The sequence below is a fragment of the Leucoraja erinacea genome, chromosome 16 (assembly GCF_028641065.1).
Source record: "Leucoraja erinacea ecotype New England chromosome 16, Leri_hhj_1, whole genome shotgun sequence".
Lineage (NCBI taxonomy): Eukaryota > Metazoa > Chordata > Chondrichthyes > Rajiformes > Rajidae > Leucoraja > Leucoraja erinaceus.
This window is the reverse complement of record NC_073392.1, coordinates 34,237,922-34,306,803: the sequence shown is the minus strand read 5'-3', so window position 1 is coordinate 34,306,803 and position 68,882 is coordinate 34,237,922. Positions and strand designations below refer to the sequence as shown.

The window sequence follows — 68,882 nt, the reverse complement described above, 5'->3', positions numbered from 1 at the left end:
ACACTAACCCCCCCACACACTACCCCACACTAATCCCCCCCACACACTAACCCCCCCACACACATACTGCTCCTACACATACTAACCCCCCACACACATACTGACCTCCCACACACACAGTAACCCCCCCACACACACTAACCCCCCACACTAATCCCCCACACACACTACCCCCACCCACGCTAACCCCCCCACTAACACACTAACCACACACACCCCCCCCACACACTAACCCCCCAAACACACCCCACTGCACACTACCACACACACGCACTGACCCCCCCCCACACACACACACACCACACTAACCCCCCCCCACACACACTAACCCCCCCTAACCCGCACTACACTCCTCCCCCCCTCACACTAACCCCCCCACACACACTAAATCCCCAACACACCCCCACACACACTATCCCACACACACACACACTGACCCCCTCCCACACACACTAACCCCCAACACACCCCATGCACACTAACCCAATCCCACACACACAATAACCCCACACACACTACCCCATGCGCAATCACACTACACCCCCCACATACACACCACCCCCTCCCCCACATACACAAACCCCCCCCACACACTAACCCCCCCACACACACAAAATCACCCCACATACCCTAACACTCCCCCACACCACACACACACTAACACCCCCCACACATGAACCCCCCCCCTCCCCACACACACTAACCCGGCAACACACACTAATCAGATGCTTATCCCATTGTGATATAATTGGCAACATATGTAAATGGGATCCCTTTGTGATTGGAGAACTGTGAGATCCCATTGTGATGTCATAGCTTCCAACTGCCAGAATCTCTGACACAACTTTCAAATATCAGTAACGTGAAATATAACATCAAACTTGACACGAACGACCACGGGGCAAAGGTGATTAAGGCGGGTGGCAGCTAAGATTCAGCTGAGATGTAATTGTCGAGTGGCGGAATGTTCACAGCAGCGTATGTAAAAGAGATTCCATTGTGATTGGAGGACTGTGAGATGCCATTGTGACGTCATAGCTGCAACTGCCAGCAAACTCTTACAGCATGGTCACATTTATTCTTCTTAAAGTGGGCTTTTTTAAATGTTTAAATGTCAATAACTTGAAAAATATAATGCGCGGATCCGGCGGCCATCTTACTGTTGTGATGCAAGATGAACATGTAAGTATTACATCAACGGGCCACAACTGTGTAGGCGCGGATCCCATTTTAATGTTGAATGCAGCTGACGTGCACGGCAAGTGGAAAAGTTTAAAATGTGAATAATTTGTAAAATATAACATCAATCTGAATGAAACTTGCTATCGTGTACTGGAACAAACAAACATACAAGATAAGAGTTTTAGTAATATATTAGACTAAGCGGGGACCCATTGGGTCCCCCTCCCCCAACGCGATATTCTACCACTCACCTATACACGAGGCAATGTTCAGTGAAAATGGTGACCCCAGCCCGGCAAGCCTTCCCCAACTGTGCATGCATGGCTGACAGGGCCGTATTGCGTAGGGGCGTCTGCCGTGTCACCGGCACCATTTTCAATTGTGATGCGGCTGATGGGTCCCAGTTGTGATGCCCCCGATCCCTGTTGTGATGCGAGTCAAAATGGCAATTCAAAATGGCGGCACATCCGCCTCATTATGAGGTGAGTCAAAATGGCCGCGGGGCCAGAAACCCTCCCCAACCACACGTGGGCAGATAACGGCGCTGGCAAGCCTCCCCCAATTGCACAGGCGTGGCTGACGGGATCCTGTTGTGATGGCAAATATCCCCATTGTGATGCGAGTCAAGGCAACCCTCCCCCAACTGCGCAGACATGACCGGCAGGAGGGAGCGCGACTGCCAGGTTTATTAAAGTTTAAACATTCAATACATGTTACAATATAACATCAATCTGAATGAAACTTGCTTGCATATCACAGGACAATGGTGGGTAAGATGGGCCTAAGATTGTCGCGCTATCCTATACAGTTTTGGGAACAAACAAAGAAACAAACATACAAGACGGGAACTTTGGTAATATACTTGACCAAGAGCCTGTTCCCCCAACGCAATATTCCACCACTCACTCATAGCCTCCAACTGCACAGGCGTGGCTGACGGGTTGCCGTTGTGATGCAAGAGATCCCCGGTGTGATATGAGTCACATCAACCCTCCCCAACTGCGCAGGAATCGCCGGCAAGTGGGATCGCGTCAGCACCATTTAAAAAGTTTAAAATGGCAATCTTGAAAAATATAACATGAATGTGAACGTATCTTACTCTCCCTCTTCAGTCCGCTATTCCCCTCCTCAATATCCTTCCTCTCACCATCCTCCACCAACCCTCCACTGCTTCCTATGCTCACCCCTCTCTCCCCTTCACTCTCTTCCTCCTCCCCTCCTCTATTCACTCACATACTTCCTCCCCTCCACCCTCCCTCTTTTTTCTCCTCTCCTCCTCCCCTCCCCCACTCCATCCTTCATCACACCCTCTACTTTCACTTAGCCTCAGGCCTCCCTCAATAACCCCTCTCCCTTCCCTCCCCCCCTCTCCCTTTATCCCCCTCCTCCCCCACTCCTCACTTCCCCCTATCCCACCCCCACACTGTCCGTCACCTCCCCCATTGCCCTCCGGCCTAGTCCTTGCCCCGTGTCCCGCACCTTTTCTGGCCCATGGGCCCAGAGCTGCTGCGCCACTGCCCCAAGACACAGAGCCATCCTCAGCGCCCAGGCCCCGGGTAGCCGATGTGGCCAAGCGGCCTGGAGCCTGGGGAGGGGGAAGGAGAGGCTGCGGCCTAGTCCTTACCCCAGGTCCCGCACCTTTTCCTCCCCGCCACCCCGAAACCCAGTGGCCCTCTCAGCACCCAGGCCCCGGGTAGCCTCTCCCCACCCCAGACCCCACTGGCTCCAACTCCAGCCCAGGGTTCATGGGGAAGGTAAACGTGAGGAACAAAAAGGCAATCTGGAATTGGGGAAACGTCCCAACTGCACAGGAGTGGATACTGGGCCCATTGCACATGCACGGGCGGTAAGCGGGGGGCGCTGTTTTAAGTTATTTTAAGTTTTATATATTTGATAAATGTTAATCTTGTAAAATATGACATCAATCTGAACGAAAATTGCTACTGCACATCCCAGGACAATGGTGAGTAAGGTGGGCCAAAAATTGTAGTGCTATCGTGTACCATTTCCGGAACTCACGCACACATACAAACAAACAAGATGAGAGTTTTAATAATATACTAGACTAATATTCACATGGGAGGGCTGGGCCCCCAATGCAATATTCCACCTCTCCACCAATTCCAATATTGGCGGCCAGTGGGGGGGGGGGGCTTTCTGGAATGCTTCAAGTAGAGTGCAAGGCCACCAAATTCAAGTGCAGTTTCATACCACTTCAAGCAGGGTGCAAGGCCACCAAACTGAAGGGCAGTTTCATACGACTTCAAGCAGGGTCCAAGTCCACCAAGCTCAAGTGCAGTTTCCTACCACTTCAAGCAAGGTGAGTGGCTATCAAACTCAAGTGCAGATTGCTACCACTTCAAGCAGGGTGCAAGGCCACCAAATTCAAGTCCAAATACCAGAGAAGGGGCAGTGCTGGACCTCCTGTTAGGAAATGAGACAGGTCAGGTGGCAGAGGAATTTGTTGGGGAGCACTTCGGGTCCAATGATCACAATACCATTAGTTTCAATATAATTATGGAGAAGGTCAGATAAGTCTCCAGGTCCTGACTGGATATTCCTTAGGACATTGAGAGAATTTAGTGTAGAAAGAGTTATATGGACTTCAGTAAGGCCTTTGACAAGGTTCCACATGGAAGGTTGGCTAAGAAGGTTAAATTGTTGGGTATTAATGGTGGAGTAGCAAGATGGATTCAACAGTGGCTGAATGGGAGATGCCTAAGAGTAATGGTGGATGACTGTTTGTCAGGTTGGAGGCTGGTGACTAGTGGGGTGCCTCAGGGATCTGTGTTGGGTCCACTGTTGCTTGTCATATACATCAATGATCTGGATGATGGTGTGGTAAATTGGATTAGTAAGTATGCAGATGATACTAAGATAGGTGGTGTTGTGGATAATGAAGTAGATTTTCAAAGTCTACACAGCGATTTAGGCCATTTGGAAGAATGGGCTGAAAGATGGCAGATGGAGTTTAATGCTGATAAGTGTGAGGTGCTGCATCTTGGCAGGACAAATCAAAATAGGACGTACATGGTAAATGGTAGCGAATTGAGGAATGCAGTTGAACAGAGGGATCTAAGAATAACTGTGTATAGTTCCCTGAAGGTGGAATCTCATGTAGATAGGGTGGTAAAGAAAGCTTTTGGTGTGCTGGCCTTTATAAATCAGAGCATTGAGTATAGAAGTTGGGATGTAATGTTAAAATTGTACAAGGCATTGGTGAGGTCAATTCCGGAGAATGGTGTACAATTTTGGTCACTAAATTATAGGAAAGATGTCAACAAAATAGAGAGAGTACAGATGAGATTTACTAGAATGTTGCCTGGGATTCCGCAACTAAGTTACAGAAAAAGGTTGAACAAGTTAGATCTATATTCTTTGGAGCGCAGAAGGTTAAGGGGGGACTTGATAGAGGTCTTTAAAATGATGAGAGGGATAGACAGAGTTGACGTGGATAAGCTTTTTCCATTGAGAGTAGGGTAGATTCAAACTAGAGGACATGATTTGAGAATTAAGGGGCAGAAGTTTAGGGGTAACATGATAGGAAACTTCTTTACTCAGAGAGTGGTAGCTGTGTGGAATGAGCTTCCAGTGGAAGTGGTGGAGGCAGGTTCGATTTTATCATTTAAAAATAAAATGGATAGGTGTATGGACGGGAAAGGAATGGAGGGTCATGGTCTGAGTGCAGGTAGATGGGACTAGGGGAGAATAAATGTTCGGCACGGACTAGAAGGGCCGAGATGGCCTGTTTCCGTGCTGTAATTGTTATATGGTTATAAGTGCAGTTTCATGCCATTTCAAGCAGGGTGCAAGGCCACCAAATTCAAGTGCAGTTTCATACCACTTCAAGCGGGGTGCAAGGCCACAAAATTCAAGTGCCGTTTCATACCATTTCAAGCAGGATGCAAGACCACCAAATGCAAGTGAGGTTTCATCCCACTTCAAGCAATGTGCAAGGCCACCAAATTCAAGTGCAGTTTCATGCCATTTCAAGCAGGGTGCAAGGCCACCAAATTCAAGTGCAGTTTCATGCCATTTCTAGCAGGGTACAAGGCCACCAAATTTAAGTGCAGTTTCATGCCATTTCAAGCATGGTGCAGGGCCACCAGATTCAAATGCAGTTTCATACCAGTTCATGCAGAGTGCAAGGCCACCACATTCAAATGCAGTTTCATACCATTTCAAGCGGGGTGAAACCACTATAAAACCACACAAAACCCCACACTCACAGTTCAGAAGACATTCAATGTGTTTAGTTGATTCACAGCTCAGACAGAGTCATGACATCTCCCTCCCTCATCTTGCAGACCCACACTTCCGGGTTTTATAATCCCTCCCCCAGAAGGGGCTTGGCCTTCATGACGTGATTGACAGGAGAGATTCTCAACATTTTTTAAAACACTAATAACACTTTTATTTTTCATTGATGGGAAGAATCCTCTGCACCTGATGAGCGAAGGGGGACTGAGTAAGATAGCCAAAAATCATAGCTGTACGTGGTAGCGTTTTATCAAAAATCAATATACAGTGCAATCAGAGAGTTGTCAAGTTTCCACCAACAGCCATTTGCAGTGCTTCACTTTTTTTTAATGTAAATGAAATTCGGGAACCCTTTGTGACATCATTGTGAGGTGGAACACCGCTGATGGGCATTTAAAACAGTGTTTTTTTAAATGTAAATGTGTCCCATTGTGATGTGATTGTGGGGTGGAACATTGGTGTCGTGCAGAGCAAGTGGAAAACAGATTTTTTAAAGTGTTTTTCTTAAGATTTTAAACATCAATAACTTGTAAAATATAGCATCAATCTGAAGGGAACTTATTTTTTGCACATTACAGGACAATGGTGAATAAGGTGGTGCAGAAATTGTAGCACGATCATGTACATTTTTAACGCAAATATCGGTAGAAACATACTAGACCAAGTGGGACCCGTTGGGCCCCATCGACCCAATTCAATATTCCACCACTCACCCATAGGCCCCAACTGCGCAGGCTCGGCTGATGGGTTTCCATTGTGACGCCAGAAATCCCCGTTGAGATACAAGTCACGGCAACCCTCCGCCAACTGCGTCTCGCTATCCCTCTTCCTCGCCCTATACTCCTCCATTCCCCCTCATCCCCCAGCACTCCCTTTTTCCTCTTTACCCTCCCTCTTCTTTCCCCTTGAGGCTGCCTCAGCAGAGGAGGACTCTGAGTAAGATTGCCTAAAATCAGAGCGATATAGGGTAGCGTTTTATTTTATAAAATCAATATACAGTGCAGACAGGAAGTGGTCAAGAAGAGACTTTTAGTTATATAAATATTTCCATTGCTGGCATCTTCATTAGCAAGTTTCTTTTGTCTTTTCTACTTGACTGGTTCATCTGGAATGTGCGACTGCTAGGCAAGTTATAAAAGTCACAAAAAGCTGGAGTAACTCTGAGGGTCAGACAACATCTCCGGATAAAGGAAAAGATTATGTTTCGGTTCGAGACCATTTTCTCCAGAGATGCTGCCTGATCCGCTGCATTACTCCAGCTTTTTGTGCCTATCTTCATTGTAAACCGGCATCTGCAGATCCTTGGTAGACAAAAGTTGCTGGATAAACTCAGCAGGACAGGCAGTATCTCTGGAGAGGGCAGCATCTCTGGATCTCTGGTGACGTTTCGGTTCGAGACCCATGTGAAGACTTACACAAGCAAATTATAAACATAGGAGAGTTCTATTGCTTATTCAAAGTTATCGAAGCATGTGAGATACAAATTTAGCCACATCTTTAGTCAAAGGGTGGTGAATCTGTGGAATTTTGTTGCCACAGGCTGTGGAGGCCGTTAGTGGATATTCTTTAAGCAAAGTTAGATAGATTCTTGATAATTACGGGTGTCAGGGGCTATGGGGAGAAGGCAGGAGAATGCGGTTAGGAGGTAGCGATTAATCAGCCATGATTGAATGGTGGAGTAGACTTGATGGGCCGAATGGCTTAATTCTACTCCTATTACTTATGACCTTATGACAATGATGTCATGTGAAGAATAGTAACTTACTAGGTTTTGTTTGCGATGCACGTTTATTGGTCAGATGTATTGTCGCTTGGCATTAACCAGGAGAACGCAAATGAATCAACACAGAGACATTAATTGATTGATTGATTGATACTTTATTATCACATGTGACATCCACAGTGAAATTCCTTGTTTTGCATATTATACATACATATGAGAAGATAATTTATCCAACTATTGGAGGAATATTTCCATGACATGATGAGGTGAAAGTGCGTGGGCACCCACAACCTTAAACTTTATATTCCATTTGGATGATTCCACCTGAGCCCACCCTCACACCTTCCCATCCTGCCTTCAAGCACACACCTACTCATGTGAATGGCATGCAGTATGCAGGATGTGAAACAGAAAGTTGTAGAGTTATAGCGTCATACAGCATGGAAGCAGGCCCTTCGGCCCAACTTGTCCATGCTGACCAAAATGCCCCATCTACTCTAGTCTCACCTGCCAGCATTTGTCCCATATCCCTCTAAACCTTTCCTATCCTTGTACCTTATCCAAGTGTCTATGACATGTTATTATAGTACTTGCCTCAACTACTTCCTCTGGCAGTTTGTTCCATATACCCACCACCCTCTGTGTAAAATAAAATTACTCTCAGTTTCCTGTTAAGCTTGATAACTATTACTTGATTTGTTAGGTTGTCAGGGGTTATGGGGCGAAGACAGGAGAATAGGGTTGAGAGAGAAAGATCGATCAGCCATAATTGAATGGCGGAGTGGTGTTGATGGGCCGAATGGCCCAACTCTGCTCTGAGAATTTATAATTTATGAACATGAATTATAAATCTTCCCCCCTGAATCTTACCACCCATGATGTGTTAAAGCACTGGGCTTATCTTCGTCAATTGTGGACAGCCCCCCCCCCCCCCCCCCCCCCCCCCCCCTCCCCCCCACCTCCACATATCACTTCTTTATGATGCAGGGGCTTACGGTGTAAGGAATATGAATCTTACTGTTTATGATGTGGCTAAAGCCATACCACAGTTTGAACCTCCCCCACGCCAATATTCTCCATTCAATTTGTGATAATGAATCTGAAGTGAGCAAATTTTGAAAGCAAAATACCTGTACCACAAAATAAATGTTAGAACATTTCGACAGATTATGTTGTGTAATATTTTTAAACCTGTGCAAAATATGCGCAAAAAAACATTAAAAAATCATTCAGCAAATCAAACAAAATTCTCACAACTGAAAAATAAAACTCTTCTCACAAGTTACTGAGTTTAATGAGTGGTTCTACAGAAATTATATATTTATTGGTTAATCATGGCATGAAGCAACATTCACAAACCATCCCACAGTCTATTCCAGCTAAACAAAATATATTGTGATTAAAAACATTGCAAACTCTTAATGGAAAGTGGTCCTGGATGGCTGAACACTAACTTTATAAAATGGACTGCTGGTGATGGTGATTCAAATTAACTATTTATATATGGAAAAAAAACAATCTTTAAATAAAGAAATAAGGAACTGCAAATGCTGGTTTGCTGAAAAGCCGGAGTGCTGGAGTAGCTGAGTGGGTCAGGCAACATGTCAGGTGACATGGACAGGTGATGTTTCAGTTCTGGAACGTCACCTATCCATGTTCTCCTGAGATGCTGCCTGGCCCCCTGAGTTAGTCCAGCAATCCGTGAAATCTTTCAATGCAGTTAAACCAAATTACAGCATAATTAGCAATGGACTCAGTATTAATGAAAGGCCTGAGGGGTTTTTACCTGCTTAATGAGCGTTCCAGACTGTTTTATTGTTAACATTGTTTCCCTGTGGAATCTTGCCAAAGTTTTGTCAACTTGCCAATCACTGTAGGGAAGTTTCCACCAGTTCTCTGCATTGGGTCCCATGCCCGTTTCAACTTGCTTCTATCTAAACACAATTACTCTTGCAGTAAACAGAAAATAAACTTAAATTGGCTGAGAAATATAACGCAAATGTGAAAGCCAAGCTACACAACTATATTTTTCTAGTTGACACAACTACAATGTTACTGAGAATAGATTGCTGTTAAAGAGTAGGCAGTTTCCGTGTGTTTCCATGTGAAATGCATGGAAGCATTTCATCTCTAACTTACAGACCGTTACAACCAGTGAGTCTGGAACGTTACAGATTGTGGCTCACTGGTTTCTTGACTGGTTTAAGGATCAGTTTGCGTTCAACTTTCCTCTTCCCATGTTCAGCTGCTGTTTCAACAGCTTGTTCTGTTTCTTCATCTGCCTGAATAAGTGTTGAGTTCCCATCAACTTCCCATGCAGATAGTTGTTGGACTTCTTCAGAGACACCACATTCTGCTTGAGCATCCGCACCAGCTCTTCCTTCTTGTAAAGGGCCCTCCGCAATTTTCTGCAGTGGGACTAAAGGAGACATTGAAGGCATTAGAGTATAAAGATAGAGTGGCATATTTCTATTTCACAAAGGCTGTAAAGTCAATGGCTATACAATAGAATGTGTGATAATCAGTGTACAGTCTTAATAGATTTCTTTATAATGGATTTTGATTATGATTTTAGTTTAGTTTAGTTTAGTTTAGTTTCAACATACGGCATGGAAACAGGCCCTTCGGCTCACCGAGTCCACACCGACCAGTGATCCCCGCACATTAACACTGTCCTACACACACTAGGGACAATTTACACATACACCTAGCCAAGTAAACTGCAAACTTGTACGTCTTTGGAGTGTGGGAGGAAACTGAAGATCTCGGAGAAAACCCACGTGGTCACGGGGTGAACGTACAAATTCCGCACAGACAGCACCTGCAGTCGGGAGCGAACCCCGGTCCCCCTTGGTGCATGCGCTGGAAGGCAGTAACTCACCGCCGTGCCACCGTGGCTGCTGTGGTTTTGCGGACTGTCCTACCGATGCCTGCACACGCCACCCCCCGGCCCTTGCCGCTTAGAGCCCTGGCTGCCTTTTGTGTATTGACCAGCAACTGCAGTCGTTTGTTTCAACTACTTATACAACAATAGCTTACTCGGTTGTAGCGAACAATCGGCAATAATAGATGCAATTCCCCATCTATGGTCCGTTATAACGAGGGGTTACGATATTGGATTTTAACACTGGAAGTAAAGTTACTACTGATTCTAACGTATCACCACTTGTAACTTTTTGTGTAATGCTGCATTTAACTATTTTTAGTGAAGGTCGACACAAAATGCTGGAGTAACTTAGCGGGGCAGGCAGCATCGCTGGAGAGTTGGAATTCCTCTCCAGAGATGCCACATGTCCCGCTGAGTTACTCCAGCATTTTGTGTCTATCTTTGGTGTAAACCAGCATCTGCAGTTCTGTCCTAACCATTTCTATTGTTTGGGACAAACAGATGTTTGATTTATAGCAAAGATTATCACCAACTAAGAGTCCCAGAAGCATACTATTAAGAAATGTACACATGCAGAAGCTCAGCTTGGCTGAAATAGAATGCCTATTATTTTCCTATATGAACAGACTGAGCTTATCTAACTTCAAAGGCTGGCAACCTCCAGTGCACTGCCATTTTCCTGTGTTTACACACTAAGGATACACTGCTTACTGGTGCAGAACACTCATAAGCCTCATCCTGCTTGTTGTAAACAGTTGTAATTCTCTGCCTCCGAGGCCTGTGGGTGTTTATTTCTTGAGGATAATTCAAGACTGAGAACAACTGATCATTGGGCATCAGAAGAACAGTGATTATTGTGATCAAATGGAAAGGTGCAAAATATTATTAAATGTTTAGATGATTAAGTGGCCTACCTATCACTCCTACTTCTTATGCCACTTCGATTCTTATCAATTATACCAGTGCCCAAGTAGAGTAAGGTGACGTGCCCCAATGACTATCGACCAGTGGCACTAATGCCTGTGGTGATGAAGTGCTTTGAGAGGTTGATCATGGAGCAAATCAACGCCTACCTCGACAAAAACCTGGACCCACTGCAGTTCGCTTACCGCCACAACAGATCAACGGTGGATGCGATCTCGCTGGCCCTCCACTATGCTCTGGACCACTTGGACAACAAAAACTCATGTGTCAGGCTGTTATTCATCGATTACAGCTCGGCATTTAACACAATCATCCCCTCCAAACTGGTTACCAAACTTGCAGAACTTGGTCTCTGTGCATGCCTCTGCAATTGGATCCTCGACTTCCTCATTCACAGACCACAGTCTGTTCGCATTTGTGGGAATGTTTCAGCCTCAATAACCATCAGCACGGGAGCACCTCAAGGCTGCGTGCTCAGCCCCCTGCTGTACTCAGCCCCCTGCTGTACTTACTCTATACTCATGACTGCGTAACCGGTCACAGTGCGAACTCCATCATCAAGTTCGCTGACGACACCACTGTTGTGGGGCGTATCACTGATGGGGATGTCAGAGTATAGAAGAGAGATCGAGCAACTGTCCATATGATGCCAGCACAATAACCTGGCACTCAACATCAGCAAAACTAAGGAACTGATTGTGGACTTTGGAAGGAGTAGGATGGGGGTCCACAGTCCCGTTTATATCGATGGTTGAAAGGCAAGGCAAGGCAAGGCAAGTTTATTTGTATAGAACCTTTCAACAACAATGTAATTCAAAGTGCTTTACATAAAACATTAAAAGCATTGGAAAGAAACACATATAAAATGACATTTAGATGTAAAACGATTATTAGATTATTCAGATAAAATAATTACAAAATTAAAAGCAATCAAATAAAATATTTAAAATAGAATAAAACCAGGAATAGAAGTTACAGTGCAGTATAGGTAATTAATAAATTGTGTAAGAAGCTGCGCTACGCAGAGCTTGCAGCAGAGGCAACGCAGCGTGGCTGGAACACCAAAGTCTATCCAGTTGAAGTGGGATGCAGAGGATTTGTTGCGTCATCTACAATCAGACTGCTGAAGGAGCTTGGAATCCACGGTCAGGCTCTGCGGAAGACCATAAGATCACTCTCAGAGGCGGCTGAAATAAGCAGCCGGTGGATTTGGCTCAAGCGGAACGACCCATGCTGGGCCCCAAGTACCTCAGGGTGAATCTTTGGGACGGTTTGACACGGGACACGCGCTGAGGGCTGATCATCCTGCAGCGGGCCGCCCTTGTGGAAGGTGTATAGTGGTAAAAGGCCAAAACACCCAGTGATGCAAGGGTACACTACTGATGATGTGTCCTGTGCCCAACTATCCTGAAGGTTACACAGGCCAAGATATACGTATCACCGCCCCCCCACCAATGTTGAGCGTCTACCACTCTCAACAATCAACGAATGTCGTGAAATGCTCCCCACCTATTGGCACAAGGGACTTTTAACATCTTGTCCTGTGTATTTGATTCTATTGTTTACTGAAAGGCAGCGGCAAACAGAAAGGGTCAAGAGCTTCAAATTCCTGGGCGTGCACATCTCTGAAGATCTTTCCTGGTCCGAGAACACTAATGCAATTTATCAAGAAAGCACATCAGCGCCTCTACTTCCTGAGAAGATTACGGAGAGTCGGTTTGTCAAGGAAGACTCTCTCTAACTTTTACAGGTGCACAGTAGAGAGCATGCTGACCGGTTGCATCGTGGCTTGGTTCGTCAACTTGAGCGCCCTGGAGAGGAAAAGACTACAAAAAGTATTAAACACTGCCCAGTCCATCATCGGCTCTGACCTTCCTTCCATCGAGGGGATTTATTGCAGTCGCTGCTTAAAAAAGGCTGGCAGTATCATCCCACACCATCCTGACCACACACTCATCTACCTGCTATCTTCAGGTAGAAGGTACAGGAGCCTGAAGACTGCAACAACCAGGTTCAGGAATAGCTACTTCCCCACAGCCATCAGGCTATTAAACCTGGCTCAGACAAAATTCTGATCATTAATAACCCAATATCTGTTATTTGCACTTTATCAGTCTATTTATTCATGCGTGTATATATTTATACAATGGTATATGGACACGCTGATCTGTTTTGTAGTAAATGCCTACTATGTTGTGTGTGCTGAAGCAAAGCAAGAATTTCATTGTCCTATCAGGGACACATGACAATAAACTCACTTCAACTTGAACTTGAATTCTTGTTCAGCTAAGAAATATCCTATTGTTTTAATATTGAGCAACAGTGTGATAGAGTCCAATAGGAAACATGAAGACAGGCACAAAAAGCTGCAGTAACTCAATGGGTCAGACAGTATCTCTGGAGAAAAGGATGTTTCGGGTCGAGACCCTTCTTCAGACTTCAATCCTGACATGAAACATCACCTATTGTTTTCCAGAGATGCTGTGTGGTCCGCTGAGTTACTACGGCTTTTTGCGTCTATCTTCGCTTTGAACCAGCATCTGTAGTTCTTTGCAACACATGCTTTACTAATATATCTATTTATATGAGTATTGTTATTTGAAGTAAACCAAGGATGTAGAAATCCCTTTGTGTTGGGAAGGGTGCAGTGATCTTTTGTGTGATAAAATAGACCATCAAAGTTTCATGAAACAGAAAGGTCTTTTCCATTAAGCTTTCCAACAGAGGGGATCATCAGGGGGTCCTGAGCCAGGGGTTAAATGGTTAAGGGGTAATCACTGTGGGGGTATGCTGTGGTGGGTGAGGGCACAAGGGCAGGATCAGGTCTTAAACCTTAGGCCAATTCTGGTCATTTGCTTGATGATATATGTTGGGACTTGGGATCAAAGTCAACATGTAGCAATGTAAGAGGGTAGGATATAAGTAACTTCAAGTAACCCTTTCATCCCCTTTCTCTCCATCCCTCCCCCACTCTAGTCATTGTGCCAATTTCAGTCGTCCTTGTGAGTTTCATTTTCACCTAGAACACAGCCAACAATGTTTTTTTTTTGCATATCATTCATTCATTTGTTCTATATCTCTCTATCACCGTCTATATCTCTCATTTCCCTTTCCCCTGACTCTCAGTCTGAAGAAGGGTCTCGACCCAAAATTTATATCATTAAGTCTCATCTTGACCACTTCCTGTTTGCGTTGTTGTTTGATTTTAGAAAAAACTCTACCATATATGGCTGTGATTATTTAGCTACCTTACTCAGAGTCCTCCTCCGACGATCAAGCCCCGAAGATTTTCCCATCAATGAAAAATAAGAGTTATTAGTGTTGAAAAAATCTTGAGAACTCTCTCCTGTCAATCACAGTGATGAAGGCCACGCCCCTTCTGGGGGGGGAGGGACTATAAAACCTGGAAGTCTGGACGTGACTCAGTTGCTGCAAGATAGAAACATAGAAACATAGAAAATAGGTGCAGGAGTAGGCCATTCGGCCCTTCGAGCCTGCACCGCCATTCAATATGATCATGGCTCCCAACTCAGTATCCTGTTCCTGCCTTCTCTCCATTACCCCCTGATCCCTTTAGCCACAAGGGCCACATCTAACTCCCTCTTAAATATAGCCAATGAACTGGCCTCAACTACCTTCTGCGGCAGAGAATTCCGGAGATTCACCACTCTCTGTGTGAAAAAGGTTTTCCTCATCTCGGTCCTAAAAGATTTCCCCTTTATCCTTAAACTGTGACCCCTTGTTCTGGACTTCCCCAACATCGGGAACAATCTTCCTGCATGTAGCCTGTCCAACCCCTTAATAATTTTGTAAGTTTCTATAAGATCTCCCCTCAATTTTCTAAATTCTAGCGAGTACAAACCGAGTCTATCCAGTCTTTCTTCATATGAAATATGGCGAGGGAGAGGCCACGACTCTCAGTCTGAGCTGAGAATCCACACAACACTGAGTGTCTACTGAACTGTGAGTGCCCTTTTTCTGGTCAGGAAAAAATCTTCAAGAAAATTAAAATGTCTATATTTGTATTTGAATCCAATCAATACCAGTAACTGACTTCTGGAAGCTGAACAAAAAGGACTTTTTTGTTGTTGTTGTGGGCAGGAGGGCAGGAGAGTGTTGGGAAAGGATCTGACTGCAACTCCAATGCTATCTTTTGTCATTCTAAAAATGTAGCAAATGTGGGTTTTATAATTTCTTAGTTTCCAGTTCTTTCGGCCCACCCAACAGGTCCCACTTAGTCTAGTGTCACCGATTCCTTTTCTCCAGAGATATTGCCTGACCATTTGAGTTACTCCAGCTTTTTGTGTCCGTCTTCTGTAGGATATAGGAGCGCACTCTATGCCGCTGGTTGCTACTGCACAATCCTGGGTGCCTCACGCATTTGTGCATGAAGCAAATAGAGTCAAATAGCACATTTCAACTTTTTGCCAATGTTTTATTGCAGAACAACTAACAGCATTGTGCTGCATGATAGAATTTCAAGACCTAAGTGTCTTATTCAATGTATATATCATATTGTGCAGTAGGTAGTTTTATTATCCTACACCATGATTCTAATCTGCCCACTGCTGCATAATCCCCAGGTTTAATTCTTGCTTTGAAAATTCAATATGCATCCAATAGAATTATTGGAACCTTCCAGTTCTTCTAATGACAGATTTAATTCTGCTGTATTTTTGGAGAGCGATTTGAATCACTCCATATGGTATTCATGCCCCCACAGCATTGAAATGAATGGAATCAAAAACGCACAATATTTATAAGAGAGAACAAGTACTAAAAGTGGAGACAAAGTGCATTCAAGTAGTGCCTTCCATAGGAACAAACATATGCTCACACATGTCTGATGTCTGAATATAATGATATTAAAATATTATGGCCACTTATTTGTGTGCTGAACTGCTCCATAAATCATGCATTTGCAACATGTATTCAATTCCTCAAATAGGATTGCTTCCTCTTTACTCAATGTTTGAACCACATTTGACAGTCCTGGAGTCTGAGAAATTGTGACATATGTCAACATCTACATGAAACAATGCCACATTGCAATTCACCCAACAAAGCCATTCAGTCTACTCTCTAACAATGTGATAGATACTCACCACTATCTACTCACCAACAATCAATCCAGGTTCCAATAAGGTCACTCAGCCCCAGCCTTGGACTAAACATTTACAAAAGAGCCAAATTCCGGTGGTATAGAAGCAATATTTGACCAAGAGCAGCTTTCTGGACCTATGGTGAAACTGAAATCAATGTAGATGAAAGAGGGAATCTCTCATTTATTGGGATGTATACTGCAGAACTTGGCTGAGATGGGAGGGATATGGATTATGTGCAGGCAGATACGAGTTGGTCTTGGCATCATGTTTGGCACAGACATTGCGGGCTGAAAGACGTGTTCTTGTACTTGTTCTATGTTCTATGTTTAATGATTGGTTTCATATCCAGTTCAAAGTTAAGTGATAGTCAATCATCTAAAGGGATCAGGGGGTATGGAGAGAAGGCAGGGATGGGATAGAGTTGGATGATCAGCCATGATCATATCGAATGGCGGTGCAGGCTCGAAGGGCCGAATGGCCTACTCCTGCACCTATTTTCTATGTTTCTATGTTTCTATCTCAGCTCCAGGTTGTCACGGCAAGAGTTCCGCAGGGCAAGGTTCTTGGCCCAACAGTCCTCAGCTATTATCAAAGGGTGGCACAGTGACACAGCTGGCAGATCTGCTGCTTCCCAGTGCAAGAAACCCAGGCTCAATCCTGACCTCGGGTGTAGGCTGTGTGGACGTTGTAGGTACTCCTTGTAACAGCATGGGTTTCCTTCGGGTGCTCCAGTTTCCTCCTACATCCCAAAGACGTGCAGGTTTGTAGGTTAATTGGTCTCTGTAAATTGTCCCTAGTGTGTAAGTAGTGGATGTATAAATGGGATAACAGTAAATTTGTGTGAACTGGTGATCAATAGTCTGTGTGGACTTGGTGAGTCGAAGGGCCTGCCGTAACTCTAATGAAATTAAACCCTTCTTCCGTCACAAGATCAGAATGCGGATGCTCATTGAAGATTTCTCAGTTCGGTGCCATTATCATAATTTATCATCAGAAAATAAAGCTCTTCGTGGTTTCAGGCAACCAAATCAGTACAAGTACTGCATGAACTGGGATGTAATGAGACGTATTCAAGATAGAGTTAGATATAGTTCTTAGGACTAACGGAATCAAGGGAAATGGGGAGAAAGCAGGAACGGGGTTCTCCACCAAGTGGCGCCGAACGATGGCTGCCTCGATTTGTTTCCGTATCATATCTTCGTCCGCACTGTGGCCTAACATCGAGGAGCTGGCGGCCTCTTGCTGGGGATTGACCTCGGAAGCTCCAACCACGGGAGCCTGTGGACTTTAACATCGTGGAGCTCGCATTCCCTGATTAGGGACCGGCTTCGGGAGCTTCGACCACCCCGATCGCGGGAGATTTGATCGCTTTGGCTGCGGGAGCTTTGATCGCCCCGACTGCAGTTGGTTCGACTCACCCAACCGCGGGAGAAAAGGAGGAAAGGAGATAAGATTTTATTGCGTTCCATCACAGTGGGGAATGTGGAGGAGCCGGTGTGGTGGATGTTTATGTCAAATTTTTTTGTATTTGTGTGTCTTGTTGCTTTTTTGGTATGACTGTGTGGCAAATCAAATTCCTCGTATGTTGCAAATTGTTACTTGGTTTATAAATTATGATTATGATTATTATGATTATTATTATGCTTTTGGATGATTAGCTATGATCATATTGAATGGCAGTGCTGGCTTGAAGGGTCGACCGGCTAACTCCTGCAATTATTATCTATGTCTCTATGTTTCATATCATGGCAAAAGGTGACTGGTGTTCAGCATGTCCGGTTCCTTTTTAACATCTGAAATGTTAAAAAGGAACAGCAGATCCTAGTTTACACCGAAGATAGACACAAAATGCGAGAGTAACTTAGCGGGACAGGCAGCATCTCTGGAGAGAAGAAATGGACAATATTTTGAGTCGAAACCCTTCTTCAGTGTTAAACCTATCTTGAAATTCAATAGTATTGTGACTATTGACTCCTGAGGGAATTTAATGACCATTCAGCAAATATGTTGTCATGGATGTAGCGGTAGAAAGGGTCTATCTTGGTGCAGTTCAGCTCTATGGCTCCATGACTCTATTTCGAGAACTTTAACTGGTCCAGCCACAAAAGCACTGATTCTAAACACAGGTCAGAATCAGATAACGTATCATAATCATAATCATAATTTCTTTATTAGCCAAGTATGTTTTGCAACATGCAGTCATTCATCATCGTTGAAAACATTAGCGACGCGGTGGGGCTGGTTTCTGACGAGAACAGTGACGGATGCACCACACATCTCTGTCCTCCAGATCCTGCGGACTTCCGCCACCGGAAGTATAGAATTTTGGTGTGTGTACTTTATCATCATTTCTTACATCTATGTACAGCAATGATCGCAACTTCTACTGAAGTGTGGATGGCTGTTGGCTCGGTAGAAGCTCATCCATCCTTTGACAGGTCTTGTTTTTAGTCCTGCTGGGAGTCCATAGCCCCCTCTTCACCTGACAAACCAGGTGGGGGAGATGGTTTAGTCGCCAACTATCCAACCCTGGAGCAGGTAGCATGGGATTACATGTTACCCGTGGCGGGGGGGGGGGGGGGACTCCCCCCGACCTAACCCAACATGCAGTCATACCAATAAAAAGCAACAAAACACACAAAGTACATTTTAACACAAACATCTACCACAGTGACTCCTACACATTCCTCACTGTGATGGAAGGCGAAAAAAAGTTCAATCTCTTCTCTTCTTTGTCCGCCCGTGGTCGGCGGCCTCAAGCCCTCCGTTGACGGAACGATGTTGGCTGCCGTAGTCAGCGGCGGGCCCTCCATGTCAGGGCGATCAAACTTCTGCATCGGAGGGGAATCTCAGCTAATCCACGGCAGGCAATCTACCCCAGGCCGGGGCTACCATGGGTTATTTTATTATTTTCTGAATAAATCTAGTTTCATCAACACTCAAGAAGCCAGACAGCATACTGGACTAAGCAGTTCACTTGAATGACATCCAACCCAAAATATTCACACACTTCACCAGTGTACCATCAGTATGTACTGTGCATAAAGACCCTTGCACCAATTTACCAAATCTTCGTCAACAATGCCTCTAACACCCATGACATCCACTGGTAGATGCACCGGGGTACCATTGTCTACAGGTTTGCTTCCCAAGTCATGCATTGTCCTGGCCTGGCGATGTATTGCCATTATTCATTATTGCTGAGTCTAAACACTGGAAAATCCTTCCCAACATTATTGTGGAGTACCTTCACGATGTAGACCACAATCTATCTATACACAACTAAAACTCTGATCTTGTTATCTTCCGGTTTGGCGATCACTCTATTTCCACAACAATGGTTCGCGATAACGCTACGATTTTTCATCAGTTCACTCACTGTCCCCCTAAGCTACAATTGCATCAAGTTTCGATCCGATCGGTTGAATGTCATAAAAGTTAGCGAGGTTTAAAAATCTTAAAAACCACGCGTGTGCAGATCGATCTCTTCTGCCTTCCAGCGCCGCGCAGATTAGTCTCTTCCCCTATCATTCCCCGGGACAGTCCGCCCCTTTCTGCGCCATTGCATCTTTAGTGGAGCTGAGAATAGCCAGCGGAGGTTTACGGCAGACCTTCGGAGGGACCAGAAGCAGACCCACCCCAAGCAGCAGCCCAGCCCCAAGCAGCAGCCCAGCCCCAAGCAGCAGCCCAACCCCAAGCAGCAGCCCAGCATCGGAGTCCTGACCAGCCCATCCCAGCATGGGAGACCCAGCCCAGCCCATAGTTGAAGACCCAGCCCAGTCGGAGAACCAGCCCAAACGGAAGTCGCCAAATGGAAATTCTGACCCCGGCAGAGGAGAACGACCAGCGGCCGCTGTGAGTCCCTATCGCACCGCAAACTCTGGCCACTACCCCTCCGGTCCCCCTCTAGCTCCTCCCCTCCTCCACCCCTCCCCCATGACTCCCCCCTCTCTTCTCCTGTCTTTAATCTGAGCTCACTCCCCCCCCCCCGCCCACACACAACCCTCCCCGCCCACACATCCCTCCCCGCCACAAGCCCCCCCTGCCCACACAACCCCCTCACCCTCTCTGCCCACAGCCCCCCGCCCACACACCTCTCCCCCACACCCCTCTCACATATCTCCTCCCCCCCCCCACACTACCCCCCCCCCCCAACCCCCCCCCCCCCCCCCCCCCCCCCCCCAGCCCACACACCCACTTTCCCTCCCCCTCTCCTCCCACACATGAAGAGGAGGGAATTGGAGTGCTCGGGGATGAGGGGAAATGAGCTGCTCCTGCGCAGTTAGCGGCTATGGTTGAGTGGTGGAATATTCCATTGGGGGAGCGGGTGAGTGGTGGAATATTGAGTTGGGGAATGGGTTGTGTTGGGGGACCAGGCCTACCGTGTGACTGGGACCCAACTAGACCCTTAGTGTAGTGATTCATGAAAAATGTTCACCATTATTTTCTGAGGGACAATTAGAGCATGCCAGTAATACCAACATCTCAGGAATGAGTAACAAATGGACTTCCTTCTTCATTGTACTCCCCGCAATATGTGAAAGGAGATTGGAAGGGAGATTAGTTTGTGTAATGGTCTGGTCTGTGTCCACAATTCACCATAAGAAATTGATTAGTACGGGTGTCAGGGTTTATGGGGAGAAGGCAGGAGAAAGAGGAAAAGATAGATCAGCCACAATTGAATGGTGAAGTAGAATTGATTGGCCAAATGGCCTAATTCTGCTCCTAACACTTACGAACTTATGATGCAGCCCAGACCATCACACCAACCAACCTCGTTTCCACTCACTCCAATTACACCTCACACTGCCTCGGCAAGGCCACCAGCATAATCAATGATGAGTTGCACCCTGGCCACTCGCTCTTCTCCCCAGGCAATCGGGCAAAAGTTATACAAGTGTGAAAACACACACCTCCAGATAAAGGAACAGTTACTTCCCAGCTGTTATCAGTCAACTGAACCATGCTACCAATAGCTAGAGATCAGTCCTGAGCCACTATCTAACTCATTGGAGACCCTTGGACTATCTTTGATCAGACTTTCTTGGACTTTATCTTGCACTGACCGTTATTCACGTTATTCCCTTTATCATGTACACTGTGGATGGCACAATTGTAATCATGTCCTGTCTTTCCGCTGACTGATTAACATGCAACAAAAGTTTTCCACTGTACGTTAGTTCAGGCAACAATAAAACTGAAACTAATTTTTTAATTGAGATCCAATACATGTGGCAAGACATGATGGGCAATGTCTGGTGAACACCTAAGCTGAGGGCGTAAACAGATGATAATATTCTAGTTAATAATGGAATATATTATGTATTTTATTAAGTCAAGATTAATTTGGGTTTTGGGTGCTGTAGAATTGAGCGGTTTCTCTCTCTTTTTCTATATCTACTTTTTTTCCTTTCTCTCTCTCTTTTTTTGTTTTCTCTTCTCTCTTTCTACAAAGGGCTCGTCGGCCTTGTTGAGACATCTGTAGTTTGTCGGGTTGAGATACAGGGGACGAGGTGTGCGCCGGGCTTGTTGAGACATCCGAGGAGTGTCGGGTTCAGGAATAAGCGGCGCTTTTTAAATTTTTTTTTTAAAGATTTAAGAAGTCTGCCAAGTTGAGAAACTGGGGTCTCGATTAGCGGGTCTGCCTGGTTGAGATACTTGGGGCATTGTTTTTTTTTTTGTTTTTTTGCTTTCTCTTTGCTTTCTCTTTCTCTCTTTCTCTTTCTCTCTCTATCTATCTATGGGGAATAATCTGGATAAAGGTTACAGGGGAACGCCTGTGCAACATGTGTAATTTGATTCCAAAAAGTAACAAAGACTATAGAATATTAAGTTATAAACTAACCAAATGTTTGGGAGATGGAATGTAGAAACTGTTAAAAAGGAGAAAAACAAGGAAAAAGAAAAAGGCGCTGAAACGATATAACCCCGGGGACCCCTTGTCTGACATAAGCAACCCTGTTTATAGGTTATGGAAGAGAAAGAAGCATGAGAATTGAGGCTGCTTAAAAACTTTAACTCACAAGCCTGCAGCCTATACTGGTTAAAACAAACTTGCCTTCGAACTTTGAATCACTTGTTGCAAAGAGCTCATCTCTGCTGGAGAGAGAGAAAGACGGAGAGGAGAGTTTGTGAGTGACCCAATGGTTGTGGGATGTGGCAAGACCCTGAATGACAGGAAGTATGACTGATCACAATCTGGATCAATGTCCAATCACAGTGCCCAGGATCCTGATTGACAGGGAATTGGACCATCCCATTGTGAATCATACCGGCCTGCCCATTCCTAGCAGATGAAGCGTTTTGTGGGCTTGGTTAGTTCTTATTCATTTTAACTCTCTTTCCAACAAGAAGAAGACTTTCACACCTTAAAGCAACGCTGACACCTACACTAGCCTCAGCCTTCCCAGTCTACCTAGCCATTATTAAGTGCAATACCCATTTGAGTGGCTATGACAAAGTCTCCCAGGGGAATGCCTGAGCTGATAGTACTGCCCACATGGCAGTTTATAAATTCTGGTCCAAAAATAATGAAAGATTCTAGTAAACAGAACAGACTTGTCAGACAAGGGAAGGTTTAGAAATTGCAAAGGGACGCCTTTGAAAAGGGAAAATAATTATGGAAACAAAAGGGCAGTGCCATTGATTCCACCACGGGACTCTGGATCACTCCCCTTTTGGACAAATTTGTGTAATTGATGTTTTTCTGTCTGTTATTTTATATGTACTCCCTTATTCATGCTGGTGAGAAGGAAAACAATAGACATACACCGTACAATTTAAAAACCTAACTGTGATGCCCATTTTATTTTGTGAAAATTCCATGCTAATTTAGTAAATGTGTGAAATGGGAGGCAAGCTTATGAACGTATTTGGATGTATCAACGTTTTAAGAGTTAGAATGATTTCCTTGAGGTGTGTATTACTGTTTTACTTTTGAACGATAATTTTATTGTTTAAAGTGTGAATATCTGTGAGCATATTATATGTGTGGCAACTTATGAGTGAATGTCACAGGAATAAAGGTATAAAATAAGTAAGTTTAAAGATTGTTCCGTGTTTGTGGAACCGTTGGATGAATGCTTGTGTGGAGGTGGAGACACCAGTTTTTTTTAATTCCTTTGGTCTTTGCAAATGTGTTAGCAATCTATGAAAATTAAGTTCATTCGTTATTTTCTCTTAACTTTCAATAGAGGAGAGATGAAAAAATGTAGTTTATTTGTTTTGTCTTATTGGTGTTTTAAGTGTTTTCTTCCTATTTTTTTAAATCTTTTGAATTGAGTAAAAAAACAGGAGACAATATCTCAGTCCTAAATGGCCTACTCCTTATTCTTAAAGGGACTGGTTTCACGTTTCTAGAATGCCACTTGTGCCAAAAGAGCGAGTACTTGCATATCAGTTATTGATCATCCATGTTATTAATTTGGATTTAAAAAGGAGCAAGACTTTTATTGTCAAATTGGTTAGTAAGTGGTGATGACATAAAATTGCAGGGTTGACTGAGACAGAATTTGGCAGTTGGAGCATAATGTGGGAAAATATATATTTTCATTTAGGAAGGAAGAATAGAAAATAAGAGTATCTAAACTTTGGAATGTAACTCTTGTAGTCCTTGTAGTTCAATAATGAAGCTAACGTGCTGAAGATAGCCAGGGGCAAAGTGCCTGTAAAGAATGAAAGGTACAAGAGTACATTAATGTACAAAGTACATTAAGAATATCTTAAATAATGTTCTTTCTAATGTGGTGAAAATAAAGATCTTTTTGTCTCTTAGAATGCAAATGAGGAGCCAGGTTTCCTGTTTCCTGTCTTAAATGTGTGGAAGGAAGCCTGTGTTTTGTGCTCGTTGATTACATCAGACCTAGTTTGAGAGAAATCATTATGGGGAGTAAATGTTGATAGATCGAGTAGATTGGGGAGGAGAAATATATTTGGACAATTGAAAAAATATATAAACTATCCCTGACCTCCTTTCCAGCACTGGGATTCTCATATTTGATTAAACTCTACCATTTGTGCTGTGGTAATGAAAGAAGGGTACTTCAGTGGTAGTAACAGACTTTGAAGACAGAATGAGAACAGTTGCTTGCTGTTCCACTAGGCAAAGTCAAGTGTTAGCTTGGCTGCACTGGTGTGCTTAAGTATATGAAGAAGGGTTTCGGCCCGAAACGTTGCCTATTTCCTTCGCTCCATAGATGCTGCTGCACCCGCTGAGTTTCTCCAGCTTTTCTGTGTAACCTATGAACACATAACATGGGTAGTGGAAATCCTAGAGCCCAACACACTGAGGGGAATTATAACTTACACTCTCCCCATTGTATAGTGTGACTTGGAAGCAGGGAAGTTAGGGGAAGTTTGAGATAATTGCAGTGCCAAATGGAAAATGAGTGTAGCCTGCAGATCAACATAGATAGATAAATTTCACAGGACCCTTCCTGGAGCCATAAAATGAAGGGTACTATTTAGCACTGATTGATTGGTTTACCTACTGGGTAACGATATTTCCATGCTAAGATAGAACAGCTAGAATTGTGATAAGGAATCAAAGAGATAATATTTAGTTAAGGGGTCCCTCTTTAGATTGATCAGGGTAAATGTTTCCAGGAAAGGTGATGAAAGGGACTCTGCCTTGTCAGTAGTTAAAGAGTGATTTCATATCTTCCACTAATTGCAGTTTGGATTAGTGGAGGGAATGAATAGGACACTAAAAAGTTTAAGTGAAGTCTTGACTGAGACTGGACAGGGATGGGTTAAGGTTTTCAGCTATTTTTGATGATTCAGAACAACCCCAGCTCGTGAGACAAGGTTAAAACCTTTCGAATTGATAGCAGGATAAGCTGTGAAATTATGAATTTACCTACAGATCCTCAGCAATTAATTAATTACGTTTGCACAGCAATTAGCCCATGCCTTGTCAGGTCTGCATTCCCAGGTATAAGAGTCACAGAAGCCACTATCCGTTGAACACTATCAGACTACGTACTGATATGGTACTGGGATCAGAAGAAATTGGGTCAGTGTTGAAAGGGACTTTAGCAGATGCTAACAACAACATCAATTGCAGTGAAGAGGATACATCTGATTGACTTTAAACAGTTCGGAGAACCAAGAAAGGACAATGGGGCTATTGACCCTCTTTTATATTCTAGGGTTGGCCCATATAGACTGGACTTGGGGAAATAATCTGTGACTATGTTTCCAAAACAGTATAAAAAGATGCTGTATGTCTTCATTCATTAGAGTGATGACCTGGGAGGAGTTAAGCATCTGCTATATGCTTGACTTTGTATCTCCTAGCACTCTCTAGCTAAATGATCATTAAAGCTTGTATTGGTTTTACCCAACTTATTGTAAGTTGTCTGTTTTAAGAAAATGAACCTTAACACAGAGAGCAGAGGACAGAGGGCAGAGGGCAGAAGTCAGAGGGCAGTGGGTAGAGAGCCTCCTTCTCCTCTTAGCACCACAATAGATAAAACAACATCTGAGTTACCTTTGAAGGAAAGCATTCACTGGTCCCTGCAAGAATTATTGGTTTATTCAGCAGAGGAAACCAACTGCATCATGTACAAGAGGAGATGGACAGGGGTGGCACGTTAGTGCAGCGGTAGAGTTGCTGCCTTACAGCGCCAGATGCCCGGGTTCGATCCTGACTATTGTGACTATTCGATCCTGACTAAATCCCCAGATAGGCTGCATCCCAGAGTACTTAAGGAAGTAGCTCCAGAAATAGTGGATGCATTAGTAATAATCTTTCAAAACTCTTTAGATTCTGGAGTAGTTCCAGAGGATTGGCGGGTAGCAAACGTAACCCCACTTTTTAAGAAGGGAGGGAGAGAGAAAACGGGGAATTACAGACCAGTTAGTCTAACATCGGTAGTGGGGAAACTGCTAGAGTCAGTTATTAAAGATGGGATAGCAGCACATTTGGAAAGTGGTGAAATCATTGGACAAAGTCAGCATGGATTTATGAAAGGTAAATCATGTCTGACGAATCTTATAGAATTTTTCGAGGATGTAACTAGTGGCGTGGATAGGGGAGAACCAGTGGATGTGGTGTATCTGGACTTCCAGAAGGCTTTCGACAAGGTCCCACATAAGAGATTAGTATACAAACTTAAAGCACACGGCATTGGGGGTTCAGTATTGATGTGGATAGAGAACTGACTGACAAACAGGAAACAAAGAGTAGGAGTAAACGGGTCCTTTTCACAATGGCATGCAGTGACTAGTGGGGTACCGCAAGGCTCAGTGCTGGGACCCCAGCTATTTACAATATATATTAATGATCTGGATGAGGGAATTGAAGGAAATATCTCCAAGTTTGCAGATGACACTAAGCTGGGGGGCAGTGTTAGCTGTGAGGAGGATGCTAGGAGACTGCAAGGCGACTTGGATAGGCTGGGTGAGTGGGCAAATGTTTGGCTGATGCAGTATAATGTGGATAAATGTGAGGTTATCCATTTTGGTGGCAAAAAACGGGAAAGCAGACTATTATCTAAATGGTGGCCGATTGGGAAAGGGGGAGATGCAGCGAGACCCGGGTGTCATGGTACACCAGTCATTGAAGGTAGGCATGCAGGTGCAGCAGGCAGTAAAGAAAGCGAATGGTATGTTGGCTTTCATAGCAAAAGGATTTGAGTATAGGAGCAGGGAGGTTCTACTGCAGTTGTACAGGGTCTTGGTGAGACCACACCTGGAGTATTGCGTACAATTTTGGTCTCCAAATCTGAGGAAGGACATTATTGCCATAGAGGGAGTGCAGAGAAGGTTCACCAGACTGATTCCTGGGATGTTAGGACTGTCTTATGAAGAAAGACTGGATAGACTTGGTTTATACTCTCTAGAATTTAGGAGATTGAGAGGGGATCTTATAGAAACTTACAAAATTCTTAAGGGGTTGGACAGGCTAGATGCAGGAAGATTGCTCCCGATGTTGGGGAAGTCCAGGACAAGGGGTCACAGCTTAAGGATAAGGGGGAAATCCTTTAAAACCAAGATGAGAAGATCTTTTTTCACACAGAGAGTGGTGAATCTCTGGAACTCTCTGCAACAGAGGGTAGTTGAGGCCAGTTCATTGGCTATATTTAAGAGGGAGTTAGATGTGGCCCTTGTGGCTAAGGGGATCAGAGGGTATGGAGAGAAGGCAGGTACGGGATACTGAGTTGGATGATCAGCCATGATCATATTGAATGGCGGTGCATGCTCGAAGGGCCAAATGGCCTACTCCTGCACCTAATTTCTATGTTTCTATGTTTCTATGGGTGCTTGTCTGTACCAAGTTTGTACGTTCACCCCGAGAACTGTGTGAGTTTTCTCCGGAAGCTCGTTTTCCTCCCACACTTGAAAGACGTACAGGTTTGCAGGTTAATTAGCTTGGTAAAATTGTAAAACGTCCCTAGCGTGTGTAGGATAGTGTTAATGTGTGGTGCAAACTCGGTAGACCAAAAGGCCTGTTTCTGCGCTGTATCTCCAAACTCAACAAATCTAAATTAAACTAAATAGGATGAGATTGCTCATCCTATTTGGGCAAAGAAATCTGAAACAGGCAATTTGGGCAAGTTGGATAATTTATAAGATGTACACTTAGATGACCAACGGAGATACAAAATCCAACATGAAAGGTGACACATCTTGAGCACAAGTGAATATACATGTCATCCATTATATTGTGAAAGTACATAACGATTCAACAATAAGCCTTTTCTGGACAATAAAGAATCAAACTAATCAAGGATGTCCTACCAGATCGACCACTTGCGGTTCCCACTCGGGTGAGCAGGTCCGAAGATTGGTGCCGCTGGCACAGTTTGAGAACTGGAAGTGGCTAGTGAACATCTGCTTGTTTTTGGACGTGTCAGGGAAAATTGGAGCAGCATTATCGACAGCATCCAGCTCAAACTTGCCATTTTCATTATTCCTAAAATCAAATGAAATTTCATAACCTTAGTCAAGGCAGGTCACCATGTTATAGTGCTGTAATATTCTGGAAATTGATGGCTACACATGCTGATAATATTGGCCAAATATATATGTCACGAAAGGAGGATCTCTGCATTTGTAAAGCCAGCTTGTCCTCTTTCTGTGAAACGCTGCAAAGCCATGTGTCTCGTGGCTCCAAGGAGTCTGGACCCCGGGAGGAAGTCAAGCACAGGGTGATGTCCAGATGTCCTCTCTATTATTAATATTTATGAGGGTTTTGCAGAAAGAGCTGAGCAAGGTTGCAAAAGCATGATTAGGATTGGTTATAGAATGGGTGTTGTAAAGTATTGTTGATTATGTTGCAATCTTTGTGCTGTTATCTTATGATTGGTCAAAGTATGGAGCCTTGTTCAAATTGTTTATATTACCCGGAGAAATGTTTCTTTACTTTGGTGAACTGTCTTCCAACTTGAACCTTCTGTGAAAACAATGTGGGCTAAGTGGGACCCGTTGGGTCCCATGCTCACACGGGAGGGCTGCTCCCCCGATGCAGTATGGGTACTGTGGGCCCTACGAGCCTGCACCGCCATACTATGAATAACATAGTAGGCATTTACTACAAAACAGATCAGTGTGGCCATATACCATAATATAAAGTGTTCAGTGTTTTACTGAACTATAATACTGAAATCTAATTTTTAAAATGGAACATAAATGGAGAGGGAAGGAATAGAGACTGTTGCATGTGGATAAGGAATCTTTCCAGGAAATCCTTGCAAGAAGGATGAGGAAAATGTAACCTGATCTCAAAAGTGGGGTTGAAACGGGAATCCTTGTCAGGTTTTTAATTGAGAGTGAGATGATCACTTCACTTCAATGCTGATCTCAATAAAATATTTGTATTATTGCGATATCAACACAAAAATGCTAGAAAACTAAAACAGAAAATGCTGGAAATATCAATAGACGAGCCAGCAACTGTGGGGAAAGAAACAGAGTGTTTTAGGTTAGTGACCTTTCACTGCAGCCAAAATATATTTTTTCTAACTGACCAACTCTCTCAGCTCCAAATATCTCGATCAAATCTACTGTACATGGTGAGGAACATTTTTAAGTGTTCTATTTCTTATCTAATGCACTATCAAAACAAAATAATATCTCACTAACTCAGGTCACTAAAAGTCATCCTGATTTGTTGGGGAATTTTTAATTCTGAAATGACAAAACAGTAATTCCGAAGCAGATTGATTGTTGTAAGAATGTACCTGATGCCTTTTAGTAGGTATGTTACAAAACCTACCTGAATCGCCATTGGGAATCTGCCCACAGCCAGGTCCGCGATTTTGGCGTTGTTTGGAGGGGGCGGGTTTAAAACGCGAATTTTACTAGGCTGTACTAATCGCAGATGTTCAGCCTAGTAAATCATTAACGAAAAATCGCTGCAAGACCCGGTCGCAAAAGGTATTATTAGTTTTATAGGCCTCGATAATATAGTTATAATAGTTTAAAATTACTCTCTGATTCCGCAACATCTCGCAGCCCCAGGGTTTTATAAAGCAAACAATTAAAGGTATGTACCTTATTTTTACATTAAATGGGGCATATATATAACCCTATATATCAAGTTATCTATAGCGAGTAGTTCATTTTGGGCTTTTTATATCCCGCAGTATTTTTCTCGGCATTTGAGGGCACTAATCCAGCGCGATGTCAACATTCTAAACCAGCGCGTTCCACATGAACCCACTAGAAAGCCGATTTAAATGGGCATTTATTTACAGCAATTGAATACTAAATTCCTTCCATTTGGCCTATAAATTAATGTAAATTAGATATAAAAATCATGTTATATTGTGAATTATTTGTGAATAATCTTTGGACACTTAGGCTATTTATAAATGTTAATCTTTCCTTAAGAAATGGGCCTTTGATTATCCAAGATCACAGCTTTTTTGTAATGTCCATTGAAAATCAATAGGGAACAAGATGCTAATTTCCGAGTATGAAAATGGCCATAACTTTATTAATACTTGAGATATGAAAGTGAATTTGGTGTCAAATTAAACTTATTGTTATGCTTTATCTGATGGGATAAATTGCAGACTTGATTTTTAAAATCTCAAAATTTTGTAACATTGCTACTTTTAGGGGGAAAAAAAAACAAAACTGCTGTCTCATTTGGTCCGGCCTTTGAGATACTAAACATGCTAAAACCAGTCCAGGACAGAATGACTTGCACCCAAAATCCACGGAAGAGTTTAATAAATAAGTGAAATATGAGGTTAAGTTGATTAATGTGCCTTAGATGTTATCTGTCAGTTTGGCTGTGTGATTTATGATATTGATCTAGCACTGTTTCCTAGGTGGTCCCATTACATGATTTATTGTATTAATCTGCTTTATCCAGTGGACTGATTACACGATTGATGATATGTTAACAAACAAAGTAACATTTGGCCAAATCTGTTGAGAAATGTTATTAATATCAAGAAATCTAATTTTTAAAGTTGACTTCCATTTTGTAATATGATGGTATTTTCTTTCTCATTATTGAAACATCAAAATGTAGATTGTGCATTTATATGATTTACACAGAGTGCTTTGAATGTGTGGCAGCTTTGAGCCTGAGGAATGATGTTGATCAAAGAGGAATCAGAAACTATGTATTTTTAACCTTTGGAAATAATTATTTAATCTTTGAAATACTAGCATGTGGTCTCAGATGTAATATCACCTTGAATGCCTTTGGAATTTGGATACTGTATAAGAAATATTATGTGTTTACTTTAACAGTTACCTTTTGAATATGCCAGGACTTACGTTGTTTAGGGCCTGTCTCACTGCGGCGACCTAATTCGTGAGTTTAGAAGAGTTTGCCCTCGACTCATGCTCGCAGCATGGTCGACACGAGGTCCAAGGAGGTCTTTGTAACTCTCCTTCATGCTCGAGAGTGTTCCCCGGGTACTCGAGGCCTCAGCTAGGTCGCGGTGTATTTTTCAACATGCTGAAAAATGTCCACGAGTAAAAATAGATCACCATGGAAAAAAGTCAACATTTTTTTACTCGTAGGTTTAGTCGAGGTAGGTTAACGTAATAGGTCGGCATGCTATCCTAGGTAATTTAAGTCAATCGATGGTAATCAAAGTTAGTCGAATGTAAAGCTCATTGAGAAAAAAGATAAGTAAACCAACCGGTAATGTTAAATGCCCGCTAAACTTTATTAAACGTTGTCTAGCTACTTAAAAGTGTCTACACTCCTTCTCCCCCCCTTCTCTCCCCTTCTCCCCCCGCCCCCCTCCGCTTTCTCTAAAGGACTTACCGTAACTGTGCCAGCGTCGTTTACCTTCCTGTTCATCGCGGGTATGAATTTCAGACCGCGCACACCCGCTTTCTCTGGACCCCGATTTTGTGAGTGTTTGTATGTGTGTGTGTGTGTGTAGATGGTCGATCCGGCTCGCAATTTCATCAAGGTTTTTCAGGCGAGTCCCTTCGAGTTCTCGAGGCCCAAGAGCCATTGGAGCGGTCACAGAAGGAGGAGCAACACCCGAGCGGTAGGGTTAAAACCCGAGCGCGGGGCTTGTTTTTTACAGAGGCAGTCGCAGAGGGAGGAGTACCCAAATCTGCAACGTTCCAACGTCTCGTTCCATTTCAAAACAAGTGGGCATGAGGAAGCTGCTGATTGGTGGAAGCGGACGAAGGGGAGCAGCTGATTGGGAGACAGATCCCTGCTGATTTCTTCCAGCAGTTTGCATTGTATTGTACTTTGTATTGTATTGTATTTTACTTTGTATTGCATTGTATCCTAGGTAAGGGGGGAGAATGACGGCCAGGGCAGTTTACCGTTCTGGATGTCAGATGTGGGAGATCAAGGAATCTGATAGCCTTCCAGACGTCCACATGTGCGCCAGGTGCGTCGAGATGGGGCTCCTAAGGGACTGTATTAGGAACCTGGAGCAGCAGCTCGATGACCTCTGTCTCGTCAGAGAGAGCAAAAAAGTCATATAGAGGAGTTACAGAGATGTGGTCACTCCAAGACCACAGGAGTCAGGCAAGTGGGTCACGGTTAGGAGGGGCAAGGGGCAGAGGCAGGATCTAGAGAGTACCCCGGTGGCTGTACACCTTGGAAATAAGTACTTCTGTTTGAGTACTGTTGGGGGGGGGACAGCCTACCTGGGGATAGCAAAAGTGGCCGGGCCTCCGGTACAGAGACCAGTCCTGTAGCTCAGAAGGGTAAGGAAAAGAAGAGGAGGGCATTAGTAATAGGGGACTCTATAGTCAGGGGGTCAGACAGGCGATTCTGTGGACGCAGTCGGGAGACCGGGATGGTAGTTTGCCTCCCTGGTGCCAGGATCTGCGATGTGTCTGAACGTGTCCAAGATATCCTGAAATGGGAGGGAGAGGAGCCCGAGGTCATGGTACATATAGGTACCAATGACATAGGTAGAAAAAGAGAAGAAAAAGAGAGGTTCTGAAAGGAGAATTTAGGGAATTAGGAGGAGAGTTAAGGAGAAGGACTGCAAAGGTAACAATCTCGGGATTACTGCCCGTGCCAGGCGACAGTGAAAGTAGGAATGGAGCGAGGTGGAGGATAAATGCGTGGCTGAAGGACTGGTGCAGACGGCAGGGATTCAAGTTTCTGGATCATTGTGGAAGGTGAGACCTGTACAAAAAGGATGGGTTGCACTTGAACCCGAGGGGGACCAATATCCTGGCGGGGAAATTTGCAAAGGCTCCTGCGGAGACTTTAAACTAGAACGGTTGGGGGGAGGGACTCAAATAGAGAAAGCTAGTAGACAGCGTGTGAGGCAGGAGGCAGAGAAGGGAAGCACTCAGACCCAACATATAGGGGGGAAAAGAAGAAAAAACTAATAAACAGAGAATAAGAGGTGGTGGGGTTATTAAATGTGTGAGCAGAGAGACAGAGGGGTGTAAAATGAGGGTAGAAGCAATAGATAGCAAGGTGAAAAGTAAAAGGGGCAGGCAGACAAATCCAGCGCAAAAATCAAAAAGGGCCACTGATTGTGGATGATCAGGCATGATCAGAGGGAATGGCAGTGCTGGCTTGAAAGGGCGAATGGCCTACTCCTGCACCTATTGTCTATTGGTATATTTCCAGTGCTTTGACTGGTCTCCAGTGGTATGACCTCTCACAGTGGTGAGGCAGCATCTAAGGAGGACATCGTTAAGCGAAGTCGGGAAGTGTGAAGACGAGTACCAATCACAACTCTCTCTCTCTCTCTCTCTCTTGTCCATTGATGAAAAATATAAGACTTATTAATGTTTAAAACATGTTGAAATTCTCCCCCCTATCAATCATTTATTTATTTATTTATTTATTTTAAATTTTATTTTTATTAGTAAATCACATTAATACATCGCATATATCTTATTACATTATGTTGTACCACTTCCTTTTTTGAGCTTTAAAAAAGATAGAAATAAAAGAAGTAAGGAAAGTAAGCAAGAATCGTGAAGGTGCAGGAAAGTGTTGGGAGAAGAGAACCTCTTAGGGAAGGAATTAGAGAGGAAGCAAAGAAAAGAAATAAGACCCTAGAAAGAAAAGAAAAAAAAGAAGAAAGGAAAATCAATCGCTCTATTGTAACACAAAACTCCGCAAAAAAGGATATACCAACCGTGTTTTTATTAAAAATTTATTTTATACCCCCCATTTCCAGGTCCTGGTAGCCTTTATGTTTTAACTTATTATTGCACCTTATGCTTGTAATAGTTCCATAAATGCAGACCACGTCTTTTGGAAGTGATCTGCTTTGCCTGCTAGGAGGAGTCTCATCTCTTCCAAGTGTAGTGTTTCGAACATGTTTGAAATCCACATTTTTGTTGTTGGTATTGGAGCATTTTTCCAAAATTTAAGTATAAGCTTTTTTCCGATTATTAGCCCATAATTAAGTAAGTTCTTTTGAAACATATTTAATTCTGGGTTACCTTCCGATATTCCAAAAATGATCCATTCTACTTTGGGTAGTAGTTTTGTTTTAAATAATTTTGTGAAGATTTCAAATATTTCGTTCCAGAATTTTTGGATTTTTATACAGAAAACAAAAGAGTGCGCTATGTTAGCTTCTTGTAACTGACATTTATCACAAATGGGTGAGACATTGGGGAAAAGTTTATTTATTTTAGTTTTTGAATAATATAGTCTATGTAATGTTTTATATTGGATTAGATTATGTCGTACGTTGATCGAGCATTTATGCACATATAATAAGTGTTTATCCCAGCTCTCTTTTGAAATTTTTATAGCTAATTCTTGTTCCCAGTCTCTTCTAATATTATCTGTTGTAGGTATTTCTATATTCAATATAATATTATATAAATATGATATTAGATTTGCTGATTCAGCCTTTATCTTCATGGCTTCATCTAATAAGTCTGGGGGCATATTATAATAGTCTTTTGTATATTTTTTCAGATAATCACGGATTTGAAGATATTTAAAATATTGATTATTTTTCAAGTTATATTTCAGTTGTAATTGTTGAAATGGTAATAATTTCCCTAATTCATACAGGTCTCCGAGCGTTTTGATTCCCGTTCTTTCCCATTGTGTAAATGATTTATCTATAATTGAGGGTTTAAACGAAGGGTTATTGGCTATTGGCATTAGCAGAGATAGATTTCTTAATTTTAAGTTCTGTTTTATTTGTTTCCAAGTTCTAATTGTACTATGTATCATTGGATTTTTATTATAATGTTTGTTATTCAAATTCGTTGGTGAGAGGAGAGTCGCTCCTGTATTACCAGGAGCGCAGTCCTCTCTCTCCATTATAATCCAGTCCACCTGCTGGGCAGAGTTGTCCAGCAGGTGAATCATATTTTTAATATTTACCGCCCAATTATAGTACATAAAGTTAGGGAGCGCTAGACCACCCATCTCTTTTGGTTTACTGAGGTGTGCTCTTTGTATTCTGTGGGATTTATAATCCCATATAAAGTTTGTGATGTCTGAGTCTAATTTTTTGAAAAAAAATTTTGGAAGATATATTGGAATTGATTGAAATAAATATAGGATTTGTGGTAAAAAGATCATTTTTATAGCATTTATTCGACCTATTAAAGACATCGGCAGCGTTTTCCAGAATTTAATTAGATTGTTTAATTTCTTAAGTAAGGGGCTATAATTAGCATTAAACATACCGTGATAATTTCTAGTGATTTCAATTCCTAAGTATTTAAATTTTTCTGTAGCTATTTTAAAGGGGAATTTCAAAAGATGTGTTGAGTCTTTCGGTTTTATTGACATAATTTCACTTTTGTTCCAGTTTATTCTGTATCCTGAGAAAGATCCGAAATCCTCGATTAGGTTTAATATGTTTGGTATACTGATTTGGGGTTTTGTGATATATAGTAATACATCGTCTGCGTATAAGGATATTTTGTTATTTGAATGTTTTGTATTATACCCATAGATGTCAGGATGTGTTCTAATTTTTTCAGCTAAAGGTTCAATTACCAGAGCGAATAATAGCGGTGATAATGAACACCCTTGTCTATTGCCCCTTGTTAATTGGAATTTCGTAGATAGTATATTATTAGTTAATATTCTAGCCGTGGGTTTGTTATATAATAATTTTATCCATGCGATGAAGCTCTCTCCCATTTGAAATTTTTGCAATACTTTAAACATATAATCCCATTCTACTTGATCAAACGCTTTTTCTGCGTCCAATGAAATGATAGATAACTCTTGTTCTTGAGATTTGTGAGAGTGCATTATGTTAAGCAGACGTCTCAGGTTATTAAATGAGTGTCTCTTAGGTATAAATCCCGTCTGATCCTTATTTATTAATTTACTGACATATTGACTTAGTCTTCTAGCTAGTATTTTCGCTAATATTTTTTGATCAGTATTTAACAATGCAATAGCTCTGTATGATCCTGGTTCTTCTATATCTTTATCTTTTTTAAGTATTAGTGTGATCGTTGATTCTGCTAGTGTTTCAGGTAAGGTTTGTTCTTTAAAAGCAAATGTATACATTTTCTGTAGACGTGGGGTCACTGTATCGTAAAAACATTTATAAAATTCATTACTGAATCCGTCTGGTCCTGGTGTTTTTCCGTTCTTAAGTGTGTTTATTGTGTCTTCTATTTCCTTAGCTGTAATTTGTGCTCCCAGTTCCTCTTGTTCTTTCAATTCTAGTTTTGGGAGGTTACAATCGTTCAAAAATTCTGAAGCTTTATTATTGTCTATTAGCGTTTTCGATGTGTATAAGTTCTTATAATATTGAGCAAATCTTTTATTGATATCATTAGGTAGTGTTAATAATTCCCCTCTATCTGATTTAATCTTTAAAATTGCATGATCTTTTTCCCGTTTTTTCAGTTGGCGTGCCAAAAGTTTATGGGGTTTATCCCCAAATTCAAAACATTCTTGTTTGGTAATTTGGAATAATCTTATAATCTTCTCTGATAGTAATTTATTTAGCTTAAATTTCAGAATTAAAATTTTATTATGTTTATCCATAGTTGGATCTTTAGCATTATCTATATCTAGTTGTCTGATTTGTTCTTCTAATTGTCTTTGTTCATTTTTATTCTTTTTGTTTTGAAAAGCTTGATACGAGATAATGAACTCCTCTAATAAATGCTTTGAAGGATTCCCATAATAAAGTAGGCGAAATATCTGGTGTATCATTTATCTCAAAAAATAGATCCATTTGTTTTTTTAGATATATACTCCCTTGTGGGTCTTTCAAAATTTGCGAGTTAAACCTCCAGAACGATTTGTTCGTAGAGATTCCTTCCAGTTTTAAAACAAAAGATAGCGGGGAATGATCTGAAATCGTATTGGTGTGGTATTTAGGGTTAAGAGTATAAGGGATTAGTTTTGAATCCACTAGGAAATAGTCTATACGTGAGTATGTTTTATGCACCATTGAATAAAACGAGTATTCCCTTCCAGTCGGGTTCGCGATCCTCCAAACGTCTGCTATATTTGTATTTTTTATATATGTATTTAAGAGTTCACTAGTTTTAGATTTCATATTACCTCTTTGTTTTTGCGTCGATTTATCTAAATACGGATCTAAAGCACAGTTGAAGTCTCCTCCAATTATAACATTTTGGTAGTTAGATTCTGCGATTTTATTCAGAATTTTATTAAAAAATTGAGGATTATCAAAATTGGGCGCATATATGTTTACCAAGGTGATTGGCGTAGCATAAATCTCTCCTGTGACTATAAGGTATCTCCCTTCCTTATCTGATATAATATTCTTTGATTTGAATGGTATTCCTTTGCGAATAATAATTGCGGTGCCTCTGGATTTCGATGTGTATGAGGAGTGAAATGTTTGGCCTATCCATTTCGCCCTCAATCTCATCTGGTCTTGATGTTTAAGGTGCGTTTCTTGTAGAAAAGAAATGTCCGTGTTATATGATTTCAACTGAGCTAGTATTTTGCCCCTTTTAATTGGTTCATTAATACCCCTTATATTCCAGCTACACAGTGTGATTCCTCCCATTTTCTTTTGTTTATCATCTTGCATTTTCTCTGATTTTAGTACCTTTATTTATTACGGTGCATCCGTAGCTCAGGACTCTGGATAGTTGGGGGGCGTTTATATTATTAACTTCCTTGGTAGATCCCTTTTGCGATTTTCCTTGAAAAAAAAACACATAATAGTGACATATTGTGATAAAAAAAAAAATTTGACAGATAAAATTACAGTGTCTGAAGTGTTCGACACTGTAATGCGTGTCCCACACGTCTGTGGGGTCCGACATTTATTCGACTTCCGAAATTGATGATGTACTGTTAGCTCCGCTCTTTTTATTATTCTGTCCCTAAGAAGGCGGTGCCATTTCAAATTCAGCTAAATTTCACCCGTTACCTTATCTATATCTGTATATATATATATATATTTTATTTATATATTTCATTAGCCAGTATCCGATCTGTGTTCAGCTACTGTGAAATTTATTTATCTAACACTTTCATCTACTATTTATTTATAGTTAGTTATATCTTTGATAAAAGTAAGCTGTTAGCTGTAAGGGTTAACCAGAAACAGGCTCCTGGAATTATGCCAGGTGCCTGAGTCTTCTCCCTTCTTCACACGAACTACGTATCCCTTATCATTTCAATGTTATCTACTTTAATTCTAAAATTAGTCATCTCTATATATGAACTAGTCTGTCTTATAAGCAGATTATTACATTTTACACATTATATAGTTCAGGTTAGTTTCCATTTATATTTCTATATTAGTATTTGTTAGTTATTAGTTGTTAAGTATTATTAATTCTCTATATTTTGTAAAACTGTTTAAAAATCTTGATTCGCCATTCGACCTTGGGGTGTTTTCCACATTCAGCTCTGATGTTCATCTTTGGTTAGCTCATCGGTCTTTCCTCCATTCTGAACAAAGGATGTCCTTGAGTTAAATTCCAGAGCGTCCAAAGGAGATAAGATGTCTAGACAAACGCACGTGTAAATTAGGTTCCATTTTAAACTTTTAGAAAGTGTTGTTTCTTCCCTTGTCTTCGGGTGTTCTCTGTGAGATAATAAAAGGCAAGAAAATGTCCATATCCTCCCGCTGATGTGGTTCATCTTCTGTTTCTGCCTTTGCGACAATCTCTTCGGCATATTTATAAGATGCTTCCGAGTTAGTGAAGGTTTTCTCTTTTCCCTTGTAAGTAATGCGCATTCTGGCCGGATAAAAAACGCCACATCTAACATCTTTGACTCCATAGAGAATCTGTCTTGTCTGTTCAAACTTTCTTCTCTTTTGAACGATCTCAAAGGGATAATCCCGCAGGAGTTTGATAGTGTCTTGTCCAAAGGTCGTCTTCACTCCATATTTGATTTTTTCATCAGATCCTCAAGTGCTGAAATGTCCCGCAGTTTGACTATGATCTGTCGTGGGTGGGCTGGATCTGCTTGTGCTCTAGGCTTAAATCTCGGTACTCGATGTGCCACTTCAATTTCCGGTTCCACAGGTAGATTGAGTACCTGTTTGATTAGGTTGGCAGTGAACCCACGAGCGTTGTTCCCTTCCGCCCCTTCTGTTACTCCCAGTATTCGTAGATTTTGTCGTCATGAGCGAGCTTCAAGATCAAGGCATTTATCTGAAACTTTCGCCAGTTGGCTCTTGAGGCTGTCCACTTCTAGCTTCATTCCCTGCATATCTTCAGCCATTTGTTCAACCACTGTTTCCATGTCTTTTATTTTGGTTCCATGTGAAGAAACAATTACGTTCACAGCCTCAAACTTCTTCTCAGTTTCTGCTTCGTCTTTCTTAATTCTCACCACTAGCTCTTCATGCACATCCTCAATTCGTTTTTGTATAATGCCAATGCAGTCAATAATTTTTTGATTACCAGCATTAATGTTTGCCATATTTTCCATTGATTAACATTCATATTTTCCATACTTTCCAACATTTTTGAGTATCCAGCCTCAATATCCTTTCTCAAGTCTCTTACCGAGTTCTTTATCTCCTCCATTTCATTTTTCTCCTTAGCAGCCATCTCAGTCTTGGATCTTGTAGCCATTCCAGAATCCACTTCAGATGTCTGTTCTTCAGTTTTCTGTGTTTTCAGCAGTTTTGAGATGTTTCTCTGAGGGCTCTGAGCTGGAGATGTTTTTTTCATTTAAACTATTTTTCCCTCCGTTTTAAATTGCAGCGCTTACTGATGATGTCATCAGCGCGACCTCCCGGGGCTCCGGTGAGTTTTTGAATCAGTCCTGACTTCTAAACACAATTTTAACGCGAAAAATCGCGTTTCCACAGGAGCGGAGCTAAAAGTTACGACTGCTAGCCTAGCATGGCGCACCCGGAGTGTGATTTTTATGTGGTGTTTTATGTGGTTTTATGGTGGTTTCACCCTGCTTGAAATGTTATGAAACTGCATTTGAATTTGGTGGCCTTGCACCCTGCTTCAAATGGTATGAAACTGCACTTCAAATGGGTGGTCTTGCACCCTGCGTGAAGTGGTATGAAACTACACTTGAATTTGGTGGCCTTGCACCCTGCCTGAGGTTATATGAAACTGCACTTGAATTTGGTGGCCTTGTACCCTGCTTGAAGTGGTCGGATAGTGCACTTGCATTTGGTGGCCTTGCACCTTGCTTCAAGTGGCAAGAAACTGCACTTGAATTTGGTGGCCTTGCACACTGCTTGAAGTAGCATGATACTGCATTTGAATTTGGTGGCCTTGCACCCTGCTTGAAGTGGTAGGAAACTGCAATTGAGTTTGGTGGCCTTGCACCCTGCTTGAAATTGTATGAAACTACACTTTAATTTGATGGCCTTGCACCCTGCTTGAAGTGATATGAAACGGCACTTGAATTTGGTGGACCAGTACCCTGCTTGAAGTTGTCAGAAACAGCACTTGAATGTGGTGGACTTGCACCCTGCTTGAAGTGGTAGGAACCTGGACCCGAGTTTGATGGCATTACACCCTGCTTGAAATGGCATGAAACAGCACTTCAATTTGGTGGCCTTGCACCCTGCTTGAAGTGGCATGAAACTGCACTTGGATTTGGTGGCCTTGCACCCTTGAATACCCAGAGCCAATGTAACTACAACATTTAAAGCCCTGACGTGGCCTTTACATGTGGCCCCAATCCAGAATACCGCGTTTGTGTTACTGTCTGTGTTTGCATCCATTGTAAGGCAGACCTCGAACAATGACAGGGTGGAGTACAGGATGGATATAGAGAGTGCAGGGTCACTGAATTCTCAATGATTTGTCGAGTCCAGCAGTGGGGTTGAAAACTTTCTATTCGGGCACAATGGTTATATGGCATCAGAGTAAAGATTAAACTATCTGCAGACCCTAACTAAAAATGAACATATCACAATTACCAAAACAAAGGAATTACAATTAAAGGACTGAAGACTGAACGTGACAGGCAGCTAAAAGACACGGGACATTCAACTAACATTTTCACGCAAAACACACCGCACTGCAGAACAAACGGGCTTGCTTATCTACATAGGGTGATTAGGATGTACCAAACACCCAAGCAGTTGTAACCTTGAGCTCACAGCTACTCTTTGGTGCTGTATGTAATGGACATGTTCCCCAGCAGTTGACGACTTGTTTAATAACCTGACCCCATCCATTCTCCTTACAGAGAGTTTACTAGCATGGTGTCAAGACAACGACCTCTTCCTCAATATGAGCAAGATTTAGGGACAGTTTATTCCCAGCTGTTATCAGGCAACTGAACCATCCTACCACAACCAGAGAGCAGTTCTGAACCACTATATCCCACATCGGGGACCCCAGAACTATCTTTGATCGTACTTTACTGGCTTTACCTTGCACTAAACGTTAATCCTTCATCATGTGTTCACTGCCACAGGCTCGATTGTAATCATGTTTTTCCGCTGTAATCATCATTTTTCCGCTGACTTGTTAACACGCAACAATAGCATTTCACTGAACCTCAATACACGTGACAATAAACTGAACTGAACTGATTAAGGAGCTGGTCAACAATTTTAGGAAATGGGATGGAGTACACACCCTCGTTTCAATGAAAGGTGCTGAAGTGGAGATGCTCGAGTATTGAGTTCTTATATTCAAATATCGGCAACAATTTTTCCTGGGTCCACATTGTTGCCATGGCCAATAAAGCCCACCAACACCTGTACATCCTCAGATGATTACGGAATCTTGGTATTTCTCCAAAGACTTTTATCAGTTTCTTAGATATACCATAGGAAGCATCAAATTCAAATGCATCTTAAAGGGCCTGTCCCACCAGCATGCATCTAGCGCAACCAAACGTGGTCGCTTGAGGCGTGCGGCCTCGCCGGGCCGGTCCCACTTCGATTGGCGGAGGTGTACGGAGTTGTGCGGGGCTGGTCCCGACATCGCGCGGGGCTCCAAAAATCTTGCACTGTCCGAAAATCACTCGCGACAACAGCCTGTTGGCCCCCAGCCGCACTGAGGCCATACGCAGTGCCTCGATGGGCGTACACAGCGTCTCGACTTCGTACGCAGCATCTTGACGCCATATGCAGCGTCGTGATGGCATACTAGCATGTGGCGTTGTGCGATGATGTCACCACTCGGCATGCCGTTGCATGATGACGTCACCGTCCGACGCCATGCGACGTCCAAATTCAGTCGGCCCGCCTCCTGCCTAGCTGATTGGTGAGTTTGACATAAATTACATTACGCGCAAACTTTGCGCAAAATTTACGCGTACTTACCGCGTACTTAGCGCATGCTTACCGCAAACTCCACTTTTCTTTGGTCGCGCTAGACGCATGCAATCGCATGCTGGTGGGACAGGCCCTTAACTTGATTTGGCAAACACTCATCCACCCTGTCCAAAACTGCAATAAATTGCAGAAAGTTGAGAACACAACCCAGTGCATCACTCAAATAAGTCTCCTTCTCATTAACTCCATCTATGCTTCATACTGCCTCAGGAACACAGCCAACTTAAACAAAGACCATTCTGAGCACCAATGATTCTCTCCCCCCGCCGCCTCCCTCTCCCTCAATGCGCAAAAGTTACAAAAGCTTGAAAGAAAGCAGCATCAGACTGTTATCAGATTCTTGAACGGATATGCGAAGGATGAATTCCCGTTGCTTCAATCAAACTCGTTGCTGTACCTTTAGTTTTTTTAATCTGCACTTTCTCTGGAGCTGTAAAACTATATTTTGCACTTTGTTTATTTTCTCTTTAGTATTACAGGTGCACAACCTTTTATCCGACAGCCTTGGGACCAGACACTTTTCGTAATTCGGAATTTGTCGGCCTTCGGAATGGAATTTTTTTAGATTTTAATGGCTGGCTCAGTGGTAGAGTGCTCGGCTCATATCCACAAGGTCGCGAGTTTGCGCCTTGATCCCGGCAGTTCCTCGGTTGCGAGTTTGAGTCTTCAATGGAGTTTTTTTCTTGCAGAATAAATGTCTGTATGAAATGCAGTGTGTTGAATGGATTCCTGAATTTGTAAATGTGACCGCAGCATTGAATCACCTCTCGCACTCGTGTCACCCTAGCGGGGCTACATGCCCTTAGGCGGCCTAAGGCGACATTTTCACACTTATATCCGTGTGCAGCAGAGGCGACGTGCGTTTGGCGCCAAACGTGAGCTTTGGTGTGCAGACGACATCCTGGAAAAAATGTCTGGTTTCTTCCAGGTAGGCGATATACCCTCCCAGGCAATATACCCTCCACTTCTCTTTTATGAAGGGGATTTAGTTCCCCTTTCTTCCAGGACCGACCGGAGGTACCGCTGTCACCTCTGCGGGCCACCCTCGGTAAACGCTCACTCAACTTTGTCTTGGGATTCCTACTCTCCCGCGCAATGTACCCTCACCTTCTCTTTTATGAATGGGGATTTAGTTCCCCTTTATTCGAGGACCGACCGGAGGTTCCGCTGTCACCTCTGCGGGCCGCCCTCGGTGAACGTTTTCAAGGACCTTTCTTCAAGGACTGAAAAAATGTCCGCTATTCAGAGGTTTTCGTTATTTGGATCTTCGGATAAAAGGTTGTGCACCTGTACCTGATTTACTCAAGATTTGTCTAGACACACTCAAAACAAAGTTTTTACTGTATCCCTGCACAAGTGACACCAATAACCAATTCCAATAGAAAATTGCCCATTCCCATTTCTCAGACGCTAACAAAGTTTTCTGTGTTGGCTTATGGTGAAAACTGCAATGACGATTTAACATGTACATTATGATGCGTTAGAATTTCTAGCTTAAATCGATATTGGTGTGCATCTCAATTATCTTAAACCGGAAGACTAAACAGTGAACGTGGTATGCTGGAGAAACTCAGCGGGTGAGGCAGCATCTATGGAGCGAAGGAAATAGGCGACGTTTCGGATCGAAACCCTTCTTCAGACTCATGTCAGGGTGGGGAGTGGGGGGGGCGGGAAGAAGAAAGGAAGAGGAGGAGCCAGTGGGCTGCGGGAGAGCTGAGAAGGGGAGGAGAAAGTAGGGACTATCTGAAATTAGAGAAGTCAATGGTCATACCGCTGGGGTACAAACTGCCCAAGCAAAATATGAGGTGCTGCTCCTCCAATATACGGTGATCCTAACTCTGGCCATGGAGGAGGCCCAGGGCAGAAAGGACGGATTCGAACCCGCCGCACCTGGAAACTTTGAATGGAGTCAAGGGGAGAGGTAAAGCGACAAGTGTAGCATTTCTTGCGGTTGCAAGGGAAAGTGCCCGGAGAGGGGGTGGTTCAGGTGGGATGGGACGAATTAACCAGGTAGTTACGGATGGAGCGGTTTCTGTGGAAAGCAGACGGGGAGGAGATGGGAAGATGTGGCAACTGGTGGGATCAATTTGGAGGTGGCGAAAATGTTCGAGGGTTATTTGTTGTATGTGACGGTTGGTAGGGTGGAAGGTGAGGACAAGGGGGACTATGCCTTTGTTATGAGTGGAGGGATGGGGAGTGAAAGCAGTGTCGCGGGGTATAGAAGAGGCCCTATATAGATGGTGAGAGCCTTATCTATAGTAGAAGAGGGGAACCCCCGTTCCCTGACGGATGAGGACATCTCCGATGCCCTGGTGTGGAACACCTCACCCTGAGTGCAGATGCAGCGTAGACGGAGGAATTGGGAGTAGGGGATGGAGTCCTTACAGGAAGCAGGGTGGGAAGAAGTGTAGTCCAGATAGCCATTGGAGTCAGTGGGTTGATAATAGATATCGGTCAGTAGTCTATCACCTGCGATGGAGAAAGTGAGGTCAAGAAATGGTAGGGAAATGTCGGAAATGGTCCCGGTATATTTGAGTGTCGGATGGAAGTTAGTGATGAAATGGATGAAGTCAGTGAGTTGTGTGTGGGTGCAGGAGGTAGCACCAATGCATTCGACGATGTAGCAGAGGTGGAGTTCAGGGATAGGGCCACAGTATGCCTCGGACAAGGATTGTTCGACGTACCCTTCAAAGAGGCAGGCATAGCTTGGGCCCAGGCGCAATACAGCTACAACTTGTATTTGGAGGAAATGGGAGGAGTCAAACGAAAAGTTATGAAGGGTAAGGACCAGCTCCTCTAGGCAGAGGATAGTATTGGTAGACGGGGATTGGTTGGTTCTACGGTCGAGGAAGAAATGGAGGGCTTTGAGACCCTCCTGATGGGGGATGGTGGTGTAGAGTGACTGGACATCAATGGTGAAAATGAGGGAATGGGGGCCTAGAAAACGGAATTCCTGGAGTCGAGGAAGAGCGTGTGATGTGTCTTGAACATAGGTAGTGAGGGATTTGACATGAGGGGATAGGATTGGGGCGAGGTATATAGATATAAGTTTGGTAGGACATGAACAGGCAGAAACAATGGTTATGCCAGGACAGTCAGGTTTGTGGATTTTGGGGAGAAGGTAAAATCGGGCCTGGGGAACGATGAGGTTGGAGGCTTGGGAGGGCAGGGAGTCGGAGTTGATGAAGTAATTTATAGTGCTAGAGATAGTGGTCAGGTGCTCGTCTGTGGGGTCCAAGGATAACTAGGAGCAGGTGTCTAAGAGTTGGCGTGAGGCCTCAGCCTTGTGGAGATCAGCGCGCCAGGCTGTCAGCATGTTCTCTTCTATTCCGTTTTCTGAAGAAGGGTGTCGGCCCGAAACGTTGCCTATCTCCTTCACTCCATAGATGCTGCTGCACCCGCTGAGTTTCTTCAGCATTTCTGTGTACCTATGGTCTCATCTATACCCCGTGACTCCCCCTTGTCCTCACCTTCCACCCTACCAGCAGTCGCATACAACAAATAATCCTCAAACATTTTCGCCACCTCAAACGTGATCCCGCAACTTGCCACATATTCCCATCTCCTCCCCTGTCTGCTTTCAGCAGAGACCGCTCCCTCCGTAACTCCCTGGTCAATTCATCCCTTACCACCCGAACCACCGTTCTCCAGGCACTTTCCCTTGCAACCGCACAAAATGCTACACTTGTCGCTTTACCTCCCCCCTTGACTCCATTCAAGGACCCAAGTCAGGCCCGTACGAAGCTTTTCAAAAAGGGGGGTGGCATGACAGGATTTGCGGAACCAGAGTTGGTTTACAGGGCAAGGCCAACGAATGCCCTTGCATTAGTAGAAGTAGTGGTAAATGGCAATATACATTCAGGAGCACCTGTTCCGTTGTTTTGCACAATCCGCAGGCATTGCCACTTTCATTTTACTGCACATCTTGTATGTGTATGTGACAAATAGACTTGACTTACCTTGACTTGACGACAAGTGATTTCCTGTTGTTGGGGGGCAGTGTTAGCTGTGAGGAGGATGCTAGGAGGCTGCAAGGTGACTTGGATAGGCTGGGTGAGTGGGCAAATGCATGGCAGATGCAGTATAATGTGGATAAATGTGAGGTTATCCACTTTGCTAGCATAAACAGGAAAGCAGACTATTATCTAAATGGTGGCTGATTAGGAAAAGGGGAGATGCAACGAGACCTGGGTGTCATGGTACACCCGTCATTGAAAGTAGGCATGCAGGTGCAGCAGGCAGTGAAGAAAGCGAATGGTATGTTAGCATTCATAGCAAAAGGATTTGAGTATAGAATGGTATGTTAGCATTCATAGCAAAAGGATTTGAGTATAGGAGCAGGTAGGTTCTACTGCAGTTGGTGAGACCACACCTTGAGTATTGCGTACAGTTTTGGTCTCCAAATCTGAGGAAGGACATTATTGCCATGGAGGGAGTGCAGAGAAGGTTCACCAGACTGATTCCTGGGATGTTAGGACTTTCATATGAAAAAAGACTGGATAGACTCGGTTTGTACTCGCTAGAATTTAGGAGATTGAGGGGGGATCTTATAGAAACGTACAAAATTCTTAAAGGGTTGGACAGGCTAGATGCAGGAAGATTGTTCCCGATGTTGGGGAAGTCCAGGACAAGGGGGTCACAGCTTAAGGATAGAGGGGAAATCCTTTAGGACCGAGATGAGAAAAGGACGCGGGTGGAAGAAGGTTTGGGCCCCGCCGCAGCGGTGTCTGTTGTCGAGGTCACAGCCGCTCCCGCCCGGCGACGGGAGGACGGTCTCCTGGTCGCCAGGCTGGCCGATCGCGAGGCTCCGGCGCCGCGGATGGAAACATTGGACCGGGCGGGCAGACGCCGCCACCCTCCCCCCCCCCCCCCCATTCCACAACTTACCTGGAGTAGACGCGAGGCATGGGTGAAGGCCAAATGGTAGTCTAATCCCGCCCGGGCCCACTGTGCACGCGTGGATAGACGGCGCCATTTTGTGTCGCTTCCCCAACTGCGCAGGCGCGGATGGGCGCATTTGTTTCTCCCCCAGCGGCCGGAGCCAGAATTTCGGGCGATTTCCAACAAATTGGAAATGCTGATTGCGCTCCGATTTAAAAAAAAATTCTAGAGATTTTTTCTTACTCTGGGGGGAAAAAAAGGGGGGTGCAGTTGCGCCCAGCGCACCCCCGCTTCGGATGGCCATGACTGTTTCCAGGTGCGGCAGAGGTTCACCTGAACCTCCTCCAACCCCATCTACTACATCGGGAACGCCGGATGTGGTAGATGAGGTTATAAGAGCTGCACACAAACCTCTGCCTCAACTGGAAGGACTGTTGTGTTACCTGGATCGTTATGACAGGGGAAAGTATCTGCAGAGAGTGGTTGGGTAGAAAGGAATGAGTGAACCAAAGAGCTGCAGAGGGAATGGTTTGAGCAGTAGGTATAAAGGGGTGGATATTGGAAAGAATGTGCCTGATGGTTGGAACACTTTGGAGATGGCGTAAATGTCAGACAATAATGCGTTGGATGTAGAGGCTGGTGGGGTGAAAGGTGAGGACCAGGGGAACTCAATGTTTGTTCATCTGAGCGGAGGGGGAGTGAGAAGAGGGGCCAAAAGGAGGAAAATGGAATTTAGCTTGGAATAGTGTGAGAACGTATATAGGGAGGAAGAACAAATGAAGAGAAGACAGATAATAAATGATGAAGGCCCTAATTAACAGACAATCATGGAGTATAGACGCAAAATATTGGAGTAACTCACTGGGACAGGCAACATCTCTAGAGAGAAGGAATGGGTGGTGTTTCGGGTAAAGATGCTTTTCAGCCACTCCAATCTTGGAGTGTATGTCCACAGCTCTCTGAAGGTAGTAAAACAGCCAGATAAGTGGATTAGGAAGATTTATAAAGTTAAAACACAGAATGGTTAAAATGGGACTGTGTAAAGCAATGCTGAAGCCACAGCTGAAGTTAGGCTAAACAGTTCTAGTCACCAAACTATAGGTGTTGAGGAGGGATTAACCTGGCTAATATGGCAAGGAGGACTGAGGGGAGATGTAATCAATGTGTTTACAAATATGAGAAGGATATACAGGCTGAGTAGGAAGCACCCATTTTCCTTATCTGTGCGAAAAGTAAGGAAAGAGATAAGCTTAAAGGGCCTGTCCCACTTAGGCGATTTTTCAGCGGACTGCCGGCGACTGTCAAGTTCACGGCACTCACCTGAAAAACCAGGAACTGGAACGGTGACTGTCAGAGTGGAGCACACGCACAAACACATCGCAAAGGCGGGGACCAGGGAAAGTGGGGGACAAAGTGGGGGAATGCAAAGCCAAGACGATACAGACACAAACCGCGGTGAACAGGAAGGTTAAGATAGCTAGGACAGTGTACAGTAGTCAGAAATGCTGGAGAAACACAGCGGGTGAGGCAACATCTATGGAGTGAAGGAAATAGGCAACGTTTCGGGTCAAGACCCTTCTTCAGACTGATGTGAGGGTGGGGGTGGGGATGGGGCGGGAAGAAGCCAGAGCTACAAAGCTGTGAAGTTTGGTGGGCATTTAACATTACCGGTCGGTTATCCTTGGTTCTGAAAATTCGTGCTTACGTTTTTTTCCCCCATTGAGCCAATGAAAATGACTGGTCAGCAAAGGCTATTAACTAAAACTGCCTACAACTACCTCAACCACCCATAACTACATGGCGAGCCCAATACAATTGCACCTATGACTACAGGATTATCGATTTTCACCCTGGCGGCGACCATAGTGAGGCCACGACTAGTTCCGGGAACTCCTCGAGACCATGAAGGAGACTCACCGAAGGCTACCAGCGAACATGTGGCGACCATGTGGCGTGCGCAGAGTCTCCTGCACTCGCCTAAAACGTCGCCTAAGTGGGACAGGCCCGTTAGTTTAACAGGAGAATAATCAATGAGTAGTTGAAGAACTTACTTTTTGATCAACGGGTAATGTGGATCTGGAATTTATAACCAGAAAGTCTGGCGGAGGCAGAAACGCTCATTGCAAGTAACACATTCTGTCTATCAGTCCCTTCCTCCTTTGTGTTTTAATAGTATGTGTTAAATATATGACTTTAGTGTTCTTAAGCTTGTTTTATGTGGTGGGTGGGGTTGGGGGAAACTTTTTCTGATCTCTTAACTCAATGGCGACGCAATTTATTTTTGTATCGTGTCTGCGTCCGCACTGTGGCCTTTGCTGGAGACCGACTTTTGAGAGCTCCACCGCGGAGAGTCACGGGACTTTAACATTGGGGAGCCCGCGATTCCTTTGCCAGGGATCGAGCTCGGAACGTCAACCATTGGTGCTTGCAGACTTAACATCATGGTGCTCGTGGTCTCTGGTCAGAGACCGACTTCGGGAACACCAAGCCACAGGAGCTTCGACCGCCCCAACGCGGGAGCTTCGTCTCACCCCGATGGATTATTCATCCGCTGGCTGCGGGAGAATAAAGAGGATGAATCTTGGACTTTTTTGCCTTACATCACAGTGGGGAATGTGGGGAATTCACTGTGGTGGATGTTTATGTTAACTTTTATATAGTTGTGTGTCATGCTGCTTTTTTTAATTCGTGTGGCTGTATTCGCATATCAGTGTACCTTAATTGGTACATGACATTAAAAGGCCTTTGAAACCCTTAAACCTTTGAAATCCCAGGAGGCGCTCTAGATGAACTGTAACCCTCATCCATCTACAATGAGCTGAAAATTTTGATTAACCAAAATTGATATTTTTTTAGGTCAGGATGGAAATACTAAGCTGAATTTCTCCGGTCCACACCATACTATAAATATGTATAATTCTCTGATTCATCAAAATAATCACCATGGAATCTAACCGATGCACTGACTAGATCACTACAAGACTAATGTTAAGATAACCAGTGGATGCTCTTACCTGGGAGCTGCCAGGAGTCATGAAGTCATAAGCCCGTTGATTTCTGATGGCTTGTTTTGGACACTTTCTGTCACCATTTATTTACATGGATACCATTGCAATTTACCAATGATGGAAATCCAGCAACATCTGAAGATTTGATGCAAACATCTAAAAACGTGATCCATTAAGTACCATTACCCTTGGGAAAGTAATGCGACAGACTGAAATGTGATGCCAATCTTTAAAGTATTGGACCACAGGTAGTCTATTAGTGTATCTCGGAACCTGACAGTAAAATGTGGTTTTAGTTACAGAAACTTGAATAACAATAAATGAGGTCCTGAGCTGAAACCCGACAAAAGGTAAAACAAGGTCTTGCACAGAATGGGACTCAGAAAGACTTAATTAAGCAACAAACAGAATGTGATGCTTATCCACAAGTCTAACTTTGTTAACAGTAGATTCAATTATTTTGTTACAATGATGGGTTTACGCTATAACATAAGCAATCAAGTTCCTGATACTTGGGTATCCTTGCTGCTTTATTCCATGTCTCTACTTTTAGGCTTTGGCTGGGTTCCCTATCACCACTCGAGCACAATCCACATCTGAAGAAGGTTCTCCACCCACAAAATGTCACCTATTCATTTCTTTTCTCCAGTGATGCTCTCTGTCCCGCTGAGTTACTCTACCTTTCTGTGTCTATCTTCGGTGTAAACCAGCATCTGCAGTTCCCACCTGCACATTCAGTCTTGCATTGAGACTACCTGGTTTTAAGGTGTAGGAAGGAAGGAAGTGCAGATGCTGGCTTAAACCAAAGATAGACACAAAAAGCTGGAGTAACTTAGCGGAACAGGCATCATCTCTGGAGAGAAGGAATGGGTGCCGCTTAGGGTCAGACTCCAGCTTTTTGTGTTAAATTGGTTTTAAGGTGCGATTGCAAATAGGATCGATATAAATGCAATTGTCGGCGGTGTAGATCAAATAAAGTCCACCTTTCGGGGTGCTGGCTTGGCACAATGAAGCACCCCCCCCCCCCCCCCCCCCCACCCAGCGACCATATATGACCTTCCCTCCGCCATTCACCTACTGCCCCCACCGTCATACCTGATGAAGAAATAATAGCTGTTGTTTTCAATGACTTCGGCGGAGTAGAGGCGACAGAAGACGTGGCCCAGTCTAGTCAGGTTAAACCTGGACCCAGTCGCCCCCAACTTCGAACTGTGTGAAGATGGGTTACACAACAATTGCACTTCCGCCGAATACGTGTTTGGCGTGAAGTAGTGCCTGATCCCGCTGTGGGCATCCTTGTAGATGGCCAACACCTTGCCATAGACGATTGTATCGGCCTGCTTGGCTCGGCTCAGATCACTCTGCGGTCCCCCGGATCTGGATGGGGGTATTTGGCAAATGGTCCAAACTTTCCCAATGACCACGAGGAGCAAGAACGCGCTCACCCAGCCCATCCTGACAGCGGCCGAGCCCCGTGGTAGCAGAGGGTCAGAAAGGTTCCTGCAGATGGTTCGATGCGCTGTGTGCTTGCTTCTGTTGTAAGATTCCTACGTCAGTTGAAGGTGTGTCCTAGAAGGCTATCCAACGAGATCCGTGTGAGTTGTGTTTGTGTGTGCGTGTGAGAGAGAGAGAGAGAGAGAGAGATAGTGTGTGTGGGGGGGACACGACATATCTATGACCGGGCACTGAATACAATCCCTTAAAAAAACAACTGACAGAAGCAAGATCATTTTTCGAGAGGGTTTGAGGCGCCAGCATTTTATTAAAGCGACAGCCACCCTCTCCACCGTGGCACCGGTCCAAATATTTCACCTGTTCATAAGGGTTTTGAGAACGGGATGAAGAGAAAATCTTGCGCTCATGTTGTTGTGGACTGCCTGAGTTTCCAGAGAGTTTATTCAGCCAGTTTCTGCTTGCGACGTGTTTTTTTTGTGTAACTTAGCTCTTCCAAAAACCCAAAATTCCTGAAAGTAAACCTTCCACCTCGATAGTTTAAAAATATAGTGTGAAAAAAATGCCTTGTTTTGCGGGAAAATTGTTAGATTATGTAGCAATGTTACAAAATTTTGAGATTAAAAAAAATCAAGTCTACAATTTATCTCATCAGATAAAGCATAAAAAGATGTTTAATTTGATACCTAAATCACTTTCATATCTCAAGTATTTAAACAGTTATGGCCATTTTCATACTCGGAAATTAGCATCTTGTTCCCTATTGATTTTCTATGGACATAACAAAAAAGCTGTGATCGTGGACAGTCAAAAGCCCATAACCTTCTTAAAAATTAATAGAACTGAATGAAATTTTCAGTTATCATAGCTTGAAGCATTCTGAAACAAATATAAAACAATCTTACTTGGATAACCAGAAATTAAAGCATATAATTAGTTAGTTACCCAATTGTAGCTAATTTCAAACTTCAATTACTAGATCTAAACATCTATCCATTTCTTAATAAATGATTAACATTTTTAAATAGCCTAAGTGTCCAAATAATATTCACAAATAATTCACAATAAAACATGATTTTTAAATCTCATTTACATCAATTTATAGGCCAAATGGAAGGAATTTAGTGTTCAATTGCTGTAAATTAAAGTCAATTTAAATCAGCTTTCTAGTGGGATCCTGTGAACGCGCTGGTTAGAACGTTCACATTGCGGTGGATTTATGCCCTAAAATGCCCAGAAAAATACTGCGGGATATAATGGGGCCCAAATGAGCTACTCGCAACATTAAACTTTGTATAAAGGGATCTTAAGAAGCCCTTTTTAATGTAAAAATAAACAGCCTACCTTCCGTTTGGATCTCCCTGTATGAGATCCGGCCGGTTGCGGGCGGTCGCGGGTTTAGAGGTTAATTTTTAAACAACTATAACAATTAGATAAAGCCCTTAAAAGTAATAATAGCTAAAGCGACGGAATCTTCCAGCGATTTTCCGTTAATAATTAACTAGGCTGAACAAGCTCGATTTGAACAGCCTAGGGAAAATCGCGTTTTAAACCCGCCCCCCTCTAAACGGCGCCAAAATCGCGCACACGGACTGGGACAGATTTTCAGTGACGCTTCAGGTAGGCTTTCCAACATACCTAGATTGTGACTGCGAAACACAGGGGCAAGTTAGGCTCAGTCAACGCGTTCCTAAAGGGATTTATTAGATGTTAATTTGGTTAATTTGACAATTATTCAATCATAACAAGTGCTCATGCATGCGGTTTGGAGCATTTCATAGTTATATTTAATCCTACCGAAAAGCATGGGTTAGTTGAGGGTTTCAATACTTAATTCACAAACTATTTTACAGTTATCGATGCGAAACACTGAGCAACAGGAGGCACACAGAGCTGCAGAAGCTGGAATATTGACCAAAACACAAAGTGCTGGAGGAATTTGGCGGGCCAGGCAGCATTTGTGTATTGAAATGGACAAGCAACGTCTCAGGTTGGGACCCTTCTTCAGACAGGAGGAGAACTTCTTCAAAGTTGGTATACTTTGAGTGATTTTTGTAATGGAGCAATAAAATAGTGGGACAAGAAGATCAGTTTAGTTTATTGTCACGTGTACCGAGGTACAGTGAAAAGCTTTTGTTTCGTGCTAACCAATCAGCAGAAAGACAATACATGATTGCAGTGGAGCCATTTGCGCTGTATAGATACACGATAAGGGAAAGACGTTTAGTGCATGGTAAAGCCAGCAAAGTCCGACCAAGGATAGTCCGAGGATCATCAAAGAGGTAGGATGTAGTTCAGCATTGCTCTCTGGTGGTGGTAGCATGTTTCAATTGCCTGATAACAGCTGGGAAGAAACTGTCAGGAGCTGAATCTGGTGGTGGGCGTTTTTACACTTCTATACCTTTTGCCTGATGGGTGAGGGGAGAAGGGGGAGTGACCAGGTTGCCTCTATCCTTGAATATGCTGCTGGCCTTACAGAGGTGATGTATAAATGGAGTCAATAGAAGGGAGGTTGGTTTGTGTGATGGTCTGGGCTGCAAAGTTCAAAGTGCTGGATCAACTAAGCAGAGCAGACAGCATCTATGGGGGGAGATGGACAAGCAACGTTTCAGGTCTGAACACTTGTTATTAAGGTTCTCATTCTAAAAATGGGCCCCGACAGGAAATTATGCCTATTTATTCCCTCCTCAGATGTTGCCTGACCAGCTGAATTCCTCCAGCACTTTGCGATTTGCTTTCCTTTGTATCACCTCTTCCACAGTCAGCAATGGACCATTGTGGGCTCCTTGGCCATTGGTGCTGACTCTGATTTGTTCTGTTCTTTTTCATACCTCTGGTTTCCCTCTCCCGACACTCAAAATGGAGAAGGGTCTTGACCCGAAACATCACTTATTCCTTCTCTCCGGAGATGCTGCCTGCCCCCCTGAATTACTGCAGCATTTTGTGTCTCTCTGCATTCAGAAGCAGTGCATCATTAAGGAAAGAAAGTGAGGAAACTGGGGGAATTCCCAACATGGAAATCGTCTTCAGACTGAATCATCTGATAATACTTTACCAACATGGTTCCCAAAGGTAACTGCCTTGTCACTCCTCTGTAACAACATCTCCCCTTAAAGAACAGTTCCCATCAGAACCCCTGTTTAATGCGTTAGCTAGACATTGGCATGAGTGAATATTTCACACAACATGCTATTTAATCCAAGTTCCACCTAGAAAACTGCAGCAACATCTGTATGTCTGTATAACTCATAGAAACATAGAAACATAGAAAATAGGTGCAGGAGTAGGCCATTCGGTCCTTCGAGCTTGCACCGCCATTCAATATGATCATGGCTGATCATCCAACTCAGTATCCTGTTCCTGCCTTCTCTCCATACCCCCTGATCCCTTTAGCCACAAGGGCCACATCTAACTGCCTCTTAAATATAGCCAATGAACTGGCCTCAACTACCTTCTGCGGCAGAGAATTCCAGAGATTCACCACTCTCTGTGTGAAAAAAGTTTTCCTCATCTCAGTCCTAAAAGATTTCCCCCTTATCCTTAAACTATGACCCCTTGTTCTGGACTTCCCCAACATCGGGAACAATCTTCCTGCATCTAGCCTGTCCAACCCCTTAAGAATTATGTAAGTTTCTATAAGATCCCCCCTCAATCTTCTAAATTCTAGCGAGTACAAACCGAGTCTATCCAGTCTTTCTTCATATGAAAGTCCTGACATCCCAGGAATCAGTCTGGTGAACCTTCTCTGTACTCCCTCTATGGCAAGAAGGTCTTTCCTCAGATTAGGAGACCAAAACTGTATGCAATACTCCAGGTGTGGTCTCACCAAGACCCTGTACAACTGCAGTAGAACCTCCCTGCTCCTATACTCAAATCCTAGCCCACGGCTTACAATGGCCAGTTTCCTTGATCATCATTTTTTAAATCTTTCATTCCTTTGATCTCTCCAATACACTGTCTATATCTCTCATTTCCCTTTCCCTTGCCTCTCAGTCTAAAGAAGGATTTTAATCTGAAATATCACCTATTCCGTTTCTCCTGAGATGCTGCCTGACCCGTTTAGTTACTCCAGCATTTTGTGTCTATCTTTTGTAATAAATAAAGTTAAATGTTAGAGTTACTTAGGGTGGGTAGGTAATGTTTGCAGTTGGTACTCTTCTTCAGACTTCCTGACCAGAAACTTTGCTTATCGATGTCCTCCTCAGATGCTGCCTGACCCACTGAGTTACTTGGGCACTCTGAGTTCTACACAAGATTCCAGCATTTGCACTTCCTTATGTCTCCATAATAAATATAACAGTCTTAGTATGTGTCCTGATAAAAGCACTGAAAAGATGGCATTAATTCTGTCTCTGCAATATCCTCCAAACTCATCGGAAGGCACACAAACCAATATCAGTGTCCTCACAGGACAACCTCACAGTGCACCACCTCACAGGCTATCTACCCACCCAGCTTTCCATCAACCACCTGCCCATCTGTAGAAGCCTCAACAATTTCTACATTGGCCGCATCAGCTCACACCCCACACAACTGGAGCGGGAGCAATTCGTTCTTGATGCAGGCGGACTGCCAAAGGTGATGAAGAATTAACAGAGCCAAACTAACCACAACACTTAAAGCCCTGACGTGGCCTTTACATGTGGCCTCAATCCAGAGTACTGTGTTTGTGTCTGTGTTTGTATCCATTGTAAGGCAGACCTCGAACAATGACAGGGTGGAGTACAGAGAGCAGGGTCACTGAATTCTCAATGATTTGCCGAGTCCAGCATTGGGGTCGTAAACTTTTTATTCAGTGACAATGGTTATACGGCATCAGAGCAAAGCATCTGCAGACCCTAACTAAAACTGAACATATCATATAGTAACTACCAAAACAAAGAAACTATGGCATTACAACGAAAGGATTGAAGACTGAACGTGACAGAAACTGCACTTGGATTTGGTGGCCTTGCACCCTGCTTGAAGTGGCATGAAACTGCACTTGGATTTGGTGGCCTTGCACCCTTGAATACCCAGAGCCAATGTAACTACAACATTTAAAGCCCTGACGTGGCCTTTACATGTGGCCTCAATCCAGAGTACCGTGTTTGTGTTACTGTCTGTGTTTGCATCCATTGTAAGGCAGACCTCGAACAATGACAGGGTGGAGTACAGGATGGATATAGAGAGTGCAGGGTCACTGAATTATCAATGATTTGTCGAGTCCAGCATTGGGGTTGAAACCTTTTTATTCAGGCACAATGGTGTTATGGTATCAGAGCAAACATTAAACTATCTGCAGACCCTAACTAAAAACTGAACATATCATAATTACCAAAACAAACAAACTATGGAATTACAACGAAAGGACTGAAGACTGAACGTGACAGGCAGACAAAAGACGCGGGTCATTCAAGTAACATTTCCACACAGAACACACTGCACTGCAGAACAAACAGGCTTGCTTATCTACAGAGGGTGATTAGGATGTACCAAACATCCAAGCAGTTGCAACCTTGAGGTCACAGCTGCTCTTTGTCACGAGTTATACAAACACAAATGTTTGCTAGGTGGCACTTAGATTCAATAGCATGTTGAGTTAAATTTTCCCTCATGCCAACTTTCAGCGAACATATTAAACAGCGCTTCTGATGGGCACTGTTCTTCAGGGGGGATGTTTACACAGAGGAATGGCACGACAGCTGCCTTTGGGAACCATGCTGCTAAAGTATTATCAAACGATTCGATCTGAAGACAATTTTCCCGTTAGGATTTTTCCCAGTTTCCTCACTTTTCTTCCCCTCAATGGTGCACCGCTTCTGAATGCAGAACACTGAACAGGGTTAACTCCAAACATTAACACAAAATGCTGCAGTAACTCAGCGGGACAGGCAGCATCTCCGGAGAAACGGAATAGATGTCATTTCAGGTTGGGACCATTCTTCAGACTGACAGTCAGCGGAGAAGGAAATCTAGAGGTATGAAAAGATACAGAACAAATCAGATCCGGCACCGATGGTGAAGGAGCCCACAATGATCCATTGTTGACTGTGGAGGAGGTGAAAACAAAGAAAAGCAAATCACAAAGTACTGGAGGAACTCAGCTGGTCCGTCAATATCTGAGGAAGGAAAGAATTGGTAACATTTCCTGTTGGGACCCTTTTTTAGACAGAGAACCTGAAATTCCTCTGTGAAAACATCTCCCATATAACCATATAACCATATAACAATTACAGCACGGAAACAGGCCATCTCGGCCCTACAAGTCCGTGCCGAACAACTTTTTTCCCTGAGTCCCACCTGCGTGCACTCATACCATAACCCTCCATTCCCTTCTCATCCATATGCCTTTCCAATTTATTTTTAAATGATACCAACAAACCTGCCTCCACCACTTCCACTGGAAGCTCATTCCACACCACTACCACTCTCTGAGTAAAGAAGTTCCCCCTCATGTTACCCCTAAACTTCTGTCCCTTAATTCTGAAGTCATGTTCTCTTGTTTGAATCTTCCCTATTCTCAAAGGGAAAAGCTGATCCACATCAACTCTGTCTATCCTTCTCATCATTTTAAAGACCTCTATTAAGTCCCCCCTTAACCTTCTGCGCTCCAGAGAATAAAGACCTAACTTATTCAACCTTTCTCTGTAACTTAGTTGTTAAAACCCAGGCAACATTCTAGTAAATCTCCTCTGTACTCTCTCTATTTTGTTGACATCCTTCCTATAATTGGGCGACCAAAATTGTACACCATACTCCAGATTTGGTCTCACCAATGCCTTGTACAATTTTAACATTACATCCCAGCTTCTATACTCAATGCTCTGATTTATAAAGGCTAGCATACCAAAAGCTTTCTTTACCACCCTATCTATATGACATTCCACCTTCAAGGAACTATGCACGGTTATACCCAGATCCCTCTGTTCAACTGTATTCTTCAATTCCCTACCATTTACCATGTACGTCCTATTTTGATTTGTCCTGCACCTCACATTTATCAGCATTAAACTCCATCTGCCATCTTTCAGCCCATTCTTCCAAATGGCCTAAATTACTCTGTAGACTTTGGAAATCCTCTTCATTATCCACAACACCCCCTATCTTGGTATCATCTGCATACTTACTAATCCAATTTACCACACCTTCATCCAGATCATTGATGTGCATGCCAAACAACAAAGGACCCCCTTGAAGAACTGCCCACCAGAAGTGTTGTTTAATATGTTAGCTGAAAGTTGGCTTAAGGGAAAATTTCACTCAACTTGCTATTCAATACAAGTGCCACCAAACAAACTGTAGCAACATCTGTGTTTGTATAATTCTTTTTCATCTAACCCACAACTAACAATGGCCAGTTTCCTTGATCATTGTTATATTAGCATATCTTTCATTCATTTTGGTCTCTCTATTACACCATCTATATATCTTGTTTTCCTTTCCCTCGACTCTCAGTCTGTAGAATGATTTTGATCGGAAATGTCACCTACAGGTAGTCCTTTTCTCCAGAGATGCTGCCTGACCTGTTGTGTTATTCCAGCATATTGTGTCTATCTTTCGTAATAAATATGGTAAAATGCTCTAGTTACTCGGGGTGGTTAGGTAACGCTTGGGGTTGGTACTCTTCTTCAGACATCCTAACCAGAATCTTCGTTTATCGATGCCCTCCTCTGATGCTGCCTGACCCGCTGAGTTACTCGGACACTCTGAGTTCTACTCAAGATTCCAGCCTTTGCAGTTCCTTATGTCTCCATAATAAATACAATGGTTTTGGTACGTGTTCTGTTAAATGTTACTGAAAGAAATGACAAGATGGCATTAATTCTGTCTCTGCAAAATCCTCCACTCATCAGAAGGCATGCAAACCAATATCAGTGCCTTCACAAGACCACCTCACAGTGCACCACCTCACAGGCTATCTACCCATCCAGCCAACCATCCATGACCTTCCTCATCTGTAGAAGCCTCAACAATTTCTACATGAGCTGCATCAGCTCACACCACACACAACTGGAGCGGGAGCAATTCATCCTAAGGAGATGAAGAATTTACGGAGCCAAAGTAACTACAACACTTAAAGCCCTGATGTGGCCTTTACATGTGGCCTCAACCCAGAGTATTGTGTTTGTGTTTGTGTCTGTATTTGTATCCATTGTGAGGCTGACTTCAAACAATGACAGGGTGGAGTACAGAGAGCAGGGTCACTGAATTCTAAATGATTTGCCGAGTCCAGCATTAGGGTTGTAAACTTTTTATTCAGTTACAATGGTTATACGGCATCAGAGCAAAGCATCTGCAGACCCTAACTAAAACTGAACATATCATATAGTAACTACCAAAACAAAGAAACTATGGAATTACAACGAAAGGATTGAAGACTGAACGTGACAGGCAGACAACAGACACGGGACATTCAACTAACATTTTCAAACAGAACACACTGCACTGCAAAACAAACAGGCTTGCTTATCTACATAGGGTGATTAGAATGTACCAAACACCCAAGCAGTTGCAACCTTGAGTTCGCAGCTGCTCTTTGTCGCTGTGTTTAATGGACATGTTCCCCAACAGTTAAAGCTTCTCTTTAATAACCTGACCCCATCAATTCTCCCTCCAGAGAGTTTACTAGCATGGTGTCAAGACAACAACCTCTCCCTCAATATGAGCAAGATTCAGGGACAGTTTCTTCCCAGCTGTTATCAGGCAACTGAACCATCCAACCGCAACCAGAGAGCAGTCCTGAACTACTATCTACCATATCGGGGACTCTCAGACTATCTTTGATTGGACTTTACTTGCTTTACCTTGCACTAAAAGTTATTCCTTTATCATGTACTGTGCAATGTGAATGGCCCGATTGTAATCATGTATTGCTTTTCCACTGGCTGGTTAACACGCAACAAAATCATTTCACTATACCTTGGTACACGTGGCAATAAACCAAACTAAGCTGATTAAGGAGCTGGTCATTGATTTCAGGAAGTGGGGTGGAGTACAAACCCTTGTTTCAATCAAAGGTGCTGAAGTGGAGATGCTCGAGAGTATTAAGTTCTTAGATTCAAATATCGGCAACAATTTTTCCTGGTCCACATTTGTTCCCATGGCCAACAAAGACCACCAACACCTGTACATCCTCAGATGATTAAGGAATCTTGATATTTCTCCAAAGACGTAAAGTTAATATTCATTTATTTAATTAAGCATGCTCAGTAGCTGTTGCCCTTACCTACTTAATTGCCTTTGACCTAAAGAATAGCTTCTGTGTTGTCAGCTACATTCCTTACCTCATCTTGTTATTCTACAATGTTATCAACAGCTCTGAAGGTCTGACTGTTTGTTCGAATCACAAGGTTGGTGATTCCAACTACTCGGCCCATCACAAGGTCGGTGACTACAATCACTCGGCCCCTCACAATGATGGTGGTTTAAACATCTTATCCCTCACAATCCTCCCTTTTTCTTTTGCTACGCATCCTGTATTAAACCCCATTCCTAGACTTCCTGCTGTTCCAAAGCTAATAACATTCTTTTTATCTCTCTTTCCTCTGGGTCCTCTCTCGGCCTCATTATCATTATCTTCTGGACGCCCCCTTTCTCCCCCATGGGGCTACAACTGCCTGCATTTGGTTTATACTTCTAGTTATAAGAACCCTGAGACATGGTATACAACAGGGGATAATGATCAATGCAGCTAATGCCCATAAAATCACCAGTCAGACCGCTTTCCACCAGGCTCCTCCTAAGATGTAATCCCACCATCCTGCTCCCATGATTGTGTTCCATCTCTGTACCGGGACATGTGCTATTTTTCTGATTCCTTCTGATATATCCATTACTGCTTGCCCGTTGTCATCTATGTTTAGGCAGCAATTAGAGAGGTTGAATTTTCCGCATACTCCTCCCTCTTCGGCTAGTAAGTAGTCTAAGGCCAAACGGTTTTGGTATATCGCTGTTCTCATCTGTGTCTGCTGCTTCGCCAACATCTCTAGTGCAGATGCAGTCTGGTTAGTAATTACTTCCAGCACTGCCTGTAGTCTTATGATCCGATTTAACATATACACTAGGGTCCGGTAGCTCCAGGATCCGTCCTGTGCCCAAGTGGCTGGTCCATAATATGAGATGATTCTTGCAGGTGGCCACTCATCATTTTCCCATTTTCCGATGTCCATTCTTCTCTTCGTTCAGTGTAGATCGTCAAAGATGGGTGTTCCTAGCGACCGCCCCTCCTCAGTGGTCAACAGAAAAAACCCTGGTTGTACCAGTCCAATTAAACAAGTTCCACTCCATTTTACTGGCAATACCGAGTATGCCTTATCCATAGCAGTCCTTCAGGGGCCGGTCCACTAGAGGTAACATTGTTCCATATGTCCAGCAACACTGGGATTCCCTGGTAAGGGTTCTCAGAATCCCATTGTACTTTATCAGTCTCCTCACACAATTTATCATACAAGAACTTGACTTGTCGGGTGTAATTGTCTATCCATAATCTACAGTATCCAATTAACCCGAGAAACTTCCTGATTTCCTTTTTGTTCCTTGGCATCGGCAGCCCGGTGATCCCAGCTATTCTTTCGGGGTTTATTCTCCTTTTCCCATCACTAATCAGGTGTCCTAGATATTTAACCTCCTGTTCTACAAATTGTAGTTTATTTTTGGACACTCTCAATCCCTTTTCCCCTAAAAAGTTTAAGAGGGTTATGGTTGCATCCCTTACTGGCTCTTCTTCTCCGCCTGAGAGTAACAAATCATCTACGTACTGCAATAATTGTGTCCCATAGGTCCTGGGAACATCCTCTAATACTTGTTCTAATATTTGCCCGAACAGGTTCGGGGATTCAGTAAATCCCTGAGGGAGCACAGTCCATCGATACTGTTGCTTCCTCAGTGTGTCTGGGTTTTCCCACTCGAATGCAAAGAGGTCTCTACTTTCCTCAGCCAGGGGGCAGCTCCAAAAGGCGTCTTTCAGATCTACCACACTGAACCACCTATGGTTAGGGGGTATACGTCCCATTATGGTATAAGGATTTGGGACTACCGGGTGTCGAGCCCTAACTACCCTATTCAATTCTCTTAGGTCCTGGACCAGTCGGAACGTTCCGTCAGTCTTTCTTACAGGGAGTATTGGCGTGTTGTAGGGGGACATACAACTCTCCAATACTCCATCCTTCAGTAAGTTTTCCATAATTGGCTGCAGCCCTTTCCTTCCTTCCATTGAAATCGGATACTGTCTTACTTGTACTACTTCACTTCCTTCTCGCAAGGCTATCCTCAGAGGTGGTATTCTTAGCCCTCCCCTATTTCCCTCTCTTGCCCACACCTGTGAGACTATTCTTTCTTCATCTTCGGTCGTCAATTTATATAGCTGTACTATAATCTGTCCACCTACGGGAGCTGTGCCCATTCCTAATTGAACTTGTAAGTCCCTTCCCATCAGATTAATTCCTGCCTGGGGCACCAGGATTAAGTCTTCCATGGCCTCTCGATTTTCATATCTTACCATTACTCCTTCTATCTCGGGAGCTGTCATTACCTTTCCCCCTACTCCAGAGATGTTGACTTGCTTTTCCCCTAATCCCATTCCCTCCGGTATCCTGGTTACACTTGATCTTTCCGCCCCTGAGTCCACCATAAATACCGTGTCTTCTCCTTGGGGACCTAATTTTAAGTTTACCAAGGGTTCCCGTGTACGTCCTACACACCCCAAGGAGGGGAACCCCTGACCCCCCTATCCCTCCATCAGTGTGTGCGATTGTACTTCATGCCTTATCTTTGGACATTCTCTTTTAAAGTGTCCTTCTTTGTGACAATGATAACACCAGGATGGCCCGGTGTGCCATCCCCCTGATCCTTGTTCTTTATTTCCCAGGGGACCCCAACCTTGGTCCCTCCATTCACCCCTTCCTCTTATGGGTTCCTTTGGCCATTCAAAGTAACAATACTTTATCATGACTTTCTTACTTTTACCCTGAGTCCCCCCCTCACCCCATCCGTGCAACATCCGCCCCAATGGACTATCAGGCGGAATGTGCGGCTCTTCACCAGTTTGAGCCATTTTCCCCGGGCCCTTACTTTGCCCGTTCCAGTTACCCATCCCTGTCAGACCTTCCCGTCCAACAGAACCCAATCGCCCGAGTAATAGTAATAGTCAATATTCTTACCCGAGTCCTGTGCACAGGAATTGCTCGATTGATTGATCCCATTCACCGGATTCCCTCTTGTTTCCAGAGTCTCTTGTCCAAATATCCGGGGAAGGGGGGCGGGGAGAGAGGGAAGGGGTGGGGTAGAGAAGGCAGGGGGGGGGAGAGAGGGATGGGGGTGGGAGGAGGAGGGGGAGGAGAGGGAGAGGGAGAGGGCTGAGGAGAGGGAGATGGAGAGGGGGAGGAGAGAGGGGGTGGGGGAGGGGAGAGAGAGATGTGGGGGAGATGGGAGGGAGGCGAGGAGGGAGATGGGGTAGGGGGTAGAGGGGGAAGAGTGTGGATGGAGGGGGAAGAGTGGGGAGGGGGAAGGGGGTGGGGGAGGGAAGGGGTGGGGAGAGAGGGATGGGGTGGGAAGAGGAGGGGAGGAGAGGTAGAGGGGTGAGGAGAGGGAGATGGAGAAGGGGAGGAAGAGAGGGATGGGGGAGGGGGAGAGAGGGATGGGGGATGGAGAGAGAGGGATGGGGAGGGGAGAAAGAAAGTTGTGGGGGAGGGGGGGAGGGAGATGGGGGTAGGGGAGGGAGGGGAAGAGTGTGGAGGGAGGGAGAGAGGGGGGGGGGGGGGGAGAGGGGGGAAATATTGGGGAGGGAGAGTGGAAGGGGGAGGGGTAGGGACAGTCCATCTGTTTCCCACTCCCTTTCACCCCCAATCCCCATTCTCTATTCCCACATATATGATGACGCACTTCGACACCGGCTGCGGGGGTGGGGGGGAGGGGCTGGGGCTGCTGCAAAGGCAAATGTAAATGGATCCATTCCGATTGGACATCTGTGAGCATTGGGCATTTTGACATCACACGATGGAAGCTTCGCCCACATTCCAGTTTTTTTTTTAATAATTGGGGGGGGGGGGAGAAGAATTTGATTAAAAATGTGTACATAAACAAGACAAAATTGAATCAGGAGTGGATACTTGGAATGGAAAGTGAAATCTCTACCGAAATGGAAAAGATCTCAGCGATTCTGCGTCTGGTTTCGGCATAGCAACGAATTAAAGGCTGACAACCACAAGTCAGGCAGGCCAGCCAGACGGACGGACGTCAGCCACAGACTTTTAATATATAACTAGACCGAGTGCAGACCCGTTGGGGTCTGTTTCCCCAATGGCGTTTCCGGGGGGGGGGGGGGGGGGTGTGGGGGGGCTGCGGCATCACACTCACATTAAACACCCCCCAAACACACAGGTGGGGGGGAGGGGGGTGAGAAGAGGTGAGGGAGGGGAGAGGAGGAGGAGGATACAGGACAGATTTGGGAGGGAAAAAGGAGAGCGGGTGGGTAGGGGGTGAGAAAGGGGGATGGGGAGAGAGATGTGGAGGAGGGAGGGGAAGGGGTGAGGGGGTGGGGGGAGAGAGAGGGGAAAGAGTGGGGAGGGAGAGTGGAGGGGGAATGGGGGAGAGAAGTGGAAGAGTGGGGAGGGAGGGGTAGGGAAAGGCAGTGGGGGGAGAGGGAAGGGGGTGGGGTAGAGAGTGAAGGGTGGTGGGGGAGAGAGGGATCGGTGGGAGAGGGAGTGGGGTGAGGAGCGGGAAACATAGAAACATAAGATTCTATAAGATCACCCCTCAATCTTCTAAATTCTAGCAAGTACAAACCGAGTCAATCCAGTCTTTCTTCATATGAAAGTCCTGACATCCCAGGAATGTCTGGTTAACCTTCTCTGTACCCTAACCCTATGGCAAGAATGTCTTTGGGCATTGGGCATTGTGACATCACACGATGGAACGTTCACCAGGGGCTGGGGCTGGTGCAAAGGCATATGTAAATGGATCCATCCCGATTGGACATCTGCGAGCATTGGGCATTGTGACATCACACGATGGAAACAAATCAAAAGGCAGAAAGGCAGCCGGACGGACGGATGGCGGCAGCCACAGAGTTTTAATATATAATAGAGATAGATAGATATAGATAGATAGATAGATAGATAGATAGATAGATAGATAGATAGATAGATAGATAGATAGATAGATAGATAGATAGATAGATAGATAGATAGATAGATAGATAGATAGATAGATAGATAGATAGATAGATAGATAGATAGATAGAGAGATAGATAGATAGATAGAAGAAGGGCCAGGCAGGGGCAGGTGAGACTTGTGTAGATGGGGCATGTGCGATGGTCTGGAAGGAAGGACAAGGAAATAAAGATTTTCCAAAATCGGAAACCGTGGATGAACAAGGAGGTACAGAATCTGCTGAGGGCACGCAACAATGCCTTTAAATCTGGTGACACTTCAGCATACAGTTCTGCCAGGTCACACTTGAACAAAGGTCTCAAAAGGGCTAAAGACATCTACAGGCAAAGGGTGGAAGACCACTTCAATACCGCGAACACCAGAAGCATGTGGCAGGGTGTCAGGGACATCACTGACTACAAGAGCAGCCCCGCCTGCCCCCACAGTGATATCACACTGGCCAACGAACTAAACACCTTCTTTGCCTGCTTGGAAACTGGCAACACCACCAGGAGTGGAATAACCCCGGCCATGGTGGAGGGACAGATCTTAACATTGAGCTCACAGGATGTACAGTGCGCTCTGCGAAGGATCAATCCACGCAAGGCAGCAGGCCTGGATGGAGTCCAAGGAAGGGTACTTAAGGACTGTGCTGAACAGCTGGCTGAGGTATTCACCAGGATCTTCAATCTGTCTCTATCTCTGGCAACGGTCCCCAAGTGCCTGAAGTCAGCTACCATAGTGCCGGTGCCGAAAAAGAGAAAAATCAGCATCCTGAATGACTACCGTCCGGTTGCCTTAACACCAGTAACCATGAAGTGCTTTGAAAGGCTGGTCCTCTCACACATCAAATCCAGCATCCCTGCCTACTGGACTCTCATCAATTTGCATACATGGCAAATAGATCAACAGAGGATGCCATCTCTCTGGCTCTTCACACTGTCCTGACTCACCTAGAGAGACAGGGCACGTACGTGAGGATGCTTTTCATATGCTACAGCTCTGCCTTCAACACAGTCATCCCCACCAAGCTCACCACCAAACTCCACCAGCTGGGCCTCAGCTCGTCGATATGCGACTGGATCCTAAATTTCCTGACTGAGCGACCGCTAGCATGTGAGACTGGGTCCGCACCTGTCTTCCACTATCATCCTGAGTACCGGCACACCCCAGGGCCGTGTACTGAGCCCCATGCTCCACTCCCTCTTCACACACGACTGTGTTCCTGCATTCGCTACCAACACCATTGTCAAGTTTGCAGATGACACAACGGTGATCGGGTTGATCACCAACAGTGATGAAACACACTACAGAGTGAAGGTGCAGAACCTGCCGGACTGGTGCTCAGATAACAACCCGTCTCTAAACACCTCTAAGACCAAGGAGTTGATCATCAACTTCAGAACGTCACATAATGGGGAATACGCTCCAATCTTTATCAACGGGGACAGTGTGGAGAGAGTGTGCAGCTTCAGGTTTCTGGGCACACACATTTCGGAGGACCTCACATGGTCCACCAACTCCGTCAAGAAGGCACAGCAACTACTGTTATTCCTCAGAACACTGAAAAAGACTGGTCTGCCCCAACAGCTGCTGACAACCTTCTACCGCTGCACCACAGAGAGCATCCTAACATATGGCATTTCTGTGTGGTATCTCAGCTGCACGGAGGCGGAGAGAAGAGCTCTTCAGCGGGTGGTCCACAGAGCGCAGAAGATAATTGGGACACAGTTACCAGCCTTGGAGGGCATCTACAATACATGGTGCCTCAGGAAGGCCGTCAGCATTCATAAAGCATTCATAAGCATTCCGTTGTCTCTGTACTGTACACTGCACAATGACAATAAAGTTTGAATCTGAAATCTGAATCTGAATCTGAAAGACTCCTCACACCCTTGCAATAGTTTGTTCGAACTTCTACCATCCGGCAGGCGTTACAAGGTCTTCTACGCCCGCAACTGCAGACTTAGGAACAGATTGGGCGGTGGGCGGCGCGACTCTCGTCAGCAGCGGCCTCTGCAGTCTGTCCGCGGTTTATTATTTTTTGTCTGTGTTTTAATGTAGTTTTTGTTATTTTTGTTGGGGTGTGTGTGTGTGGGGGGGGGGGGGGGGGGGGGGGGGTGGGAGGGGGGGGGAAACTTTTTAAATCTCTCCCTGCACTGGAGACCCGACCTTTTTTTCGTCGGGTTTCCGTTGTCGTTGGGGCCGCAACGAGGAGCGGCCTCCAACAGGAAGAAGCTGGGGACTCTGGTGCTACGACTCACCGTCGCCGTCGCGGGGCTGGCCGAGTCCGGAGCGGGTGGAGCGGTGGAGGAGCGCTGATGCTGCTGCTGCTGCTGCTGCTACCGGAGAGTCGGAGGCTCCAACTGCAGGTCTGTGGACGGTGGCACCGGGAGCCTGCGGCTCCCTGGAGGGAGACCGCTTTTCAGGGCTCTCGCAACGGCGACTTCCCCCGCCCGAGTTGCGGGGTTGAAGAGCTCCTGGAGCGGGGCCTTTACAGCACCACCACGCGAGGCTTGGAATGGCCTCGGGACTCTGCGAGCGCACGCCGGGGGCTCTAACAGCAAGACCCGGTGTGCGACCTCGCATCACCCGGCGTGGCTTTAATGGCCGAGGGACAATCGCCATCGCCAGCCGGGGGCTTTGACTTTGACTATGACATCGTGGGGGGGGAGAGTGCAGTGGAGAGATAAGTGTTTTTGGCCTTCCATCACAATGATGTGATGGATGTTTATGTAAATTATGTTGTGTTGTTGTGTCTTGGGTCTATTTGTTTGTAATGTATGGCTGCAGAAACGGCATTTCGTTTGGACCTCAAGGGGTCCAAATGACAATTAAATGTATCTTGTATCTTGTATCTTGTATCTTGTAGATTCATCCCCAGAGCTATAGCTGCTCTGAACCGGTCCTGCTGAGTGCCCCTCCATGAACTGTCTCCCTCGGATGGTCACGTAGCACATCGAACCGGCACAGACCTATTTGCACTTTATACTCCCTTAACTGTTTTTTTTTTAATCTTGTTTCTCTGGGTGTCTAAATTTTTAGCTAATTAAGTTATTACATCGGATGGAAGTTGCATTCCAACTCTTGTTGTACCTCTGTGCAATGACAATAAAGATATATTATTATTATTATTATTATTATTATTATTATTATTATTTTATTATTATTATTATTATTACGTTGACCAGGCACGTAGGTGGGTCTGGC

General features: G+C 44.2%; 1 protein-coding gene across 1 annotated transcript; it reads right to left on the bottom strand.

Moving 5' to 3' along the window:
• Window positions 1–8,143: 8,143 nt before the first annotated feature.
• On the bottom strand, window positions 8,144–51,654 carry LOC129704783 (coiled-coil domain-containing protein 3-like). The gene is made up of 3 exons (XM_055648130.1): window positions 51,186–51,654; window positions 27,824–27,998; window positions 8,144–9,584 (listed from the first exon to the last, which is right to left on the bottom strand). The coding sequence occupies exons 1-3, from the start codon at window positions 51,542–51,544 to the stop codon at window positions 9,375–9,377; spliced, it is 744 nt and encodes a 247-aa protein (XP_055504105.1). The 5' UTR covers window positions 51,545–51,654; the 3' UTR covers window positions 8,144–9,374.
• Window positions 51,655–68,882: the final 17,228 nt, after the last annotated feature.

Excerpts from the sequence above, each read along its gene's own strand:
- LOC129704783 (XM_055648130.1), bottom strand. The coding sequence starts at position 51,544 with ATGGGCTGGGTGAGCGCGTTCTTGCTCCTCGTGGTCATTGGGAAAGTT. Across the intron at positions 27,999-51,185 it reads AGCTATTATTTCTTCATCAG|GAATAATGAAAATGGCAAGT; the intron begins GTATGACGGTGG and ends ATTTGATTTTAG. Across the intron at positions 9,585-27,823 it reads AACCGCAAGTGGTCGATCTG|TCCCACTGCAGAAAATTGCG; the intron begins GTAGGACATCCT and ends TGTCTCCTTTAG.